The sequence below is a fragment of the Centroberyx affinis genome, unplaced genomic scaffold (genome assembly GCF_046629955.1).
Source record: "Centroberyx affinis isolate AG114_WGS23_722 - 3 ecotype Tasmania unplaced genomic scaffold, CSIRO-AGI_Caff_v1 ptg001989l_1, whole genome shotgun sequence".
Classification (NCBI taxonomy): Eukaryota; Metazoa; Chordata; class Actinopteri; order Beryciformes; family Berycidae; genus Centroberyx; species Centroberyx affinis.
In genome coordinates this window covers 1-72,089 of record NW_027280334.1, presented here as the reverse complement: position 1 = coordinate 72,089, position 72,089 = coordinate 1, and the positions used below count along the sequence as shown (strand labels likewise).

The following is a 72,089-nucleotide window of genomic DNA, read 5'->3' as shown; positions in this document are numbered from 1 at the left end:
TTTGAACAGGCAACAAGAAGACATTCATTGAATAGAACCAAATTTTTTAGGCAGTTCTGGATTTTTGTAACATATATAGCCTAGAAATGTTCCATTTGATTGCAGGTTGAGTCTCCAAAATTGGATTTAGAGACTATCATGCACAGGTGAATACGGTAGCTTCTCATCATAATTTGCCATTGCATATGTGGGCCTGCCAACTGAAATGTTGTCTTGTCCTATAAATGTGTTTGGAAAGCAACATTATGGGATATGCTTTTGACTGTGTGCCTTTGCACCTTTCCACCTTTCCTATCCAGGCTGTCTCTAGATCTGATGTAGCCGGATTATATTTACACTTGACATTAAAATGTGCCTCTGGTATAGACACTAAAATGTGATTTCTGGTTCCCTCGCCAAAATTCAGACTGTCACACGTGTCACTTCCTATTTACAGTACATCCTTTAAAAATTGACAGTAAGCACCTCGTCTGGCTTGTCCTCCATCCACCAGTATCCTGACAATCCATTACTATCTGAGCTGCCTGCCTGTTTGTTTTACATGGGTTTCTTGGTTGGATCCATGCGTTAATGTTTATTTCTGTTTTCATAGCTCCTATATGTGAACTGAAGATACACTTTGTTGTTAAATATGACCAAATGCGTCTCTGACCACCGTCTCTGTATCTTCTGTGCATTTACACCTGGATTTGATGTGTTTTTGCACCACCTAATTGCAATCCAGTCACTCGGGAGGCATGGTAATGCATACATTATATATACAGTATATGTATATCTCCTGTCACAGGATGGAGATGCTGCATGTTAACATGAGGAGGGATGTGTGTTTTGGCTCTGGGAATCATTGTTCAAAAGACAGCAATAATTGAGACTAGGGATAGGACAATATATCGAGATTCAATATACTACAATACAAAAATGTGACAATACATATTGTGAGGCAGAAAAATGAATTGCGAATCTGCTGTAGTAATCACAAATGAGATGCTTGACCATCATAATGTCACAAGCTCTCCACCCAAATTATATTATTGTCACTTTGTAATGACATTTTGAAGTTGTTGTTTACATTCTAGCAAGACAATGCCATCGCTAGAAAGATTTGTGGCCCAGAAATAAACACAATTCTGCACAGTCAGACTTTGTTGTCACTGAACTTTTATTAGGCTACATCATATCATGGTTGTGTCGAATCGTGAACCACATATCGCATATAGAATAGTATCGTGAGATAAGCATATCGTCCCATCCATAGTTGAGACCCTATTGACCCTGCATTCCCAATTCAACAATCCATGAAAGCGATCGCTCTACGGAATGCAAGGTATATGACACGTGCACATTGGATATTATACACCAGTGGTTCTCAACGTGGGTTCCGGGGACCACCAGGGGTCCTTGAGGGGGTTCCAGGGGGTCCCCAGCAAATTGATGAATTGTTAAACTTCAGCGTTATTTCATTTACAAGAAGTGAACACAATTAGAGAATGTAGAAGAATGACAGTTTTGATCATAGTTTCTCTGTTATCTCTCTACCTGCAATACAGATAGTCATAGAATTCTGGACAAAATCATATCTAACAATAGAAATATTCTCAGATTTGGGTCCGAGAGACGAAATCTCATCAAATGGGGGTCCGTGGCTCTCTGACGTGGACTAAATCAGGGGTCCTCGATATATTTGTTACAGCATAATCTCACGAATAGAAACAGACAGATGACACTGTGCCAAGTCATAAAACCCTCTTATGAAGACACAGCTCCTCCTACACCTGTGGAAAGAAAAACACACCGCCGGGGTAAACGCTCCTTAATCAATGTGGTACATCGTGTCAGACGTCGTCGAGAGAGAGACGTCTAAATCTGACGCGCGCGTGTACGGTTCATCAGGTGATCAGCACTCGGCCGTTAATGTAGCTGTCAGCCGGCTGGTCCAATCACGGGGCCTCCTAATTGGCCGCGGCTCCGTCTGACGCGGAGGGAAGAGCAAAAGGGGCGAAGGGGAGAAGATCTACGACCCCGACTGACAGGAGGTGCGTCTGAAGAGTTACGTCTAAATCCCGCGCCTACGAGGTCAAGAGGCGACCGTCTACACATCATTAATGTAGCTGTCAAAAAAAAAAAAAAAAGCTTATCCAATTACTGCTCCGAATTGGCTGCATCTCGGTTTGTCAAGGTCTTTTAGCGCTGACGCCTCTATGATTCACCGTGCAGTGTGTGTGTGTGTGTGTGTGTGTGTGTGGGCGTGTGTCTGACAGTTGGCTCGACACCTACTAATGAATAAAGTAATTATTCCGATTAACGACCGGAGGAATGAATTGTGGGAGAAATGACACCTCAGAAAATCAGGATTACACGTCCTTCAGTGGTAAAGCGGAGTGTAGAAAACAGGAGACAGTTTGGACGAACAGAATTAATTTTTTCGTTAAGCTGTGAGATGATGATGATGATGATGATGATGAGTAGTGTGGTTGTGGTTGAGCATACTGTAAACAGATGGTGTTCTTGGTGCCGATATACTGTAGTTTTAAAGGAGCAATCATCAATATGGACTCTTTAGTGACATCTAATGGCAGCCATAGGCACTACAACAACACATCAGCAAATGTGTGTCCTCCTCCGCAAGTCTCAGCCAAGCAGGCAAAACCACAGGTGAATTTCGAAGCCAGTAAGGAAGTGGCTGAAAGCTGCAGTTCCTCTAACGTCCACTAGATGCTGGCTCCAAAAAGGCTTCCAAACCCAGCCCAACTCCATGCAAGTCAATGGGACCACAGCCCAACTTCTCACTCAAAATATAAAGTCAATACATTTTTTCGACAAGAGGGTATGGTCTCACTTCTTCTAATATGTGTCCATGTGGCGATTCTTTGAAATAATTGCGTCATTAACGGGATATAACGGTTATAAAACGGGGTTGTTTTCCTAGTGATTGACAGGTCGCCTGTCCAGTGATCAACAGGTCGTCGACTACGGGCAGACGGAGCTGCAGCTCTGTGGACGACCCTTAGCCTTGCTCTGGCTGCTCCGGCTCCAAAAAATATCAACATGGCATTTTTTTTTTACAGTGTATGGTCTCAGCCAAAGCCCCCAGCTCCCCAACCCCTCTCACCCCTCCTGTCCCCGTGAGCTACGGTGGTCTGAAAGAAAGTGAACCACCTAGCCAATATCTTCACAGTTTAGAAATGTAAAGTCAAGAGGTAACTTATCTCATTGCAAACTGTTGTAAAGTTTAGAAAATACCAGAGAATAGAAATATTATACAGCAAGTCAAGTAAAAGATGGAATCAGTAGCTAGTAGCTAGTGATGCTATGCTATCGGCTAACCCAGGAGTCTAGTTTAAGCTGTAGCTAACGCTAACAACACTCAATACCCTTTAGCCGCTTACTAGCAACAGGTTGTTTGCTAGCATATTGCTTGACAGATATTAGGCTAATTTATGTGCAGCAAAGCTGTGGCGAGCTACCAGTTTTTCCCCTACTGTGGTGTTTCCTATATTGTTTTCTATAGTGTTTCTATGGTCATTCAGTAGCGGCGCCGCTGCTGAAAATGCTCAAGATTTTTTTTAAATCAAGTGTATTTCTGCCAAGACGCACCGTCATGATTGAGGTGACAAAGAGCTACATTTATATGGGAATTATAGGGGAAACACTGGAGTTAACGTATGTTATGTAGGCCTAGCTTGTGTGGCTAATGTTAGCTGCATCATAGGTTGCTTACCTGTCCAACAAATGTTAGGCCAATTTCCATTGGTCTTTAAGTTTTTCAGAGTCTATATATAAGTCTAGACTCTGAAAAGTCTAGTCTATAGTCCAGTCTGGTCTATAACAATAATTTATAGCAATTTTCTTAACATGGTTACAAAGTGCTTAGACCGTGACAAGGAAACAATGTAAAATAACTGATAAAATAAATAAAAAATAAAATAATATAAAATAAAATAATAAAAAATAATAATAATGAAATAGAATAAACATCAATCAATAGCTTGTTTAAAATGTTTTTTTGTAGTTTACATTTAAAAGAATATGGAAGTATGGAGTTTTAATGGCAAGTTATTCCACAATTTAGGTGCCCTAGTAGCAAATGCCTGGTCCCCTTTTGTTGTTAATCTAGATTTAGCGTTAGTTCTGTTAGTTCTGCTTGTTCTAAAGACCTGAGGGTGTGCCACTGTAGGCCTACATAAGGGGTTAAGAGTTCAGAGAAACCATTTACTGCCTTATAGGTCAGTGATTCTCAACCTTTTTCATTTCAAGGACCCCTAATTTAATACACATTAGGGCCACAGACCCCCATTAGATGAAATTTTGTCTCTCAAACCCAAATCTGAGAATATTTTTATCGTTAGATATGATTTTGTCCAGAATTCCATGACTATCTGTATTAGATAACAGAGAAACTATGATCAAAGCAGTCATTCTGCTACATTCTCTACCTGTGTTAACTTCTTGTAAATGAAATTCTAACAACAAGTCTAACAATTCATCAATTTGCTGCGGACCCCCTGGAACCCCCTCAAGGACCCCTGGGGGTCCCCGGACCCCACGTTGAGAACCACTGTTATAGGTAATCAATAAAATCTTAAAATGTATTGTTAAAGCAATTGGAAGCCAATGGAGAGACGCTAAATTATCCTAAGCTCTGAGGTCATTTAACTTTCACCATTTTTGATACTTTTCCATGTTGCACCAAAAGAGGATGACAGTCTGTGTAGATATTATATGTTACATGCAGTCATTGCGTTCTCATTCACCAGCAATAAGTATGTTGTTAACTTAATGTGCCATCAACAGATGAGTGGGACAGTCCATTTCACTATATTTCTAGCAATTCAAAGTGATTTTTTTCTTTTTTTAGTAAACATGGGCTGTGAACAGGGCTGAAGAGCAACTAAATAATCTGAACTGCAATCATTGCCATTTAACGTGTTACTCTACTAAGATTGAATGCTCCCAAACACTGAAATACAAGAATGTCATGTAGAATGTCATTCTGACTGTAACAGATTAAGTAGAGTTTTGACCTTCAAAAATGACTTTTATCTGGATAGGTCCACTTAAATAGCTAGGATTTACTAAGTATTCAATAGTTTTACTGGAGTTAAATTTCGTATTAGTATAACTTTATGGTATTATACAAATTACATTAAATTATGATACGTCGTCATCTCAGTGTCTGCTTGTGATAATCTAGGTTACACGTTTCTACACTCTTCCTCATACAAACATTAGGTTTCACATCATAGGGGGATTGCATATCTCTCAGAAAAAGTATTTATACGTTTAAGCACGAGTCAATCCTCAAGATTTATTATTTTGATAAAACGTACAATGTAATGTACCAAATTAAGCGATATGGGCCATAAGAGGGTTAAAAAATACAGTAGTATACATAAATTAAAGTATTACACCCCCACTTATTTCATAATGCTCTAGTCCAAGGCGCGCTCAGCGATTTGGCGCTAGAGTCGGCTCTCCGGTTGACTGTACAAACCAGCTGCAGGCAGACAGATACTTAACTCTTTTGCGCTTTTGACTGATTTTTTGAATATATAATCGTGCAACATTCATGGACAATCATGTCTGACGAAGAACCAAAGGTCCCCGATGAACTTTTCAAAGATGTCAAATTCTACGTGGTTGGGGACATTGATCAAAAGGTGAGGCTATGGACGTTAGCTTCTTGCTAGGTGGCTAGCATGCTAACTAGCTAGCTAGCATCATTCAAAGTAAATAAGTTGCTGCTGGAGAAGCTAACTAGCCGACTGGCTAACGTGCTAAATGGGAAACATTATTGGGCTCGCTCCCTAGCTAGCGATGTGAACTGGTGTCCTGGCAGTTATTTGCATTGGACGTTATGTTGTCAAGTTATTTGCGAGATATCTTTTATGATACAAGTGGACTTACGGTGAATATCTAGTATGAATGCTACTTAGCATTGCACTTTTTTGTATACAGCCAGCTAGCATTAGCTGTTAGTTTCGCAGTTAAGACAGATGGCTAACTGTTAGCGTATAGCCTGCACTGCAGTTTATCCGTCAGGGGCTCAGTAAGCTATCCAGCTAGCGTTTATTATCTTGCTTTCTGTCAGCACTAACACCTCCAACAACCCAGTCATTAGTATTTCGCTGTTCTGTAGTGCAGTGAAACGCCTAGGAGTACATGGAACACTGTCATTCTGCATCAACCTGTGACTATCTACACTTTGCTCAATTAGGCGCCCGCTACTGCGCATGTATTGCCGCTATTTCAGCCTCTGGTACTGGAGACCTGTGGCACAGAGCTGTACTTCCTGCCAAATAGTGACTCCCAGTCGCACCTCTATCTGGGCTTGTTTTTATTTCATGTTTTCAAAATCGACTATTAAGCAGAGGTGTTGCAAAAATCAGCATAGCCGCTTAAACCGCTAAAATGTAATTGAACATTGACTGAAATGCAACATCGTTGTCAAGTGATCCAAAAGTCGCCTTGATAATTGCTCAAATGAAATGAGTAGATTAGATAGCTGTTCATACAGAGCTATTGCACCAGAAATGTGAAATTTTGTTGAACACTGAGCTCAAGCCTCCCCCAACCCACACAAGCACATATTTGCTGTTCTATTCTATTCTAGTCATTTTCTTATTTTATACCAATCAGCATAACTCCAGTTTTGTATCCAGTGCAGTTGACCATCTTGTAACCCTTCTTACTGGCGTTTCTACGCCTCCCTCTGTGGAAAGACTTTATCCATTTTAATCCTGAGGTTGATGGTGTCAGATCTAAGATTACCCTGCATGTTTCTCTTGTTGATGTCTCTCGCGCTTATCTGGATTTGCTGAGGCACTACACTGATTTCTAGGGATGGCAAATTCAGATCAGGCTCGCGATACAGATTCAGGTTTTCCCAATCACAACTGTATTGAAACGATGCTTGAGTTGTGGTAAAATTGGTATCTCTTGAACTTTTATGGATTGGCTTTCATTTTACTTAAACTTGCCCAATAAAGAAATTGGTTTAAAATCATTGGTGATTAAAATCATTGGTGGCTTTTTTCAGCCTCATTGATTACCTTGTGGTGTTCCTCAAGGCGCATTTCTTGGGCCAGTTTTGTTTATTTGCTGCTTCTTGGTCATATTGTTCATTGGCATAGCATCTCTTTTCATTGCTGTGCCAATGACACTCAACTGTATCTTATTGTTACGGCAAACAATTTTGATTTCATGGCTGTATAACATGACTGTGTAGCTTATGTATTATGTGTAACATATGTAGCTTATGACTGGATGTCCCAAAACTTCAGCTCAGTTTGAACAAAATACTGGAAAATACTTGAAAGAATAATACTTATCTCTAGATAAATTCAGCTTTCTCCTGTTCCTTTAACTTCAAACATGTATCTACAGTTTTAAGAGTTATCGTTGCTCCAGTTAAACCTCTGAGCAACACATTAAAACCTACCTGAGTGTTTTTACCAGAATTTGATCGGTCTTTCCCATTAGTAGAGAAAATTTAGCATGTCAAGTAAATGTATGTCACATCATTTATACTACATTGTACTGCTACTGGTCTCTTGGCAGGGTTGCAAGCGAATCTTGGAATTCATTTTAAATATTTATTTATTACATACAAGACTGGCGCCTATTTTTTTTATTATGGATTTGCTAAGTCCTTGTCACCCTTCAATGCCCGTTAGGGTCTCTGTCCAAGGACTTTAGGCTGTTGTAGATAAAATCAAGTTGCGATTAAGCCTTTGCTGTAATGGCTCCTAGACTCTGGAACAGTCTTCCCATCAGTAATAGATCTGCTGAACCTTTTTGTGTCTTTAAATCTCGTCTTAAGGCCCAGTGTTATTGCCGTGCTGTTTCCAATATCTGATCACTTATTTATTTAATTTTATTACTGAGAACTATGTAGTCCCTCGTGTCATTACTGTGTTATGGTGCTTTTTCTCTGGATGTCTTTTATCTCCCAAATTTCAGAGAAAGCGCTATCAAAGCAACTCTTAGAGGTGGTGAAGAATGTTATAGAGAACTTTGACGCTGGCATTTGACTAAAAAGCACATTGTAATCAAAGTAACTGTCATCAATGTAGTTCATCTGGACTGTAGTTGAATTCCATGCTGATCCTCTGCTGGTATCCCAGGTGGTGCAGCTGCTGAAAGCGGGGAAAGGCAAGGAGGTTTCCTATAATGCCCTGGCCACTCACATCATCGCAGAGGACGGCGACAACCCCGAGGTGGGCGAGTCACGGGAGGTTTTTGACCTGCCTGTTGTCAAGGTAAGAGGTATACCACAGGACAGGGGTTGCTTTCTTCTCCATAAAGTGGTTTTCGGTGGGGGATGTCGGTAACTTCAGTTCTGGGAATCCGGTCCGCTCCTGGTCCTGTTCCCTCAAGTGGAGTGCTGCTGGTACTGAATGAATATAGGGGGAAACCCTACTCTCAATTGGCATCCAGGGTGTCAACAGGTCCTTAAAGTCTTAAATCATCTACATTTAAGACCCTAAAAAGTCTTGTTGAGCACTGATCAAAATCAGTATGTAATGACAGGTTTCTTTGTGCTGCTTATCCACTCTTAGATTAATAGTACAATATGCATCTTATGTGCTTTACTAAACAGAGCTAGACTTCATGTCCCTTAATTCATTTCCTTTTTTCTTTTTCTGCCCGTTTGTAGTTTCACTGTGTTCAATCAAAAATAGCAATTTTCATTCAAACCAATTTCAAAATTCAATTTGAAATTGGTCTTAAATTCAATTCCAGGTAGCATTAATAAGGTGTTAAAATGTATTAAATTCGGCTTTCTGAAAACCTCAGTTAGCCTGGGATTCCAAATGGCTCAAGGCCTAATTACTAATGACTAATGTTATGCACGTGAGGTGGGAAGTAATAATTGCGTTCATTTTATTAATGATGTACTTTGCTGCTGACCATATGTCTGATTTTGACCAACAGCATATTTTCAGCGTTGGTCAAACAGTAAACATAACTTAGCATAAATGAATTCATAGCAGCACAATGTACAAGAACAGTGAATATCAAACTTTAACACATTGTCCTCTTCATTTTTGCAGCCGTCTTGGGTGGTCCTGTCGGTCCGATGCGGAGACCTGTTACCGTATCCTTCCATCATGAAGCCCAAATTACCTCCAACTGAAATGGTTTAATATAAACTGATGTTATGTTAGAAACCCCTTACATTAAAGGGTGTTAATGACAGCAAACAGTGAATGCTTTTCTGCTTTTTTTTTGTCCTCTGCTAAGCACCTACAAATTGTCAGGAACTTGTAAATTTTCTGTTTTTTTTTAATTATACAACAGGTTTGCAGGGGATTCATTGGCCCTAGAGTTACTTAACCCATAAAGTTAATATTATGTAAATCTTTGATTCAGTTAAAAAATTATAAAGGTCACCCAAATTGGGTAAAGAGAGCAGAGTTATGTTTCGTTGTTGTGATGTTTTTCCATAACCAGTCACCCTGCAGAGTTACTGGATTCTCCCCAGAGTCAGGCCAGATATTCTTTGGTGTGACAGCTTGTCTTCCCAGGGTAAGTTTGTGTGTGTGTGTGATTGTGTATGTGTGTGTGAGAGAGAGAGAGAGAGAGAGAGCTAAACTGTCAACAAAGCTATAATTGTATCATTTTCCAGGGTTACCATTGGTCATTGAGTTTCTGAAATATCATGGAATTTAGAGAGGTGCATTCCCGACAGGGAAAGTAAGGGAATTAATGGAGGAAGTCAGGGAATATCCTGGAATTTTACAAGTGGGTCACTTCACAGGAACCAGATACCAGAATGTATTTTCCAACTTGTTTCACACATTCACAGCAGATGGTTAGATGGTTTTCAGCCCAACTGGAGTAGAAACCAGACTGAAAAACAACATTAACAAACCAGGAAGGAACAGTTTTAAGTCATGAAAGCGCTTTAGTTATTGAAAGTCATGGAATTTTAAATCAGGGCCACAGTACAAACGTTTTTTTTTTTTTTTTTACGTTTTGCTGATGTGTGTTCTGAGATCTTTGAATGCAGATGACCAATCCAGAAATCTAACCTCAGTATTGTGTGTGTGTGTGTGTGTGTGTGTGTGTGTGTGCGCGTGTGCAGCTTCCAGATGATCTCAACGCCTTGTGGGCTTACATAACCTTCTATGGAGGGGAATGTCAGCTTAACCTCAATAAGAAGGTCACCCACCTAGTGGTGAAGGAACCAAAGGGGGTAAGTAGATGCCTTAATTGTATCAAAGACCAAGGATTTTTACCTATATCTCTATGCATATTATTGAGAAGCATTTCTTTTATGAATTTATTTGTGTTTGTCATCATCGCTGATTTCATATTTATAGCTAGTGTACTTCACCTGCAATTAATCCACATTGTCTCTGTTGGTGTTAGTCTGCTGACTGGGTGAGGTCTTACTGTTGTCTGGGTTACTTTATGGCCTGAGTGCAGCAGTCAGCCCTCATGATGGTTATTGCAGGAAAAGTCTTCCTGTGTTTTATGGCTGTCAGTATTCCCCTGTAGGGATGCAGAGTGAAGGGCTTGTCTAACTTGAGGGCTTTCCAGGCTTTGTCTCGGGGGAACACACAAAACAAAGCAAGTTTTCCTAATTCAAAGCTAAACTTGTGTGACTCCAAAAAAAGACACTACAGCATGGCCACAATACTGTCGGGGCCCATTATAATCTTCCAGGCTCTGTACCCACACTTTCTGTTTACCACACTGATTGCTGCACTTGCCCTTTAGGCATTTGAGGTTCTACTTATGTTATCATGCTAACTGAGTTGGTACTAGGGTTGTGCCAGTGTACAATGCCGTGTGACATCGTCAATGGGATGTGTCAGTACCGATGTGAGTTTTTTTTTTTTTTTTTTTTTCAAAATAACATTTTGCTTTTGCAGTGTAGCCATTAGCCAAAACAACAAAATCACTGAATAAGAGGCGTTGAGAACAGTCTTAGCCGAGTCAGCGGAGGAAAAGAGACACACACACACACACACACACACACACACATAGCCTGACAGCTCACACACCGTTCCCAAGAAGCCCTCTCTCCTCACTTTGAACTCGTTTTCATTCAGTGAAAGTGGTGGCGAGGGCTAGTCTGTTTTTGAGCACGGTTATTATTAAAAATGTTTACCTGGAAACGATGTTGCTTTCTTTCTACTTCTACTTTTATTCCCTCAGCGAGGCCTGTCAGGCAGCGGCCTCCTACAAGGCCAAAGTCTGTCTGAATTATAAATATTTTAGCACTAACAAAACATCATTCAAGCGCGCGTGCTGATGTATAATCACTTTAGTTAGGAATACAACAATGACTATTTAGAAGAAATCATGTAAATTATCTACTAGTTGTTACCATATCTCAGTTATCTCAAGGCTTATAAATCCTTCTTGAGTCTGTCTCCTCGCCTTCAACCGTACAGTATCTGCCCTTCAAGACTGAAGTGGATTTAATAGGTGAAATCGATAAAGTGTCATAGCTCAGTGTATTTTAAAAGTTATTTAGCAACTTTTTGCATATTGAATGATGTTTTTCATTTCACTTTTTAGGCTGGTTGTCTTGAAAAAATTCCTAACCTTTTTAAATATACGCTGTGTCTTCCCCCCCCCCCCCCAGGCCAAGTTTGAGTGTGCCCTAAAACACCCTGGCATCAAGATCGTCACCCCAGACTGGATCACCGACTCAGTCAAAGGTAATTTTAAGTGGCATTTTATCTAATAAAAGATGAATATACATGTGCTTCTGTGAGGCATATTTATTCAGACTGGGCTAAATTCAGATTGCGTAGTAATGTGGGTCTCCTGCAGATTTAGTTCAGACTATTTGATTTGCTCACTTGAGGATTTTGGTCGTGCCTTCACTCGTGTACAGGTTCATTCAAATCCTTTATTCTTTGTCCTTCCCATCAGTATGGTGGAAAATTACATCACATTACATGGACTTTTCTCCCTTGTCTTTCTGCTAGGGCGTTGCCTATAAATACTGTGCACCTTTTTTATTTCATTCATTTATTTGTTTTGTTTTATGACAATTGGGCAGAAAGATTGAAACTTGACCACTGCACATGAGTTCAGTAAAATCATAAAATATACTTTACAAAGTCTGAAATGCTTTCAAAAAATACGTATTTTTATAGCAAAAACTTTTTTTAGTGAAAAGATGCGTTTCTTAAACTGCTTGGTACTCAACTCACTGACAAGACACTCCAGTTGCATTGCGTATTGCATGAAAACACTTGCTATAGCCACGTCCACTTCACGTACCAACTGAATGTTTATGGAATGTTGTCTTTTTCTCTTCCTATGAATTTGTGGTTGTGTGTCCTTCTGGTCACATTAAGCACACTGGATAGCATCAGTGGCGTTTGAAAAGCTACATGATGGAATCTGCCCCTAATTGTGTGTTATTGCACGTTGGTGTGTTGTCTGTATAGAAAATAATTGGTGTGTTTGCTCATTACCATTAAGAACTACACCAACATCGCCCAAGTCAAGGTCTGAATTGGGCCCGTCATCTTTGTTGATCACAGATTTTCCATCTCTGAAACACGACTTTTCGCCTCTCACCTTTTTAAAGATAAGACCAAGAAGGAAGAGACGCTCTACCACCCCCGCCTCACCTACATCGAGCCCGAGGAAGAGGACGAGAGCGAAGAGGAGCTCTACGACCAGCGCTCCCGTTCGGACGGCAGCTACAGCCCGCGGCGCTCCCGGCCGTCCAGCGGCGCCTCCTCCGGCGACGACTCCCCCTCCAGCCCCCACCGGCGCCCGGGACCCAAGCGGCTGAACTCCGTCTCCCCGCCCTCCTCGCGCAAGCCCGAGCGCCGCAGCGAGCGCATGTTCGACGACTCGGACGACGACTCCTCCACGGAGAAGGAGGGGCCGAACCTCAACTGGACGCCGGCCGAGGTCGTCGCGCCGCCCGCCGCCGCCGCCGCCGCCGCCGCGCCCGGCACGGCCAGGCGGCGGGGCGCGCCGGCCGGCGGCAAAGACCCGGTGTCGTCCTCGGGCAGCGGGCTGATCAACCTGTGCGCCACCGTGCCCCCGGTGCCCGGCGGCGGAGGGCCGGGAGTGCCAGCCGATGGTCGTTCCGGTGCGGCCGCCCTGGGTCCAACCACACAGCAAGGTCGGTGTGTCTGGAAGGCCTATGTGCTTGACTTCATGTTCATTTACATCTACCTGAGGGCTGCAGTATTGCAATTTTACGTTTCCATGATGAATAATCGTGTAATTTGGCGAGTTTTTGAGAATAATATTATATTATTCTCCTGAAAGTCCCGGTGTGGTATATCAAGTGCCTCCGTTACATGTGATCAGTCGCTATCTTTGAATGTACAACACGCACCGTGTGACCAGAACGAAAGTGAAGCTGGAGAAGCAGAAGAGAAACCTGACATAGAGCATCTTTTGGAGAAAAGTAGTTGCGTGCAAAGTGGGAAAGAACTGATCAGCCCAGCCTTAGAGAGGGAAGTCCTGAAAACGTTGTTTCAGTTCCTAAAAGTAGATTGTCATCTTTCATTTGGAGATACTTTGATTTTCAATGAGATGACCACAAACGAGTGCAGATTCTGGGGCAAAGTTTGTAGTACTAGATAATGGTAATGTGATAATGCTGATAATGTAATAGCTGCCAGAGAATGTGATAACTTGTGAAAATGAAATACAAATGTCCCCTAAATGGGTCAAAAATATAATAGAACCTGTTAATGTAATAAATTGCATCACATTGTTAACTCACATTGAACAGTATTTATAGAGATGAAGTAGATGTTGTCTTGGGCAACAACTATAGTGTAGTTGCAAGCAGTTAATGTCATTTACTATTAGTAGTTTCATCAGAACAAAACATCCTGTTTTGGTAAATTGCTGTGTTCAGTACTCCTACCTTGTTTTGAGGTATCTGAGCTGCCTGGATCTCTTTGCTTTGCAGGTGCTTCCTAGTTTAATCTGCATACAAATCTTTACTTCCGTTTACATACTTATATGGGGATTGAAGATGCTTTTGCATTTACAATTTGTTATTAATGTAGTCTCTGATCACCTCTGGGGTTGGTTTGGGTGGTCATAAATTAAGCACATCTTGGGTGCATTTATTCATGGATCTTTATGTGTTTTAGCTCTATCTGAATACAGTAAGAACATTCAGAACACATGTTAAATGCCAGGGTTGTCATTAGTCTCAGGTCATTTTCTAGGCTAAATGAAGCTAATCTTTCTTGTCCTCCTCTTTCTGCTTTTTAGGAGGTGTATCGGGACCAGAGGGCATCCCTGGGTGGAGCCCGGCTGCTAGAACCCTTCGGAACATCACCAACAATTCCGACATGCAGCCGGCCAACCGGCCTGCCAACGTTGCACACGTAAGAAATACTACTAGTAGCCTAAGGCTTACTGAAGTGGTTCACAACCCTGGAACTGCTGCAATGGAGTTTCCCTGTGGGAAACACTGCATTTTGTTGTCCAATACAAACGTATTGTTATTATTGTTGATGGGTGGACTTATGATGACACCAAGCTAAAGTTATATCATGGCGTTATTTTCTAGTTTCTTATTTTAATTTTCTGTTTTCTCCAACCTCCCAGATCATCCAGAATCTGACAACCAATCAGACAAAGCCATTGGACCAGCAGACCAATCAGAGCCAAGCTCCAACCCCCAACAGTAACAATCCTCTCCTCTTCAACCAGTCAAAACTGCCCAGCCAGCCCCTTACAGCCGAGCAGCAGCAACAGTTGTTACAACAGCAGCAGCAACAGTCACACCAGGCTACCCAGCAACAGCAGCACCAACAGATGCCACAGCAACAGCAGCATCCCATGATGCACCTCCAGCAGCAGCATCAGATGATGCAGCTACATCATCAACAACAACAACAACAACAACAACAACAACAACAACAACATCAACAGCAACAATCGCAGGTTGCACAACAAGGGTTCCCACAGTTGCCCCAACAGCAGCAACAGTTCCTGCAACAACAGCAGCAAATGCACCAACAACAGTTGTTTACACAACAGCAGCAGCAGCAGCAGCAACAACAACAGCAGCAGCAACATGGATTCTCCCAGCAGCAGCTACGCCCCCAGCAGCTCTTGCGGCCCGGCTTGCAGCAACTGCAGCAGCAACAGGCGCTGCAGCAACAGCTCCAGCAATTCCAGCAGCAACAGCGCCTGCAAATGCTACAGCAGCAGCAGCAGCAGCAGCAGCAAAATCAGCAGCAGCAGCAACAACAGTTACACCAGCAACACCTGCAGCAACAGCAGCAACATTTCCTTCAGCAGCAGCAGCAGCAGCAAATGCAGCAGCAACACATACAGCAGATGCAGCAGCAGCAACATCTGCAGAATCAGCAGCAGCAGGCTCTGCAGCATCAGAGCCAGCAGGCCATGCAGCAGCAGCAGCAGCAGCAGCAGCAGCAGCAGCAGACGTCCCTGCAGCCTCAGCTCCAGCAGCCTCCACAGATCTCTCAGCTGTTCGGCCACGAGCCGGGCCAAGAAAGTGAGTCCAGTTTAAAAGTTGTATCAGAATTCCAGGTAGCATCAAAAAGTCTTAAATGTGGCTTTCTGAAACCCGCTGATCCCCCTGTTGTAACTTACTTCTCTCTGTTTTTTTGTTTTGTTTTTTTTTTTTTTTTTTTTTTTTCAGTCCCACAGGACGGCTTCCTGCTGGGCTGTGTGTTCGCTATCGCCGACTACCCAGAACAGATGGCTGACAAGCAACTCCTCGCCACATGGAAGAGGGTAAGACAGTTACTCAGGGACGCGGTCAGGAACACAGAAAAGCAGGAAAATCAGAATCTCCTGTTCGAAATGACTAGGAGCTTGTGTTCTCATTGATTATTATAAGAATAATGATGGTATTGTACAGCCTGTGAGTCAAAGGGAACTATTAGACCTTCAAATCTGAATATCATATGGAGTGGATGCTAGCCAGCAGATAGAACATCAGTCTGTAATTTCACTGAGTTGCTGCGTTGAGGAAACAGACCCAAGGATATTTGGTGGGAGTAGAGACTAACAAATCGCCTACAATATAATTAGTTTCTTGTTCTTTCTATATCCTCTGGGGCACAGAAGTGATGCATTTTGCATAGTACTCGCCAGAACTGGTATATGAAAAATCAGATATTTCAGTAACGGTATAGGGATTCAGGATAGTTTTCAGTGTAAAAAAAAAAAAAAAAATCTAAACTTGTGCAAGCGTGAAAAACTTGTTTCCCCTGTGTGATGTAGGCTTACTTGTTTTGTCTAATTTTTTTTTTTTCCTCCCCCCCCCCCCCCCCCCCCCCCAGGTCATCCAAGCCTGTGGCGGTGCTGTTGACCCCTCCCTGACCACCCGCTGCACACACTTGCTCTGTGAGAGTCAGGTCAGCAGCATGTATGTCCAGGTAAGAAGAAGATGTGTGTGTTTTTCCTGCACATTTGCACATTTGTATACATACACTGCCCATCAAAAGTTTGGACCCATCTGATTGAATGTGTTTTTCATTCCCTTAAAGTCATTTTGATCTAAAGGCTTCTGCTTAAATGCTTGAAATGTGTTTCTTAGACAAATATAAATAGTGAAGTCGATCCTATGTATGAATTTCTTTCCAAAGCCTTTTGCCTTTTCATCAAGGCAAAGGTCTACAGAATGCCGTACTTGTGCATGGAGACGTGCAGACAGCTGTGTTCAATTGGAAATAGTCCATTTTTGCCAGCTTTCTGTTTTTCCTTATTTTGGTTGTTAAATTGGTCTTAAATCCAATTCCAGGGAGCATGAAAAAGCTCTTAAACTGTGTTAAATTTGGCTCCCTGAAGCCTGCAGATACCGTGCAGTAGTTGTGTGATATTTCCGTGTTGTTCACTGCGGTATATTTTCCCCCCGCCAGGCGCTCAGAGAGGGCAAGCGCTGCGTCACGGCCCACTGGCTCAACACCATACTGAAGAAGAAGAGGATGGTCCCTCCTCATCGGACGCTACACCTGCCCTTCGCCTTCCCGCCCGGAGCCAAACCCTGCTCCCAGCACGTAGGTCCAACACCCGCAAACGCTGCCGCTCGCTGTCGGCTTTCTTTTTTTTTTTTCATGTTGAAATTTGTCTGAGCTCTTGAGAAAAGGCCTGACGGTGTATAGCTGTTTCCATCCAACTGTCAAGCAAATTCTTCGCAAACTTGTGAAATGTGGCAACAAATAAAATGCAAATTGGGTATGAATATAGCAGCCTCCTGAATGTAAAAAAAAAAAATCCCTCAAGAATTGATTAGTATTGATTTGTAGTATTCTTGTGCAGTGAAACTTAACCATTCGTCTGACCAATCATGCCAAATGAGTTGTCATCTTTTTATTGCTTAATGTCTTTGTAGACCAAAAACAAATCTGCTTAAAGTGCGTTAAAAACTTTGCAATATTGAGGGAAAGGTTTCGTAACTCGCATAAAAATGATGGAAACTGAGCTAAAACATGAATTTGTTTACGTACACAGCTATATTTCTACTTTGAAGGCTTAAGAAAGTTCCATGAAGCTTTTTTTTCATTTTCAAGTCAAACTCTTTAAGAACACAGGTGAATATGCTCAAAGTTAAGAAGAAAAATTGATTGATTGTATCTTTCAGCACTATTCCACTCTGTCCTTTCCCTCTTTGTTTCAACACAGCAGTGTTCCGACTGAGGGCAAACGTGTAGAGAAAAACATTTTTAAAATTTTTTCCCTCTCTCTCTTCCCTCTCAGATCATATCGGTGACGGGCTTTGTGGACACCGACAGGGACGACCTGAAGCTGATGGCCTACCTGGCTGGCGCCAGATACACTGGATACCTCTGTCGCAGCAACACCGTCCTCATCTGCAAAGAGTAAGAGGCCCGGGATGGAGGGATGGATGGTGGTGAGGGGTGGATGCCATGTTTTTTTTTTTTTCCTGGTTTAAAAGAGGGCCAGAGGACATCATATGCTGATTTGAATATGTGAAATGTGTCAAAGCTTACAGGTGAAGTTCCTTTTTGAGTTTGAAAAGTGGGCTTTGCAGAATGAACTGTGCAGGGTCCAGGTGCCGTGGGGGTAACCCAGCGGTCTCGTTGCCTTCCCTCCAGACCCAGCGGTCTGAAGTACGAGAAGGCCAAGGAGTGGAAGATCCCCTGTGTGAACGCCCAGTGGCTGTGCGACATCCTGCTGGGAAACTTCGAAGCCCTGAGACAGATTCAGCACAGCCGATACTCCAACTACAACCACCCTGAACCACTGGTGCCTAACCCACTGCTAGTACACAACCTGCTGGGTATGTACACTGAGCGTGTGTGTGTGTGTGTGTCTGTGTGAATGGGTGCAGCAGCGACTGAATCGATATTCTCATTAGATTAGATGAAACTGAAAAACATCTATAGGACAATCAAAGGAGTATGAGAGGGTTTTAAGTTTGATATTAGTTAATAGTGCTGCGCGTAGCATTTTTAAACATCAATATATCACTGTCCAATTAATTGTGATGCCTTGGTGTGTGTGCATGTGTGTTAGTGTGACTGTCCTGACCTCGGTTATTCAGTTTTCTCTGTTTCTTTTCAGCTGCTTGGCGAACGCCTGTCAAAGTAGCTCCTGAAGCGTTGGCGGTGAGTTGGCCAAGACTCTGCCTCATGCTTTCCACCACACTTTGTCATTAATTGTCAATCAACCAACTTATCTGAGTACATGCACTGCCAGTCAAAAGTTTGGACCCACCTGATTGAATGTACTATGTTTTTCACGATCTTAAAGCCATTTTGATCTAAAGTCTCTTCTTGAAATGTGTTTCTTCGACAAATATAAACAGTGAAGTTGACCCTATGTATGAATTTCTTTCCAAAGCCAAGGCAAAGGGCGGCTACTTTAAAGAATCTAAAATATAAGATAGTTTTGATTTAACACTTTTCTGGCCGCTGCATAATTCCATTTGTGTTATTTCATAGTTTTGACGTCTTTACTGTTATTCTAAAATGAAGAAAAATGTGGTGTGTCCAAACTTTTGACGGGCAGTGTACATTTTGCATTCTCAAACGGTGTTGGTAAAAAAGTGATACTTATCGATCTAATGATGTCTATCCCTATTTATGCTATTTAGAGCCTCCAGCTGCTCCAGAAGCAGAAGCTTACTGACTCCAACAACCAGCCTCCCAACAAGAAGGCAAGGTCAGTAAGTCGGCTCTGGATACATGCTGCGGAAACATTTTGATGACTTGCTTTTTGAAACGGTTCAGAAGAAATCCATCAGAAATGGGTGAAATCATTCCAATTTGTGTAAAAGCGCCAAAATTGTTCTAACTCTGATTCTCTGGTGTGTGTGTGTGTGTCCAGGCTTGAGGAGATCCAGTCCCCCAATAAGAAGCTTCCACCAGAGTCCACTCCTCACGTCATCTTTACAGGCTTTGAGCCCACACAAGTGCAGCAGTACACAAAGGTAAAGTCCATGCCTTCTCACTCATTAAAGTAGTTGTTTTCAACCTTTTTCATATCAAGGACCCCTAATTTAGTCCACATTAGGGTCACAGACCCCCATTTGATGAGATTTTGTCTCTCTGACCCAAATCTGAGAATATTTTTTATTATCAGATATGATTTTGTATAGAATTCCATGACTATCTGTACTGTAGGTAGAGAGATAACAGTGAAACTATGATCAAAATAGTTATTCTAAAATGACAAAATAATGAAGTTTAACAATTCGTCAGTTTGCTGGGGACCCCCTGGAATGCCCTCAAGGACCCCCAGTGGTCCCCGGACCCCACGTTGAGAACCACTGCATTAAAGCACCAGTTCCTAAATTGCATGGTAGGCAGGATATGATGTCGTCGTGGTGGCAGGTGGAAGAAACTTCATACACCACAGCTTCCTCCTATAGAGTAGATGATCTAATTAGATTTTGCAGCACCTTGCTGCATAAATTTGCATATTAATGAGGAAAATCAGATTTTCTCGAAGCTAGTATAACTCTTTAATTGTTTAAGATACAGAATTCACAGTACGACCCATGTGTTATGTGAAGACAAGTACGTTGACTGAAATATTTGCTAATTATTGCATTAATTAGCTTAATGAAGGACCTTCTTAGCACAACTGTTTATGTTTAATATATCATGTATGTAATGGTGGTTATGGTGGGACATTAGGCATTTTAAGTGCCTCTTGTTTAGTTTTGTTTTGTTGTTTTTTCATTCATATCTGTATTGGTAGCGGCCTTCACATCACCTATCAGTTTGGAATGTATGTTCATTAACAAAGCTGTTTAATCGTTTCTAAAATGATATCAACAGTTTCCCAAACAGTACCATCATTTACCATCATTTACCTAACGAGCTACACTCACGCCGTCTTTCTCCATCCCTCCCTCCCTCCCTGCCTCCCTCCATCATGCCCCTCCCAGAGGCTCCACGCTTTGGGCGGCGAGGTGGCCGACAACAGCCAGAAGATCACCCACCTGGTGGCCGGCAAGGTGACCCGCACCGTCAAGTTCCTGACCGCCATGTCCGTGGTCAAGCACATCGTCACCCCGGACTGGCTGGACGAGAGCTGGAGGAGCCAGAAGTTTGTGGGTAAGAGTGTGTGTGTGTGTGTGTGTGTGTGTGAGATGAGGAAGAGTATCGCTAAGAGGTAGGGTTGAAACTCCAAAAGAAAAACTCGAAACGATGAATCCAAATGATGATTCCAATTTTCATTAGAACACTCGTCCACCAATATAATCTACAGCCCCAGTCTTCACCCTAATGTGTGTGTGTGTGTGTGTGTGTGTGTGTTCATTCCAGATGAGCAGACCCACATGCTGAGGGACGCGGAGGCCGAGGTGTTGTTCGGTTTCAGTCTGGAGGAGTCGCTAAAGAGAGCGCACAGTGCACCGCTCTTCAAGGTCAGTGCGTTTTCCACACAAGGAAACACTCTCTTCAAATAGTACGTCTAGGTAAACCTTCTGTTTTGGTAGTATCTCTGCATAGAATCTCTATTCAGGTAGTATCTCTAGGTAGAATTTCTATTTGTATCTCTAGGAAGGTGTTTTATTCTGGTTGTAGTGTGATTGAGATGTGATCACTTTCGCTGCCCGTCCATTCTTTTCTCTCTCTCTCTCTCCTTCTCTAATTCCCTGTTTTTCACTTTTCCCGTCTCCCCTCTCTCCCACCCGGTGCCCAATGCTGGCCGGGCGTACAGGGGAAGTATTTCTACCTCACCCCGGGGATCTGCCCCAGCCTCAGCACCATGAAGTCCATCCTGGAGAGCGCCGGAGGGAAGCTGCTGCCCAAACAGCCCTCCTACAGGAAGATCATGGAGCATAAACAGAACAAGGTCAAGAGAATTACTACACTTTCTTATATGAAAGTAAAAGCTTATATATATTTATTGTCTTCATATTGCCATATTAGATATCATTATCAGAGGTGGGGACTTGAGTCAGACTGAAGTCACACTTTTAACAGCTTGAGACTTGACTTGATGCATGAAGAGAAGACTTGAGACTTGACTTGACTTGGGTTCTGGTGACTTGGGACTTGACTCTGACTTGTACTCTGATGACTTGAAAGGGTTTCTAAAGTCTTGACTTGAGATCTTGTGTTTGTGTAAATGACTTAGATTGAAAGTGATGAGATTTGTTCCAGCAGACGACTGAATGGAAATTCTGTTTTCTGAATTTGTATGGAATGATTGAATTTATTGAAGTTGAAACTGATTATAGAAATCAAACTCATGATGCTCTTACCGAGTTTTTATCCTATTAAAACCATATTGCATTGAAAAGTCCTAGATATTTAGTTTTCTTTAAATATTAAATTGATACTGGACTCTTGACTTGACTTGCTGTTCTACATTTAGACTTGAGACTTGTGCCTCAAGACTTGAGACTGACTTGGGACTCGAGCCAAGTTGACTTTGTCACACCTGATTATCATTATTATTATTGTAAATGCTAACAATTTAGCATAAGTATGGTGGCACATTAAATACTGAACCAAGGGTTAAACTACTACCAATCTTATTTAAAGTAGTGCTTTTATTTACTAAACAATAACAACTAAATGAACGTTGTTTTTTTGTTGCAGAACCTCCCAGAGATTATCCTGATTTCCTGTGACAATGACCTGCACCTCTGTAGAGAATACTTCCTCAAGAACATTGGTAAGGCATGCCATCTCTCTCTCACACACACACACACACACACACACTTATTTCAGTTAGCAACATCCATTTTGATTATTCTAAACTTTCAGAAAGCAGTTTCCTAGACATTTCTGAAAGATTTTACAGATATTGAATTCATTTTACACTTGAACGACTATGAAAAACCTCATTCCCGCTGGGTTCCTCTGGGTTAATGGACACCAGTAGATCAACATTGCACATATAAAACACCTGTACATAAGAGCTTATGATATTCTATGAAGACGTGTGTGGATGATGTTTTCTAAGGCTCTGATCTCTCTCCTCCATCCAGATGTACACAACGCAGAGTTCATACTAACAGGAATTCTTACCCAGAAGTTGGATTATGAGTCATATCCTTTACACTTCATCAGCAAATCATCAGGAATGTGTTTTTTCTGACACTTTCAGGGTGTTTTTTTGTTTTTTTTCTTTTGAGGAAAATAAAACTCATTTGTTTATGATGCATATTCCCGCATTTCCTGCTACCTCCTCTTATTTTTGCTGTTTTCTGCAACCATGAATAATGAATATAGACAAGATACTCATATTCTGACTTGTGGGCAGCGCAGCAGAGAATATTTAAATTACCGCCGTCTTGCACCTGCTCACTGGGTTGCCAGGTTTCTGACATTTAGTATGTTTTTGCGGATTTTCAGTCACATTCCCTTTAAGAGAAGCACTTGCCTTTAAATTGGAGAAATGGGTAATTCCATAGGCTTATAGAGAAACACATGGCACAGACAAATTGGCCTTAAAGCTGCTCCATATTTCCAAATGACATGATAGTCTTTTATTAATTAGGATATGATATGATCTTGCGTCATTGCATTGCTCGTTCATTAGGCCTATATTAGGCGTTTATTTAATTAAATAAATTCAGTTATTCCTCAAAAATAGCCACCAAGTAGGCTACATTTCAATTAAAGACCTTATAGTTTCCCTAACCCTTTTTATAGTTGTCTAAGCAGGGCAATAAGCAGAACTTAGTTAAAAAAAATCTACTTTATATTGTAATAACATAATCTTTGTTTGCAGCTATGGTTGTCTTACTGCTGTCACGCATCAAAAGGCTTCATGCAGCTACAGTTACAGGGAAGGTAGATGAAGAACCAGATGAGTGATTAGTGTTTGATGGATCAAAACACACTAAGGCACAAGTTGTGAGAAGTTCACTTTTTTGCGATGCTTTTGTGATACTCTATGAACCAGTGATCCCTTAAAATAACCGTACATTTTCGTTCATTTACACAAATTCACCCCTTAATTCATGCAAAATCCCTTTAAAATGAGTTAAGGGAGTTATTAATGGAGGAAAACACCTTGAACACCCCTTCATTTTGACTGCTTACTTTCTAATTTAATGTAAAATTCAGGGAGAGGAACTTTTCCATTAATAACCTGTAAACCTGCGCAAAATGCATAAAAAATCCCTTAATTTCTAGTGTCTCTGAATCAACCCATGAATAAATCCCTTATAAACCCATGACACTAACCTTACTTTATTAAAGCTGTTATATTTAATGGATAATTAATGTTTATGTAATGAGAAATTAAGGACATTTCAGTGATAAAATGAAGGGGTTTGGTTTCATAGTGATGTGTGATATTCTGCCAAAGCCAGTTTCCTTGACTATCTCACATATAAATTTACCTGATGATGAACCAACAAAGAGGCGAAGAAGAAGAGGAAGAAGAAGAAGAAGGGGGGGGGGGGGGGTTGTCAGCTACTGAGATCCTGTCCACCATGAAGACTACAAAAGATTCACTTTCCACTGTACAGCGCCCACATTCATTTTTCTAAATGTTTTCTTTTGTACCCTGTGCATAGATACTCCAGTCATTTTTGTAGCTTTTTGTTACATGTTTGAGAATAAATAAATCAATGTTATTTTTGTGAAATGAATGTTTAAATTATGGAATGATTTTAACCTCCTTTTTTTTTTTTCTCCTGTTGTTTCACTTTAAAATAGAATGTGTAAAGGCTCTAGCTAATACAGGCTGCTTTTGGAATAAAAATTTGAAATTTGTTTGTGAAAACGGCTTTTGTTTGATATGTCGTCGTGTAAAAAAAAAAACCACTCAATGCGGTATGTTTTCCACTCCAGTCAACCAGAAGCACCACCAAAGATGTATTATTTTTTCTTCAAGTAATTATCTTCTGCCTATGAAATAATGGCTTCACAAAGCCCGGAGTCAGAAACATGCACTGCTGTTTTAACAAGCTCTAAAAAAAATGAATCGAGCGTGTACTAAAAGTTGTGGGAATCAATAATTCAGCTGTGTGCGCGTTCACGGGTCAAACACAATCTACCGCTCATATCCACGTTCAAAAAAAACAGTTAGCAAACAATTAGCTACAACGAAAATGCGTGTCAGAACAAAAGAAACAAGCCTCGCCTTTCCTCTCTTGTTCTCACTTTTCCAGCCGTTTCTTTTAGGTATTCCTCCAAGGTTTAAAGGATAATTCCTGATAGACTTGATTTAATTACTTGTTAATGAGGGTCTGGGGTAGTTACTGGTGAAGTTCTAATTGCTAGCTGTCAGACAGATAGCCCCGGGTCATCTCTTGGAAGCGGGTGGTGGGTGGGAAGCGGGGCGGCGCAGCGTAGCCCGCGGTGCTGCCCTCAAAACTACGCGAGACTGAATTAGACACAGCCCGAGCCAAGGTCGTGTGCTAGATAACGATGTGTGTGTGCGCGCGCGCGTGTGTGTGTGTCTGCTGCGAGGCGTTCAATGTGTGTTTACACGGACGGGAAATCTCACGTTCGCATGAATGTAGCGTGTGATGTTTTCATGGCCGTCAAAGCAGAGAGAGGGGGGGGGGGGGGCAAATGAATTCATGTCAGAGGTGTGACCAAGTCAACTTTGCTCGAGTCTCAAGCAAGTCTCAAGTCTAAATGTAGAACACCAAGTCAAGTCCATGTCATTAATGTCAAGTCTCAAGTCTAAATGTAGAACAGCAAGTCAAGTCAGAACAAATCAAGAGTCCAGTATCAATTTAATATCTTAAAGAAAACTAAATATCTAGGACTTTTCAATGCAATATGGTTTTAATAGGATAAAAACTCGGTAAGAGCATCATGAGTTTGATTTCTAGAATCAGTTTCAACTTCAATAAATTCAATCATTCCATACAAATTCAGAAAACAGAATTTCAATTCAGTCGTCTGCTGGAACAAATCTCATCACTTTCAATCTAAGTCATTTACACAAACACAAGATCTCAAGTCAAGACTTTAGAAACCTTTTCAAGTCATCAGAGTACAAGTCAGAGTCAAGTCCCAAGTCACCAGAACCCAAGTCAAGTCTCAAGTAATTGAAACTGTGACTCCAGTCCCCACCTCTGGTTCATGTGGTTTCTCCCAGCTATGGAAAGCTCAAGTCTATACTTGTCATGGGTTAAAAATCAAATTTTTTCATGCCTGGGTTATTTGAGTTTCCAAAGTTTGTATGCATTTTTTTTATGAACTCCTTTTAAACACCTATCAAGGAATCCATCCATTCATTCTTCTGTCGAACCCTGACTGGAAGGGAGTCGAGCAAGAAAACTGTTAGTTCCCCCAATCAGTTCTTCTGAGCCTGAGTGTGCTCATTATTAAAATGGATGTTTGGTTGGAGTGAAAACCTGCAGAAGAAATGGATGGAAATGGGTTTTGAAGGCTGATACCATTGCCAAATTGTGGATTGAAGCTGTTGATATTCAGTATCTTTAAATTTAGCTGCTTTCATGCCTCAAAAAATTCAAGTATTCAGAGTTTCCTCCAGAATTGTATTCTTGTCAGGGTGGAAAAGCCTCTGAAACAGCATTTAGACCATCATGGGACACTGAAACTCTCCATTGAAAGCCAGACTAATGCAGTTCTTTTAGGGTTAGCAGCTCTTTAAAGCAGGGTGAGGCAGGTTTTACTGCGGGTTTTACAGACTGCAACTGTCACACAGTTGTCCGTTGACTTGAGTGACATGGCTGTGATTAGTGCAGGATTAGTGTGATGAATCAGATTTGCATAATGTTCCACGACTTTCCATCTTCATTCCTGGTTTTGCTCATGTTGCGTTTCAGTCTGGTTTCCACTCCAGTTGGGCTGAAACCTATCTAATGCAATGAATTCCATGACCAGTATTCGTGCTTATCATATATGTAACTTATTAAATCATGCTATCTACAAACTAAATTTCAGAAGTTTATCCTTTAACGCTAAACCACAACCTGACTTTAAAGGTCTTGAATGCGATCAAGGCCTTTAAGTCAGCAGTTTAGTTTTAGAGGTCTTCTAGCCTTTTCCCATTAATTTCAGTGGAGAAATTGGTCTTATATTTCTTATATTAACTGGCATTGAAAAGTCTTGGAATTGCCTTGATGAAACTTGACATGTTTGTTTACTGCAGTGATTCTCAACCTTTTTCATATCAAGGACCCCTAATCTAGTCCACATTAGAGCCACGGACCCCCATTTGACCCAAATCTGAGAATATTTTTATTGCTAGAAAAGATTTTGTCCAGAATTCCATGACTATCTGTATTGTAGGTAGAGAGATAACAGAGAAACTATGATCAAAACAGTCATTCTTCTACATTCTCTAATTGTGTTAACTTGTAAATGAAATGCTGAAGTTTAACAATTCATCAGTTTGCTGGGGACCCCCTGGAACCCCCTCAAGGACCCCTGGTGGTCCCCCGGACCCCACGTTGAGAACCACTGGTTTACTGGTCTTTCTGCACACCACAGTCTGTCACTATTATATAGAGTCAGTCTTCTTCCCAATCATTGTAAGCATGAATAAAGCAGCCAACACATCATATAAACCAATGGAGCCTTGACTTTTCAGTGTGTGTCACTAGCTTCTCATATCTGGAATACCCTGTGTATTGATGTATGCAGGAATATTTCGTCAGGATATGATGATGCGTTATTGATCGCCCATTAACCAGCATGGAATTCTCCATAAAAGTCTTATTAATAGCCCAGATATGGTCGTCCACGTGCTGTTGATGAGGACATCATCAGATGAAACGACGTGAATAAGAAATCCACATAAGCAAGAACATCACCGAGCTCCGTTCTCTCTCTCTCTCTCTCTCACACACACACACACACACACATACTATTTGGGCAATCCTAATTAATTCCAATTAGAAATGCAAATTAGGAGCCACATCTTTGATTAACAAGCACTCGAGTTCCTTGTTGGTTTGTGGCTGTCCTCTGCCGACGCAGCCCAGTTGTGGGGAGCGGAGAGAGAGAGAGAGAAAGAGAGAGGAAAAAAAAAAAAGTATTGGGACACTGAAAATGTTGTAATTAATCTTGAAATGCTTGGAGTGAGATATTTCTAATTACTCCCCCGGTCTCCTCCCTCTGTGTTGCATCTCGCACACTTTTGGACCGCCAACTTTCCCCCTGCCAGATAGGATGCAGAGGAATTACAGACTAATTACACAGAGGCGGGCGCTGGGATTCGTCTGGCCCCGCAATTTACATATGAGCTAATTAGCATACGATGGAACTAATTACTAATAATTTAGCCAATTACAGCGCCGGGGTTATCTCATTAAGGTTTGGGAAGAGGGAGGCTCGGAGGAAGGTGGCGAGAGGAGGTGGAGGTGTGTTGTGAAGGGATATTTGCCAAAAAAAAAAAAGACGAGAATGGAATTATAAGATTATAATAGTATATGTAATAGTCATTTTTTTTAAACCCTGCTTCACATCCATTCAGTTCCACACATTCACACTGGGAGCTGACCAGTACAACCACAGTCAACATATATATATTTTTTTTTTGATATACCACACCATTAGAAATACATATTATCAGAAACACTTTTGCAAACAAAACAAAACAAAAAAAAACAAAAAAAAAAAAAAACTTTGGTAATTAATATTCCAGGATAGCACATTCTATATGCAAATGTGGAATATTAATTAGCAAAATGTCTGAGAAGCTTTTCTAGGCCATCATCAGCGCTGCAGCGTGTGTGTACTGCCCTCTGCTGGCGGCATGGTGAAGTGAACTCATCACACACACAGTATCTCAACACTCTGGAAGCCCTTTATTAGTTCTCCAACCTCACAACAAGCATCTGAACTTCTACGAGACCTGTGTGCAACACGGCCGACAGCTTTACAAAAAAAAAAAAAAAAAAAAAAAATGAACACAATTATGTACAGGACCGTAAACACGACAAGTTCTCTCTAACAGGAGAGGCATGCAGAGGTTCGAACGTCGGCAAGGGAACAAAAAAAAGTATACGATTAAAGGCTTTTTTTTTTTTTTCTCCAAACACATGGATGTAAAACTTGCCACTAGGTTATGATATGAAACATTCAAAAGGTTTTTTTTTTTTTTACACAGTACACAGTAAAAGGTCCACACAGTGCATGTCTTAAATCACATGGTAAAACCAAACACTTTGGTGTTTCAGCTCCTGTTGTAAAGTACTGCCTTGGAAAGAACTGCAAAATGGATTTTTGCCTTTCACACCGTCTAGATTGTCTGTTTGTAAAGTAGTGACTGATTGATTTGGCAGTGTAAAGCAACTTGACAATAAAAGTTCTTTGTTTTGGCAAAAGTCTCTTCAAACAACTCACTACAAATCTACATCTAAAAATGAGCACAATAACCAAAGCTTATGTCAAAATAAACTAGATATGTCTTATATATCTCCTATATTATACTGCCACATACTGTATATTGTATATCTTTGCCTTCATCTGACATACAAAATGTACACTGAGAGTTGATACATTTACATCATATATTAAACAATATATTTTGTCTATGTAAGATTTTCTTTGGATAAACTTTGCATACTGAGAATCACTCTATGTTTTTTTTCTTACAAGTATATTCAACACCGCCAAGTGGAACGGCGAAACATTATCTCACACATCAAAGAGTCAAAAAACTGCGGTCCAAAGCACTCAGCACCGATTGGCGATGAACAGCAAAATGAGCTGTTCTATTTGCATATTACTGATGCATAGAGCTGATGGACTGTGTGTTTGTGAATGTGGAAATCAAACCTGAAAGCATGTCAAACTCAAGTCTCTATTCACCAAATGGAAGGACTGTGTATCAGGATATATAAAGTCGGTGAAGAATTTAATCTTATTCAGCTTTAAAGGGAAAATCCACCCTGAAACTCTTTAACACTGTCAACAAACACAGCTATTGGTGATGAACTTTGCATTTCTGGGTCTGTTTTGTTGTTTGGTGTATGTATTCTTAGTCTTGTGGATAACTCGCCATATGTAGACCAGAATGCAATGCAGCCTCAAGATGTTGTGTTTTGACTAAGGGGAAAAAAATCTCCTAGAAATCCTCCTTTGGGCACAACTCAAGCCTTTTCTCCACTGGAAAAACTCTCACTCTCTAGTTCTTATTATTCTTCTTATTTCACTATCACTCTCTCCACCTACATGTAAAGCCAACAACTGATTGCGACACGCTTACTCCCCTTGGGTTGTCAAAGGGCATTCTGGGAAATGTAGGAAATCACTAACTAGGTACACCAAAAAAAAAAAATAATTACAACACTTAAAATATCTCCTGGAATGCACCGAACATCACAGACTGATGAGATCCAACAGTGTAAGAGGATCCCGAGGTGGATTTTTTTTTTTTTTTTTTTACTTTTTAATAAAAAACAATATTCTGCACAACACTATCTTCTCAGCAGATGGTTGAGAAAATGTATGAAATTCCATTTGGAGTGAATAGAGACCCCTGCAATTACAGATCATATCTATAAACGCTCACAGTATATCCAAAAAAAAAGTGAAAAGGTAAACATCACACAATATTACCTGCCCTCCCCCCACCTCTGTCCGCACTTTTATGACATGATGTACTTTCCCCCCCGTTTAAAAAAAAAAAAAAAAAAAGCTATCAAACACCCTGAAACATCACATCCAAACATCAAACCCATCATGCCGCGTCCTTGGAGGCCGGTGCGTGCTGGACCCGTCCCGTTTGGCGTTTCCTGCCGTGGGCCGGGGAGCCGGGGCGGGACGCCGAGGCCGAGGCCGACGCCGTCCGGACGCTCCTCGCCGTGGCCGGGAGGAGGGAGGAGGAGGACGGGGAGGGAGGGGAGGAGGAGGAGGAGGTGGGCGACAGGGAGGAGGAGGTGGAGGACGAGGGGGAGGAGGACGAGCAGGAGGACGAGGAGTAGCAGTTGTACTGGGGGGCCGGGGCCGGGGCGGGGGCGGGGGAGGGGGCGAGGGCGAGGCGATGCTGCCGGCGCCCGCCGCTAGCGTGGGATGGCGACGAGACGTGGCTAGACGAGGGGAGGAGACGACTCAGATTCAGAGACGGGATGAGAGACTTGTGGGGGGGAGGGGGAGGGGGAGGAGGAGGGGGGGACGGAGAGGAGGCGGTGGCGGACGGGAAGAAGGCCTGCTTGGAGCGTTGGGCGCAAGAAGAAGAAGAAGAAGAAGAAGAAGAAGAAGCAGCAGGAGAAGGAGGAGGAGGCTTGGGGACGTTGGAAGGGGGAGACAGGAGAGAGCGTCTTCCGGAGGGGGCGGAGGGCGAGGAAGCGCAGGAGGAGGAGGAGGAGGAGGAAGAAGAGGAGCAGGAGCAGGAGGAAGAGAGGCTGTTGTGGACATTTGAACAGTGAGGACCGGACAGAGAGGCGGACGAGTGCTTTCCGGAGCTATGGCACAAGGCTGGGATCTTAGAAGCAGGTAAAGCAAGGAAAGAATGGTTACTATCCCCAGCTGCTGCTCTAGGGCCTCTGCTGTTAGCCTGCAAACAGAGACCACGGGACAGGGCAGGTCAGCCGCCACAGGGGAAGAACACTCAACTTAAGGGTTCGCACAAGGCTTTGGGCCGATATTCGATATTATTCGGATATCGGCGATGTTTCCCGAATATCGCGATATTTCTGCGGTATCGTGTGTCGCTTGGATCGCAATTGCGCAAACATTTAAACTTGTAGACGTATAATCTACTAGTGCTCGGATAGTAGAAAACAAAAATAGTCATAGTTGTAGTGAAAAAATCTGTAATTTTATTTCAAGTGGGGATTATCATTACCTTCGCCAAGGAGGTTATGTTTTCGGTGCCGTTTGTTTGTCTGTTTGTTTGTCTGTCAGCAGGATTACAGAAAAACTACTGGACCGATTTTCATGAAACTTGGTGGAAGGGTGTAGCATGGGCCAAGGAAGAACCCATTAAATTTTGGAGCAGATCCGGATCCGACTCATGAACAAGCAATAATAGCACGAACCTTGGCGGAGGTCTCCGAGTGCCCTTCTAGTTATTATTATTAATAGCCTAGAAATCTGATGTGATTTGAAAGAAATAAAATATAATACAAAAAAACAAAAAGAAAAAAAACCCCAATAATATTGCATATCGCGATATTTTGGTGGGACAGCATCGCGATATAAAATTTCGGATATCGCCCAAGCCTGGTTTGTACATGTTATTCCTATGGCCTTGGCCAGTCAAGCGCAATGACTCTTTCCCAAAGCTAGAAATCATAGAACTCTAATCAAGACTGGAGTTGCCTTAACACCCAAACAGGGCGCATTTGTATTGTCACTTTTTAATGAAGAACTATAGCCGTATCGTCACAACAGCATCACGGGTAATGCCAGTTTCTATCTTTACTAGTTGAGTTGTACTTTTGCATTCAAGAATTAAGCAGCAACACCGCTCAGTTGTTTCTGGCTATGAGACACAGTAGTGAATGTTCATCTATACTAACTTAACTGGCCAAAGACATAGTAGTAACATACTTGGGGGATAAAATTCAGTGGTATTTCCCTTTATAGTCAGCATCAGCTAAGAAAAGTAAAAAAAACATTCAATTTGCAATGCAAGTTTTAGAAAATATCTTGCCAAATCATACTAGCTAATGTTTTCTTTCAGAATAATTGGAAATATTTACCACCACTACAACCTGAGGTCATTCATGGTTTCACAGTATTTGTCTGATGAAACTAATGCCACTGAACAGCGAACACTCATGCGACGCTCACAGGATGGCATACTCTTTCATGATATGATGGGGTGGATAATAACTGACGTTCTAACTGGGTAATAAAGAATCGAGTGTTTGAAAGACATCCAAATGATATTTCCACAACCTGCTGCCAGGTGAAGAGGGATGTTACACAGTGAACATGCTGATTTAGAGAAGTTTGTCAGGGTGAAGAGGAAGGCGTGCGGTGACAAAAAGCAGCCGAAAACAGTCAGAGAAGACTTAAAGGGTAAGTTTGGCGATTTTGGACCTATATATAAGTTGTCTCTCAGTACCTGTAGTACTTGGACCCGCAGAGTGTATTGGCTCCAGAGTCAGCTGTATGTTGAAACCCAAAGCTCCTGTTGCTAGGCCTCTTGTCCAACTGACAGCTGACTCGGGAGCCAGTACTCTCTGTGGGTCCAAGTACTACAGGTATGTAAGAGACAAATTGTATATAGGTCCAAAATCGGCTAACTTATCCTTTAAGGGAGACCCACATCCACTCATACAGGAGACAGAATTACACGAGAACAGCGACACATTCAAAAAAACACTACATTGCAATCACTACATATCACACTTTCTAAGAACTTTACTACTGTTGTTGAAGAGAAAAGTAATAGTATCTAGTGGCTTGTCTTTTGTCTTTTCTACCTAGTTACCTGTGGCATAAACAAGCTCAAACAGTTTGTCCAGAGCTACTGCACTACACTACTCTGAGTGTGAAATGGTTCACTACAGTAGATGAACTACAGAAATAGAATGGATAGAAAGCACACTCCCTGGTTTATTATAATCTAATCTCCCTTCACTGAGTCTCATGTACTGTATTCAGGGATGCAGTGGAGGGTAAACCCATTTAAATTCAGTTTGATCACCTTTTTATATGTGGAATAGTTTACCCACCTCTTTAGGCTGACATAAATCGTTATGATGTAAATTCATAGTATATATCGTAATAAGTACTATCAAACTGATATAGGTTAAATTACAAGTTAACGCTTTTCTGATACTTGATTTTTGTTCATATTAGTAGTTGTTTGCCTCATGATGTCATGATGATAGAGGTCAGAGTTTACCCTGGTTTTTATGCACCACTACATCACTGACTGTACTGATGTCCGACAACAAAGGTTAAAGGTTGTACAGCCTGCCATTCTAAGTGTACAAACCCACTGACCATGCGGTGATGCAGTGATAGTAATTCCCATTCTATCCACTCTACTTCAGAGCTGCTAACCCCAGGTCTCGTCAGAGTAAATCTACCTGTCTGAACTGCTTCTGGGTGTCCTGCAGGCTCTGCTGGCCCTTGGGTGCCTTCTCTGGCGACCCAGAAGAGGACGAGTGGCGCGACTTGGAAAACAACCGCTGACCGGAAGAGGGGGAACTGCCACTGGAGGTCTGGAAGGGAGAGTCATAAATAGAGATAGAGGGAAATATAACAGTTAGTTAGTTATAGACTGAGTGGGATTATGTGTGGGATATGTGGGATTATGCTGTCGTTGAAAAAAGCAAGGCAGAAATTTCTGTTGCGTGAGAGAGAGTGGTGAATTACACAGCATCATGCTCACAATACCTTCCAACACAGACATTAAAAACCACCCAAAAGCTTCAATATCAAGCAGTAAATTAACATGACCCAATATTAAAGCAACCATTGCATCCCAAGTTATTTGACCACAGTAGCACATGGAGGAAAAATGATTGTAAATCTTTGCTTTCAGTTCTAGGATGGTACAATATAAATCAAGGGGTATTTCAATCATGCATGGGGTATATGGGGATTCATTTTATGTCAATTCAGTAAGTAGATTCTTTTCATGAAATGTTTGTATAAAAAAATAAAATAAAATGCTTCTCTTACACTATATCTTGAGAACATATTGACTGAGTATTCAATTCTACTTTCAATTATCTTGTATGGTAATGTGAATCTACTTTGTGAATTGACTTAACTGACTAGTAGTAGTAGTATTAACTTAATCTCATTTCAAGGGGGCAAACAGTGGGGTATCTCAAAAAGATACTATGTCATCAATGTCATCAATATTAGCCTGTTTCTCTTCACCAGGCACTTGTCATATTACGTTGAAAAAGTTTGTACTTTGTCCTTTAGCTATTCTAAAAACATTGTGTTTACATTGTACGTCATTTCTCATCGAAACCAAAGGCTTGCAGCTAGTGGTACCCTGGTTTAAATGAGGAATGATAGCAATGCTGAACAAGCATTGCCCAGCAAGGAAGTGCCAATGCATTAAGGATTTTCATTTGATGAAGAAAAATATCCAAAAATCAAAGTTTGCCCTTTTCTTTCACTTGATGTCGCAGCTCCTATCTACGGCCATTCTGTGTCCCTCCTAGTAAACATTTGGTTTAATTAATTTGAGGACGCAAAATGGCGCAGTCGAAAATGGACCCATGGTTACCTATTAGAAGGAAGGACACAGCAGAACATATTTGTACTGTCAGATAGTCACAGTAGAGGCCCAGCCACCAGCACCATTTAAGCAAAATGCGATATGGAGGGAGAGGAACTTTAGACCCATCAGACCTGTTTCTTGGTAGAAGTTTTCACAGTCTCCTGGGGAGGCTGAGGTTTGGCCCTCTTACTCTGGGGTGGCTTCGGGCCCTTCGGGATGTGAGAGGCCGGCCTCTTAGAAGGGCTTCTCTCCCTTTCTCTTCTGACTTTGCCTCCAGGCTGAGGATCGTCTTTGGAGACCATGGTAGGACTAGGAGACAGAGGTGGTGAACAGGCAATGGAGGAAGGGGAAGAGGGGATAGTCATGCTGTCCACGCTGATTTCCAGCTGTTTGATGGACTCCTCTAGACTGTCAATGGAGTCAAACGCGCTCTTGCAGAGCTCCTCACTCCGGCTATGTGATTTGGAGTGGCCAGTTTGGATAGAAGAGGCTGTGTCGCTATTAGAAGCACTGCCTTGACCCAAGTCTATTTTTTGTTTGATATTGTTGATCTCAAACCTCTTGGTTTCCTTAGTCTCCTTCTTGGTCTCCTTCATTAACCCTTGGTCCGATGTTATCTCCTCTTCTTCCTCGTAGACAACAACCTCAAGAGTCTTCTTCCCAGTTTTGGTTGTCCCCGTTCGAATGGCCTGGCTGATGGCAGCCAGTTTGTTTTTGGGGAACTTGAATTTGAACTTCCTTTTGGTCTCCGACTTTCTAAGTGAGTCTGGTTTACACTGGTCTTTGTTGTCAGGAGATAATATATGATCTGATGCAGATCTATTTGTTGTTTGCTGGATACATGAGGAGTTCTGACCATTTGCTGTGATTTCTATCACATCAACTCCTGCATTTGCTTGAGCAATGCCAGTTTTTCTCCAAGGTAAATTCTGCTCCCGTTCCTCCTGCTTCCTCTCCTCATCATCCTCGATACTCTCTGGTGATAGAATGCTATCTAGATCCTCCTCGCTTTCAAAAATAGTAGACAGTCGCTTGTAGGCTGACTGAATGTCCATGGGCTCATTGAAGATAATGATGACAGGTTTATTGTCAAAGTCATCAAAGTTCTCACCACCTTGTTCCTCATGTGGACATTGAGTGGGGTTACCACTACTGTCCACAGCAACAGTCATCATCTCCGAGCTATTGGTTTTGGCTAGGTCCTCCTCTTTGGACTGAGTCTTGACTCTAGTCTTAGAAATTCGGAAGGAGATTTTTTTATCGATAGGGGGTGGTGGAGGGGGAGGACCCTCGTCATCAAATAGATCAGGACTCAGGCTACCTCCCTCTTCTGTGTATCCTGATTGGTCCCTGGATACATGCCTTGCTGCCTCCTGGTTCTTCTGCTGGCTGCTTTGGCTGTCAGTGAAGCTCGTTGATAGGGGGGTAGGTTTCGGGATGGGGCTAGCTACACACCCCTGATCTGAGCTCATGGGCTGATCCTCCTGTGACTTTGGTGACGATACTATAGAGCAATTCTCTGGCAGAATGTTTTCTTTTTGTAAAGTTACAACAACTTTCAAATCTGACTTCTTGACTTCTTCTGGTGCCGAGGTGGGGGCAGGCACCTTCTTGACCACCTTCTCCACATTTTTCTGGTCAGGACTTGTGATCCCAGTGTTTGGAACATTTTCTTTTTGTAGAGTAACAATTGTTGTGAACTTGACCTTCTTGTCTACTGGTGCTGGGTTTGGGGAAGACACCGGCTGGATAATGTCTTTGTTGTTCTGATCAGGACTCACAATATCAACAGTAGGAACATTTGCTTTCTGTAAAGTTACGACTGTGAGTGACTCCATCTTTTTCTCTGCTGGTGTTGGGTTTGGGGCAGGTGCCTGGTTTACTACCACCTCCTCATATTTCTGGCCAGGACTCACATTATCAACAGCGGGAACATTTTCTTGTTGTAAAGTTACAACTGGGGGTAACTCCACCTTCTTCTCTGCTGGTGCAGGATTTACGATGGGTACTTGTTTGACCACCTCCTCTTCTTCCTCCTTCTGTTCAGGACACAGAGCATTTTTCCCAGCTTCATTGCCTTCCTCCAGTCCAAATGCTATCACCTGTTTCTCAAGGCAGCCATCTGCAGTTCCTGGTTGAGAAGCTACCTGGTGGTCAGATGTTAGTAACTCGGGAGGATTTTGATTGGCCACCTGTGATGTTGGAGATGTCCTCTCCTCTCCTTTGCATTGGTCATTTCCTCCTGGCAAAGGATTCTCATTTGACAGGTCTGCAGTGACATAATACATGACCTAAAAACAGAAAACGAGAGGAACAGGACTACATCATTAGGAAATTAGAAAAAAAATCACTCTAGTCACTATTTCTTTACTCCTAACTTTAAAGGCATAATCTGCAATTGTCTTAATATATCAAATATTGATATATACAGAGATTCTGGGAGGGTAGGACTTCTCTGCAAATTTCATATCCCACCATACCTCAAAATACAGGTCTATTTTGATCTGCTGTTTACATACGCTAGAAATGTAAAGAAATCATTCACACCTGAAAAATACAATTACGACTCAATTCAAAGTTCTTTTTGTATCAATAGCTCATTCAATCATTTTTAATTGAAAAATTAATACTTAATCCAATACATTAAAATATGAAGAAAACAATTTAACAGTACAGCTGACTTAAGGAATAAAGGGAGTTGGTGGTACATAGCTTCCCCATTGTTAACACAAATCATGAACTGCCTTCCCCCATGGTTGTCAAACATTCCATGGATGCCAAGAGTCTGCGGGTTTTCATTCCAACCAAACACTTCAGCAGCTTCACTAATTAGCACAGCTTCAATCTGAAAGGAGGACCTAATCATTGAAATGAGCTGGTGTAGTGTTTGGTTGGAATGAAAACCTGCATATACATGGGCCTCGATGGCACATGGTTGAGAACCACTGGATTAGAGGAATGGAAAGGGAAGGGAACTTGACATTTTGCCTGTCTACAATCCACCCAGTAGATGACATTTTCATGTGGAAGAGGTCTGTTTGAACCAGGAGAGCGTGCCTTACCCTGGGAATCTGTGGTGGAGTGCTACTGCTGTTGTCATCTGTGTTGAACAATGGGTTGTCTCTCCAGAGCTGAATCTGATCGGTGGGACAGTGTATATTGATGAGTAGGAAAACAAGTCGTTGTGTATGGCCGTGCGTGTGCTTACGAGTGCGCTTGTGTATTTGTGCTTATGTGTGCACTTGTATGAATGTGGTTAATGGTTCATGTATGTGTGTTTGCATGCACGTGTTTTATATATAAAGTCAGGTAGAGTGTACTCCGTCCCAGTTAGTAGGAAAGACTTCAGCAGCCAAGGCAGGGTAGCACAGTAGTTGCTTTATTAATCCACAAAAGGCATGTATAGAGAATGTAAAGTCCACTTGGCCAAAGATGGAATAAGACATTGAGGGAAGAGATGGAAATGTTAGCCTGTTAACCCATGGCTGGTATGTCTTCCAAGAAAAAGAGAGAGAGATGGAGTTTATAGAGTAAGAGTAGAGGCCCAAATCCTTCAGTTTCATCCCTGATTCAGAGTCAAAGACACAACAATAGATTGAGAAATGAATAGGATGTATCCCCATCTAGGGACAAGTCCGGCTTACAGCTGATGAATCCATCTAGATGCACTCTAGATGCATTGCTTTTCATCTGCATTAGAATTTAAAAGCCAGCTGTAAAAGGGACCATTACATTATGATAAAAGCAGCACAGCTTCATTTGGAGAGGAAGGGATACTCTGCTACAGCGTTAATGAAGTATCGCAGTTGGAAAACACCTGTTAGATGCATCATGATACCCAAGAAATTATGAGAAAAGAGAGAGTAATTGACCTCACGAGTGTTAATCCTTTAGTGGAAACTCAGGTTGATGTGTGAATTAGAAGCAGAGGAAGATATTCAACACAAACCACAAATAATGACTGTCTTCATTATTAAAACAACCTAATGTTTAGTGCTGTTGGTGAGACTGCACAATCATTACCTTGGATGTGTTTAAGGGTTAGATTATAGATCCAGGTTAGTTAGAGTTAGATAAACACTGGAACAGAAAAATCAGATGTTTAACTCTTTATGGGCCAAATCTGATCTTTTTATGGCTTAGTGAAACAGGTAAAAGTCCTTTTACGTTGCTGGTGTTCTCTCGACTCATTAAGAAATGTTGAGTTCATTGCCCACTAAAAAGTCCTCAGATTTATTCTTTTAAAGGTGCACTTAAGTTCACACTTTGGTGGCCCCATATGGCAGGGGGTTTGGATTTTGAGGACTTCATTACCCAGAAACCCTGTAAGGTGATGTCAGAAAACTGAAAGTCTTCTTCTTACTTAGAGAAGCTTTAGTGAGCAGTAAATAATTTTTTTAATTTAAATTTTTAAAACAGATTCCTTGTTGTTTCTCCCTAATTAGAAAGCCATAGAAAGCTGACAATTAGATATGTGCAACAAAGAGTTAAAAATCTGAATTTCTGTGCCTGAATAAATTCAGCCATTAATGATTAGTGCTGTTAGTGGATTTTTTTTTTTTTGTTTTTTTTTTTACCTTAGGGTCAATCTCTCGGCTCTGGGGGTCAGAGGCTGAGAGGTCAACCACACATCTGGTGCTTACTTCCTTCACAGTGCATTTCTGAAACACCTGGGCAAGGGGGGCAAAGGGTAAAGGGTTATGGGTAAAGGGTAAAGGTCAAAGGTCACTGGAAGAGTGGTGGGTCAAGAGGTAGGGATGGAGTGGAGTGTAAACCTACCTAAACTCAGTTGACCCATCTTTTTCTTTGTGGAATGTACTTTTATCCACATTTTAAGGCTGACATGAATCGTTATGACATGAGATTCATACTGCACATCATAGTAAGTAGTAGCCAACTGATGTAAGTTATGTGAGTACAGGATATTTTAAAGTAACTAAACCCCAAACCCAAATCTGGGTAAAGCCTGACATCTAATGGCAAAAAGCATGCTACTTGATCTGCTTTTGTGGAGGTGTAAGAAATCCAAGTGGTAAATCAATCTACCTGCAGTTCTTTCATGAACTTGTCGTCCTCCTCTTTCTCATCATCATCATCATCATCATCGTTGTCGTCGTCCTCCGTGTCTGCTGAAGCGGGAGCAGGGGTGGCGGCGGGAGGCGGGACCGGGGCGGGGTGAGGCATCTGGGGTTTGGGCTTGACTTCCGGCGGCTGCCTGGGCGGTTTGGGCTGAGGAACCGCGGCCGCCTCCTTCTCATCCTCATCCTGAGGGAGATGGAGGAAACGATAAAGGAGTATACCACCCAGAATAAATACACACTCCTGTTTTTCTGGGTCAGTTTGACTATTTTCAGATTTGCACCAAGGTCTTAAGTTCACCAGGCTCTCTGCAGGCTTCAAAAAGCCAAATTTACAACTTTGTAAGACATTTTGAATGCTACTTGGAATTGAATTTAAGACCAATTTAAAAAAAAAACACAAAGCAACATCAATTTAAGTGGACACACACACACACACACACACACCTGTGCTCCAACAGGCTCTTTCCTGGTGGTGAAGATCACCTCTCCTGACCTTCCTGTGGTAAGGCCTGGACTGGCTGCATAGAATCTGGATGATAATGATAGTAAGATCATTATAAAGTAATACATTAACTATAACACTACGACAACCTAAACAAGCAGCATACGCAATTTTACAAAATATTTAACTGATCTCTGATGCATATATTTCATATACTCGATATACAGACATTCTAGTGTTGCAACTGTCAGTTGTGTTATGTTTTGATATAAGGCTGGGCAATCATTCAATATTATCGTTTATCGTCTTTCAGTGGAATCATATCGTGACGATATGAAGATATTTTAATATCGTGACACATTTCTGCTGTCTGAATTGATGATGACAAGCAAATTTTACTTAAAAACTCTGATAAAATGAGGTATGGTAGGAATATTATTTGAATATTTCTGTTTTGTTTGACATCACACCTAACATTACCATTTGGTTCAATGAGATGAACGTTAATTTGATTATTTAACATGATTTTACATACATGAACCATATCGTGATATATATTGATAGAGAAAAATCCTTATGATTATCATGATATTGATTTCAACCATATCGCCCAGCCCTATTTTGATATACCCTATTTGCTATATTCTTCTTTTTTCTTGTGATACCTAACATTTTTCCCAACAACCCTACATGGCACTATCAATTTAAAAGGATCAATTTCCTTATATAAAACCATCCATTCCACTGGTATTCTAACCAGGGTACCTGCAGGTTTCAAAAAAGCAAAATTTTAAACTTTTTAAAGATCAATTTAACAACCAAAATAAAGAATTCAAGCTGTCAAAACCAGCCTATTTCTGACAGATCATAGCTTATGAAAGCTCTGACACTATAAATGAGCAGTAAAAGAAAAAGGAAAACAGGGAATTCAATGTTTAAGGACATTATCTCCAATATGTTTGCCATATTGTATTAGAGTAACAGTGGACATGCATGTGTAGTAATGTAATACAACATAAGAAAATCAAACCAACACTCCTGCTGGTCCCATTCATCTCTTTTGGTGAAACTACACAATTCATGATATTTCTCTTATTTCACTCTGCCTCGGACTAGATATCACTGACTGTAAAGAACCTGCCAATACCGCCATCTAATGTTACGGCGGCATCGGAATGAACCTTTTTCAGCTGACCTTCGCGGGGGAGGAGGAGGAGGAGACTTGCCGGCCTTGTCGGGACTCGGCCTCCTCTCTTTCTCCACGCTGGACCGCCGGGGCTTCTCCACCAGCGGCCGGCCGCAGCGCTCCGGGCCGGGAGGGGTCGCGGGGGGAGGAGGAGGGGTCGAGGGGGGAGGAGGAGGAGGGGGGGTCGAGGGAGGGGGAGCCGGGGAGGGAGCCGGGGGAGGAGGGGTCGAGGGGGGAGGAGCCGGGGAGGGAGCCGGGGGAGGGAGATCGGGGGGAGGAGGCTCCACAGCGGCCGCGGGAGGCTGAGACGCTTCTGCTGGGGCTGGATGCACCAAAACGAATGTGTTTAAAATCGATAAAAAACATTATATTTAGGGCTGAACGATTTTGAAAGAACATCTAATTGTGATTATTTTGACTGATATTGCAATTGCGATATGATTTGCGATATTAGAGGGAATGATAATTTTTACATCATTATTCTAATTTTCATTGAAAAACGTATTAAAATGATCATGGTGTGATTTTTGCAGGGATCTGTACCAAACAAAGATGTTTTCTTAAGTCTGTAGAATATGATGTGTAGGCCAGGACATCTCTGCAGCACCACAATATTTACTTTAAAATGCTATTTTGACACATTTCACCTTTAACAAATATTGCGCCTCCTGCCATTTGAAAATTGCAGTAGGCCATATTGCAATTTCAATAAAATTTCGATTAATTGTTCAGCCCTAATTATATTATGTAAATATGTTTCAACAAAAAATGAGATACCCACCATTTCAAACATTGACACCCACTTTTATAAAATGATTGATAGCACAGCATAAATAAAACTAATTATAATACTTATATTTTAAGTATCACAGTGCCTTCAGAAACTTAGAATTTTACTTACCGACTCAAAACATTTGAGCTTTTCAATTTTAAATAATTTGGAAAATAAATCCAAACATCCATTTTTGATATCATGGGTTGTTGAGTATAGATAGGGGTTGAATACTTTCTGATGGCACTGTATTGTTTGTGTGTTGTTTGCTGTATTGAATCGAAGAAGCTTACCTGGGTCTGAGGGTTGTGACATGGGGGCGTCCACCTCATCAGGCAGCTTGGGAGCTTGGTCTTCCTGGGGGTCTGGCAGGGCCGCTTCCTGCTCCACCGGGGCTGCAGTGGATACAGAGCAAAGGTCCTGGTTAGGGATTCACAAAGGCCTGTACTGATATTGGATATTAGCCCCATGCAGGCTATAAAAAAAGATTATCACTAGTGAAGAATTTCCCCTGATACCTTAATCATTACCCTTACAAAAAAAGTCACATGTGAAAGCCCACATGTGAATTCAAAGCAAAATGTTGGTTTTCGTACATGAACAAGTGACATTTTCCCTCGATATTTTCACCTGCAAACTGTTTATTTGCATGTGAATTGAAGTTTTCACATGTGAAACAGATACTGACAGGTGAAAATGTGAAAAAAAAGTGCACATGCGGAAAATTAACACATCTAGAAACTGAAGTAAAAACCGTAAAAACTGTCACATAACATCAGAAAACAAAGTAAGACATTTTTTTCACGTGGGTTTTCACATGAAGGTTTAAGAAGTATCAAAAGTGCATGAATGTGCCTTCCTTATGTACTATAAAGCATTAAAGCATACAATTTTAGATGGAAACTCCCATTACTTTGTGGTCATCTTAAGAACAAACCGCTCTCAGCTTGTGGGATAATAAAGATCAACCTTGAAGCGTCAGGTCTAGCGGGGTCTCCTGCTCCGACCGGGGTGCAGGGGCGGGCTTCTCCCCCTCGCCGGTGTCTGACACTTCCAGGTCGGGGATGGAGCTCATCAGGCTGGCCTGGGCCTCCTGGAGCATCTGGTCAAAGTCTGCAGCAGCGGTGGTGGTGGTGGTGGCGTCGGCGGGAGGAGGCTGGCTGGGAGCGGTGCCGCTGGACTGGTCGGGCTGGCTGGTGTCGGGCCCCGGCTGGCTCGCACTGCTGGTTTCTAGACTCTGACTCCCCTCTGGGGTTTCTGTCTCTGTAGTCTGTGGAGGACGGAGGATGGAAAATGTTTACTTATTGCACCTTTAAAGAGTAACCCAAATCTGTGGTGAAGCCTGACATCTGATGGTGAAAAGCAGGGTACTGAACTGGCCATCTGCTATTGGCTGATCTTGATGTCACCACCTGTTGTACTCTATAGAAGGCAGTGGTGGAAAGTAACTCAAGTACTGTACTTAAGTAAAATTTTGAGATACTTGTACTTTACTTGAGTATTTCCATTTGATGCTACTTTATACTTCCACTCCACTACATTTCAGAGGGAAATATTGTACTTTCTACTCCACTACATTTATTTGACAGCTTTAGTTACTTTTCAGATGGAGATTTGACACAATGGATAATATAACAAGCTTTTAAAATACAACACATTGTTAAAGATGAAACCAGTGGTTTCCAACCTTTTTGGCTTTTGACGTCTTCCAAAAAGCAGTGTGTAGTCGGGTCACATTTCAGATGTCTATGAGTTGTTAACAGCTCCACCAAATAGTGATTTTTCCCTCTAAACCTCACATGGTTTCATTTCAGTAAATGTTCAAATGATCCAATATTTCAGCAAAAATCAAAGATTAGAGAAAAAGTAAAAAAGCTGAAAACAGATTTGTGTATCAGAACTTTGTTTTTTCTTCTTTCCTCTCCCATTAATCATCTCACGACCCCTCAGATTTATCCGGTGACCCTTTGGAGGGGCCGACCCCTAGGTTGGGAACCACTGGACTAAATTAGCTAACTGTATATAAGTAGTTCAGACTAGCTCCACCTCCAGCAGCTACAACAGTAACATGCTGCTTACACACTGATGCTTCAGTATTAATAATCTAATGATGTCATATATAATAAAATATCAGTCAGAGGGACCAAACCACTACTTTTACTTTAATACTTTAACTACATTTTGCTGCTAATACTTATGTACTTTCACTTAAGTAGGATTTTTCATGCAGGACTTTTACTTGTAATGGAGTATTTTTACATTGCTGTTTTGGTACTTTTACTTAAGTAAAGGATCAGAGTACTTCTTCCACCACTGATAGAAGGTGACATCACCAGGCTTCACCACACATTTGGGTGGGGTTTAGTTACTCTTTAAATTGGTTTTCACCACTGTGTCTCACTGTCTAACCCTGTCAGAGTGATGCTTCAAGAGTAGCTATTGAACTGAATGATCTAATAACACTGTAAACTAAGTATTCAGCACCACTAGTACTTAATGTATACTGTACAGTATCAGATCAATATCTCATAATGTCAGTAAGCATTCAGCACATACGCCCGTTTGTTTTATGGCGGTCCTGCCAGTGCAGCTCTCCTCTGCTGATGTGAGTGGCGGCTGGTCGGCTGCAGCTGTTGTACTGCAGAGTGTATCTGCCTGCAGGGGGACCGTCCTCTTCTGCAGGGCGGGGCTGCTCTCTCTGCTGCGAGGGCTCACCTGCACACCACGGTTACAACAACAAGTCAACCTTATTCACATACAATGGAACAGCGAGTGCACACAAATGTTTTCACCAATACACACAGGACCTAATCTCACTATCCCTTGTGCTATTTAGGGGTGGGACAATATCTCGAAATTCAATATATCACAATACAAAAATGTGGCAATATGTATCGTGGGGCAGGAAAATGAATGGTGATATTAGCTTCATTTTATCCTGCTGTAGTAATCACATATGAGACGGCTTGACCATCACAATTTCACAAGCAAACCAAATTTGACCTACTGTTTCTTAAAAAAAGAGTAGCTGGGTATTTACAGAGGCTTTTTTTATACTTTATATGTATATGTATATGTAGATATATATACAGGCATATGTCAAAGAAATCCATAAAGCGAAGATGCTTTCAAAACTAATGAAATGAAAAGTTTCTGAATATCAAAAATGTACAATAAACAACAGTCTACTGACACACTAATGCAGAAAACAAACATCTAAGACTTCTAAGAAATTTATATAAAAAATCTAGGGTGCCTAAGACTTTTGCACAGTACTGTGTATGTATATATATATATATATACGTATATATATATGTATATATATATATATAGTCATTTCAACTCGTTATTCATCAGAATGAAAGGAAACTTATTTCCTTTATCCACTGAGAAAGTGTTCTGACTGATACTCACCCTTTTTTTAAAATTCTTTATAAAATATTAGCTAATTTGCATATGATAAAAAATTACAAAAAAAAAAAAAAAAAAGTTACAAATAACCATTTCATAAAACAAAAAATGTTTTGTATTTGTGTCCATATTCAACATATTATTTTGTCCTCCTATTCACCTGTAGTGCCTCACCATAAATTAGCCTACAACACCTCCAGAAGGATCAGCAGTAAATCCTGGCATCTCATAACAAATTCATGCCAATTTCTCCACACAGATCATTTACTTTTCATCTCAATTATCTTCTTACATGTAGCTTTACATGAAGGACGCAGAACGGGCCTACCTTGGCTATGGTCGGCGAGTCTCGTCCGCGAGTGGGGGTCAGCGGGGGACTGGGGTGGTGAGGGGAGGACTGGATCGCCGCGGCCGCGCAGCTCTTGACTCGGTGGGCCGTGGCGGGAGAGACCTCGGCCTGGGTCCCGGTGGACGAGGGGCTGGGGAGAGGGGGTCTGACCGAGGAGCGGGGCTGGGGCTTGGGGGAGTTCTGGGGCGTCTGGGTCTTGGGCGGGCCCTGGTCCGCGTCCGGGACCTCCAGAGGCTCGGCTGGGGCCGATCTGGCCGGAGGGGTCGACTCCGACACGCACCTGGGGACGAGATGGAGATCAAAGATGGAAAACGCACATCATTTGCATAGAAGATGCTTTACTTTTTCTAAGACCTTTTTTTTGGGGCATTTCTGCTTTTTTGGACAGTTTGAACTGTAGAGCAGTGGTTCTCAACGTGGGTTCCGGGGACCACCAGGGGTCCTTGAGGGGGTTCCAGGGGGTCCCCAGCAAATTGATGAATTGTTAAACTTTTTTTTAAACCATTATTTTATTTACAAGGAGTTAACACCATTAGAGAATGTAGAAGAATGACTATTTTGATCACTTTCACTGTTTTCTCTCTGCCTACAATAGAGATAGTAATAGGATTCTGGACAAAATCAGATCTAACAATAAAAATATTCTGAGATTTGGATCATCAAATGGGGGTCTGTGGCTCTAATGTGGACTAGTCAAACTTAGTCAGTCAAACTTAAATTCAGTAAATTTCAACTAAACTACATTAAGCGAGGCTAAGTTCGACTCGTACCTGCGGAGAGCGCCGAGGGCCTCGGTCAGAGCTTTGACCCTCTTCAGCATGGAGTCCATCTTGTGGGGCTCCTCCTTCAGGAAGCGCACCGCCTCCACCTCCACCCTCAGCACCGAGCGCATCTTCACCTGCAGCTCCGGAAACTCACCTGGGAGAGAACGACCGTGTTAAAAGTCGCAACGAAAAGAAAAAAAGGAATTTTGAAAGGTGTTCAGCTAATTTTCCATATCATCGTTTATATCTATTTAACAGAGGTGGGGACTCGAGTCACGTGAACTTGTGCTTGAGACTTGACTTGGGTTCTGGTGACTTGGGACTTGACTTGGGTTCTGGTGACTTGGGACTTGACTCTGACTTGTACTTTGATGACTTGAAAAGGTTTCTAAAGTCTTGACTTGAGATCTTGTGTAAATGACTTAGATTGAAAGTGATGAGATTTGTTCCAGCAGACGACTGAATTGAAATTCTGTTTTCTGAATTTGTATGGAATGATTGAATTAATTGAAGTTGAAACTGATTCTAGAAATCAAACTCATGATGCTCTTACCGAGTTTTTATCCTATTAAAACCATATTGCATTGAAAAGTCCTAGATATTTAGTTTTCTTTAAGATATTAAATTGATACTGGACTCTTGATTTGTTCTGACTTGACTTGCTGTTCTACATTTAGACTCGAGACTTGACATTAATGACTTGGACTTGACTTGGAAATCTACATTTAGACTTGGGACTCGACTTGAGACTTGTGCCTCAAGACTTGAGACTGACTTGGGACTCGAGCAAAGTTGACTTGGTCACACCTCTATGCTATTTAAAAATAAACAGTCATAAATCCAGATTCTACTTTTGGAGCTATACACCCGAAGCCACTGACCTTTGAGGATGGCCAGCGCCTCTCCGACCCTCCGGAGGTTGACCGCTCCCTCCTCCACGTCTCTCAGAGTGATTGACAGCTGACCAGGACTGGAGGCGGAGTTTCTTCTCAAATGGTCCACATAGTTCTCCAATTCACTGAGGACACGAGAGAGACAGAGACGAGTAATGTAGTGTAATGGTTAACAGAGGTTGAAAAATGAACTATGTAGTAACCATTTATAAACATAAGATGGCAGCAGAGTTTTAGTGTATGGTGCATATATGCAAGTGGAAGTTATGTAAATAAATATCCGTCCTTTGTGCATTGGTTGGTCTCTTTTGGAGTTCTTCCTTTTCTATCAGTGTGCATGTTCTTGTTGGTTTCTTTCTGTCTCTACATTTTGAATCCATTCACCTTAGACAAACCTCCCAAACTATAAACTATAGGACTTTTCCTTACAGTGCAGACATCTGTCACTTGCTCTACTGATTTTCTGCAATACACAGGTATCAGGTTTAAGTTTCTGGAGAGCTGACTTGACTTTCATCCAAATTGCTTAACGTTTTTGGACGAATGCCTGATGCTGACTGCAGATTATCCCGGGTGTTAGGGTTAGGGTTAGACGTCAAAGACTGGCTCCGCGGCCTAAAAATGGATTGTTGGAGGATCAAAATGAGTCCTGAAATGACTCGGAAACAATTCCAATCTAAAGATATTACCTTATTGAACCCTATGAACACTTTCTTATGGTACTTCATACACTAAACACTAAAACACTAAAACACTAAAACCTCCGAACCACTGTTATGTTGTGTTGAGACAATCCTGGGCAAACCAGTTTGACTGTCTGTGAGTTCATAAGGCAGGCTAAGGTGTGTGTGTGTGTGTTTGTGTGTGTACAGAAGATCAACAGAAAGTGTTTGAGCAGACATAACCTGGGAGGTATTTCTTGGCTAGAGCCCTAGACTTCAAACATCACCACTGCATTGTTTGTCTGAGGTCAGTCTTGTTGCTAATGATAACTACACGCGTGTTATAAGTACGCACTTATACCGAATGGTAATGAACTGACTATGACTCACGCCCGCGGTATTCCTGTCACTCTATCAATCTTAAAAGACCCATGAGGGAGTTTGCTGAGTCACAAATGTCGCCCAGGCAAGAAGCAAGCAGCCACATGTCCTGGCATGGCATGGGGTCTAAATATGGGAAGACAAGCGTGGGAAAGGACGAGGGGAAAAAAGACACTTTCCCCAACATGTAAACAAATCGCAAAATCCTTCCCATATCAACCTGCCAGGCCTCACCACACCGACAGCGCTCTCGGTCCCTCTCGGCCTATTTTATTTCAACTTTATCGAGGTATTTACAAGTTTAAAGCAATATTCCACCTAGTTTTAACATGGGAGTTATTTGGCACTTGGACCACCATGAAAACCAGATCAGATGCAGCTGGACGAGTTTGTAGCATTAGGATTTTTTACTTCCCGTTCATTTGAATGAAGCCATGAAAATAACCTGAAAACTGACATTTAACACGTTGGTGAACAGATTGAACAACAGATCCTGCTGCTGTGATTTTCACTTGACTGTTGGTCCAACGTTTTAGAACAGAATTTCGCCAAATAGCATTTTTATTGATAGAAGAGAACATAGCGGAGGGATACCATTTAGGAGAGATAGTTCCTGTTTGAGAGACCAGATCTACTTTTACCAGATCTATCAGGCAGTTGGTTCCAGTGCTGTGCTGCATAATGACTAAAAGCTGCTTCTCCTTGTTTAGATTTTGTTCTGGGCACCACTAGCAGTCTACTCCCCAGTGATCTACGAGGTCTCGCGGGGTTATATTGCTCAAGCATATCAGTCAAATATTTAGGGCTAACTCCCATGTAGAGATTTATAAGTAAGTAATAAAACTTTAAAATCAATTCTGTGGCTTACTGTCAACCAGTATAGAGATTTAAGGACTGGGATGATGTGGGCTGTCCTTTTGGCTTTGGTCAGAACTCTTGCGGCTGAATTTTGAATAAGTTGCAGGTGCCTCATGGTCTTTTTAGGACGTCCTGTCAGAAGTCCATTGCAGTAATCAATTTTGCTGGAGATAAAAGCATGAATCAGTTTTTTCCAAATCTTGTTTGGTTTGTTTTAAAAGCAGGATCTGTTGTCGAATCTGTTCACCAACGTGTTAAATGTCAATTTTCAGGCTATTTTCTTGCCTCATTCATATGAATGGGAAGTAAAAATCTGAACACTACAAATTCATCCAGCTGCATCTGATCTGATTGATTAGTGATTAGTTTATATTCTGGTTTTCATGGCGGTCAAGAGCCAAATAACCCCCATGTTAAAAGTAAGTGGAATATTCCTTTAATTTAAAATAAACCTGCATAACATGGGGAAAAAGTTCTCACTTTTAATTACTGTATTTAAGACGTTTTAAATACAGATAAAAGATAAAAGGCCAAAAATGTGTGCCTCACCTAATTCTCTATACACAGCCATGTGAACCCTATTAGCATTCACTTACATGTACACTATTATTAGACACGTGCTGGCAGGCAGCCAGTGTTATGCGTAGCTTTGCTGGATAATGTAAAGCATCTAAGTAGGCACTGTAGGTCATAGACTGAGCTAATGCAAATCAACCCCACTTTAATGCTTCATTATGACTCAGTGATTCCCTTACTTTACTCGCTAATATAGTCATTAAGATGGTTAATTTCAACGCTTGCACAGCCATGCCAGACATGGTTACTGCTCAGTCCCTGCTCATACTAGAGCCTCAGTATAGTGCTGCTGATTTTTTAAAAGAATATTTTTTATAGTATCACTAGCTAGTACATTGTGGAGACTGTTGCAAAAGACAGAGGTGTAGACATGGAACAAAGGGCTCAAACTCACAAGGTATGCAGGGTATCTTCAAGTCCTTGAAAGTCTTAAATGTATCTAAATTTCTAAAGGCCTTAAAAAGAATTAACATGTCTTAGTTGCATCTTATCTTATCTTATGCATCTTATCTGCTTTACTAAACAGAACTAGACTAGAAATAGGCTGGATTTGCCAGCTTTGTATCCTTATTCAGGGTTTTAAATTGGTCTTACATTCATTCGGTCACATTAAAAAGGTCTTGAAATGTCTTAAATTTGGCTTTCTGAGTTCTAAGTTCCACAAATACTGTTATTCAATGGATGTTTTTGACAAAAAATACAAGCAAACAAGTAAAAAAAATCAGTCTGAACCCATCAGATCTTGTTGGATCATCTTAGGTTTGGGGATAAATTTCAGACTCTTCACCATTCTGCTCTTCAATAAGCAGCCAGATAAAGTGGGAGACGTACAGGTAACTACACATAAAAAGCAGAGAATACTTCAGTTATAGCCAGATGTAGATATAAACTCTGGGTTGCCCTGCTGATATAGAGTGACTGAAACTGATGAGCTGCAACTGATTTACTGACTTGACTCACTTTTCCCATAACGGCCTGATCAAAGATGCACTGAAATGCACCCAGGAGGGGATTGTTGGCTCGATGTGATGGTATATTGGTATTTCTGTGTCTGATTCGCGTGCTGAGAGAGTGAATTTCAGTGCGATAAATGGATTCATATCATTTTGAATCACACTCAGTATGAATTAAGAGCCAGAAACTCGATAAATGCCAGGCCTTTCTTTGCCTCCATCGTGCTAAGCGGTCGATCTGTAACGTCCTACCATGAGAATCAGCTGTGATCTCTCCAGAAACCCCAATCACACTCGATCAGATCAACGTCCATTTGCCTCACGCTAATTCTTCCGATTGTATTTCTTCACATTTTCTGTACGCCATAAGACACAGCCTTGTTATTTCAGCTTCAGTTGCAGCCAAGTCAGTGGGGGTGTAGTGTGTGAACGTTGAAAAAAAAAGGCTAAATTATTACTTTGGAAACCACTAAGGGAAAGTCCAATCTGTACTCCAAACGGAAACAAAAGGATAATCCCACCATCATAAACCGAAATACATGGTTGGGGATTTTTCTTCTGTCTCAAACTGTTTTGTTTGCGCTCTTGATACACGGAACAACAACATGCACCAGTGAAGCATGTAGTTTTAAGCGGTAGTTCCCACCAGTGACCATACAGAAACCAGAATTTAATTTGGAAAAATAGGGTGAATCTTAGTTAGGTGGGGTGAGACGCGATTCTCTGTTGCAGCCCCATTTAGATTTAGACTGATAACAGTGACAGCTGGATGTATTTATGCATAAAAAGCTTGCCTAGTGCAGCTTTAAAGTCACAATTAAAGTCAAAAATCGGAAAAAAAAATCATAAATGTTTATTTTCTTGTATTTGTATATCAAAACCCCATTACTAGGCTTGGGCGATACCCAAATGGAATATCACGATACTGTCCAGCCAAAATATCACGATATACAATATTATCGTGATATTTGTTTCCCAGGTTTTTTTTTTTTTTAGCTATTTGCTATACCCAAATGTAATATCACGATTCTGTCCAGCCAAAATATCACGATATACAATATTATCGCGATATTTTTTTTCCCAGGTTTTCTTTTTTTTTTTAGCTATTTGCTATACCCAAATGTAATATCACGATTCTGTCCAGCCAAAATATCACGATATACAATATTATCACAATATTTTTTTTTTTTTTCCTGCTATTTCCAGAAAAACAGGCTGATTGTGGAAAAGGGAACCTACAAATTTTTCACTTCAAGTATGATGATTTTAGTTTCTTTACTCGATAATATCGAATATCGGGAAATGGTGTATTTTTAGTGGTTACTTCATGCCGTACCAGTAGGTAATCCCAACTAATCCCCCTCCCATCATGTAAAACTACTATCCTATCAGCTTACACCATGGGACACTTCTCAATGATCCCTCCCCACGTTGTGTCCCGCCCAACACCCTTTTTCCACCAGTCAAATTACAGAATCAAGGTTCATTGTGACTGAATCAATCAAAAGCCTACTGAATTCAAACTGGAGGAGAAAAGCTGTTACCCGAGCTGTGTTAGAACTCTCTCCTCCATAGCTTGGTAGTGGATCCTCTCCTCCTCCATTTCAGCTCTCCGTCGGTATCCTGCCTCCTCCGACTGAGCCAGCCGATCGCACATTAACACCAGCAGCTCCTGACCGGCCATCCGCAGCATCGAACTCACGCTCTCCTGGTTGGCCAGCTGGAAGACAGCGGAATCAGAATTAAGGATATAGGAATAGCACTTTTTGGCAGGGAAAGTTGACTTTCTCTGGGTGGAAGTATTCCACTACTCTGACCAAGAATGTTGGACATTAATGCTATGGAGTTATCCCAATTCATATATTCCTCTTTTTTGAGTAACACTAGTAAAAAACATCAAAATCCACACTGCCATGTATGAATGCATTTAGAATTATGTATAAATACACTAAGGGCTAAAACTAAGCCACTTATGCTATGATGAAAATTATGTTTGTGTCTATAATATCTGTATTTTATGGAAGCCCATTTCTGCCAGTGTGATGAAAAAAAAAAAAGATCCTGTAAGTCATTATAATGAGAACCTTTCTCAAAATAATGACTTAGTATCTCAAAGATACTAACTCATTATTTAGAGAAAGTTTCTCATTGTTTTGAGATACTAAGTCATTATTTTGAGAAACTTTCTCATTATTTTGAGATACTAAGTCATTGTTTTGAGATACTAAGTCATTATTTTGAGATACTAAGTCATTATTTTGAGATACTAAGTCATTATTTTGAGAAAGGTTCTCATTATTTTGCGAAAGTTTCTCATTATTTTGAGATACTAAGTCATTATTTTGAGATACTAAGTCATTATTTTGAGATACTAAGTGTGTTAACTTCTTGTAAATGAAAAGTTTAACAATTCATCAATTTGCTGGGGACCCCCTGGAACCCCCTCAAGGACTCCTGGTGGTCCCCGGACCCCATGTTGAGAACCACTGGCTTAGAGAGTGAGGAGACGATGAAATACCTGTAACTGCCTGAGTTGGTTGAGTTGCATTCGCAGCTCGGACACGTTCCTCTTTGCCAAGGCCAAGCTCTGCTGCAGGCCTGTTTCGGAGGGAGGGGCTTGAAGTGCCAGAGGGGCGGGGCTAAAGCCGTCAATCAAAGCGGCGGGGTTCTGAACAGCAGGAACGGGCTCTGGCAACGCCCCTGAAGGTCAAAGAAAGATATACAGATATACAGAGAGCAATACAACTTATTGTTTTGAGGTTATACTCCATGTTTTGAACGTGAAATAACTGAAAGTGAAGTAATAAGGTTTTTTCTCACCAGATCCATTGTTGAGGAGGTTCCGCCCATCACTCTCACTGAAAACAGACAAGCACAAAATTAACAACGGTGATGATGGTCTCCCTATAATAAGGGGATATCTCTTCTAATTTGCATTTACAATGGGAGTCTATACTATACCATTTCTGACATTATTTGCTTTTAAATCTTTTTTTTATATACAGTATATATTCAGAAGAGAACAGCTACTAGGAATAGCTTAGGAATAGGTTGAGATAGCCAGGTTGATTGCAGGTATTACAGCTACACTAGGCAAGATTTTTATGTCAAAATATACATCCATCGGCAAAATACATCCATCGGCAAAATACAAAATACAAGTGGGGCTGCAACAGTGTCCCATGACGACTAACTGAGACACCGTAGAGTCAACCAATTTGCCTTGTGTAGCTTTAAGTTTTATTTATTTTTTATTTAGCCTTTATCTTATCAGGAAGTCCCACTGAGATTCAAAATCAAAGTTGTGATATAGAGAAAAATACAGACCTGACGATGTCTTTGAGCCCTGTAACATTTGGTCCTATAGCCAGAGCATGATGCACCAGCCCTGCTAGGCTGGCTATCTGCTGTTCCATTGCTTTCATTCTCTCACTGGAAAATACAACATAGAATGTATGACTGATCACATATATCAATATTAATGTCCAGTATGCTCTTCTTCGTCTATGCTACATTAGTGCTGTATCAGCCACTGCATCCTCCTCTTTCTCAAATGTAAAGTACAACAGTGATGGTTTATTGTAGCCATATCACAGATATCACACATGTGACATTCCTGTAATGTTTACATCATATCATCTGTTCCATAGTCATTACTCTCTAATTGCAAAACACATTCAACTCTTACATTTTACTCTATGCATGCAAATGGTTCAATCATCAGTCATGCATGCTGCACATAGAATTTTATCATTTCTGAATTTTGTACATTAAAAATATTCTCCTAAGCGATCTCATCATTGTGCTGATTGTCAGGCTACAAAACAGCTATTCATAGTATCTCATACTGTAGCATTCATACAACAGAATGCCCGGTATTTCTCTCAAACTAGGATTTAACAATAGGGAATCATTTATTTAAACGTGACTTCTGTAAGATTTTCTCAAAATTGATCAGTGTATGATGAATTGTAATAACAACCATGAGCGCTAGGCTACATTCTGTGGTTCTGGCTGTCAGTTGCTTTCAATCAGCTACGTCATTATTTCCCCGCTCGCTGCATTTGATGTATAGGCCTATATAGCAGGCAACCAGAAGGGGTCATTTAATCACATGGCTCGAACTGGGCCAAATGACAGCAGAGAGCAGATAACTATAAGGGCATCATTTGTAAATGTTAACACTCACTTCTTTGTTAGTATTAAAAAGCAACATTGCAAATTCAATATTCACATAACAGTTTCACAGCGATTATAGGACAATTTTGCCTGATGTCACAAGAGTAACAAATATACAGGGTGGATAACGGCGTGATTGCACAGTCTTGGTCATTTAAGCGTCCACTTCAAGACCAAGAAAACCATTTCCTCCATAAAATTTACAATAATAATTGAATGCGTGGCAGGTTATGCGTCTATTGTTGATGGGCAGCTGGGCTGTGGCTAGCTACCTAGGGGTTACCTAACTTTTCTACACAACCTAGCTAAGCAGCTACCAAGGGGTTAGCTAACTTTCTAACATCCTAATTAACCAGCTACCTACAGGTTAGTTAACTTTCTAACATCCTAATTAACCAGCTACCTACAGGTTAGTTAACTTTCTAACATCCTAATTAACCAGCTACCTACAGGTTAGTTAACTTTCTAAAAACCTAATTAACCAGCTACCTACAGGTTAGCTAACTTTCTAACATATAGGTTAGCTAACTTTCTAACATAGCCTAGTTAACCAACGATATGTTCAACACAGAGGCTAACTGCCTCAGAGCCTGCTTGTATGGCAAACTTCACAATTTGAATTAGAATGTGTTTTTGCTTTGTTCTTATGTCACATCATGTGTCAATATAGGCGGAAAGTGGAATGTGAGAGATGATCATTGCTACATTTAAATGCAGCAATTCAACCCCAAATGGCACAGTTTTGGGGCATTTGCGCTTTACATTTCTTGTGTTTACCACTGTGTGCAGTTCCCAAGTTATCCTCCTGGAAGTATCACTGACACTTTTGCTCACCAACCTTCTGATATGTCCTATAAAAACACAAAAATGTGGAGTATCTTAAGTGGGATGAAAAGTTGGGCTCTCAGCTCACCTTTGGGGGTCACCGGCCATCGCGTGACCCTGAGACAGCCTATCAGGGTGTCCGTGAGGGGAGTCCACGAAAACGGACGAGGAAGACGACGACGAACCGCTTCCTCTTGTTCGGCTCACGACCTCCACCACGGCCCCGTTACTTTCCCGCCGGAGGGACCGGCGAATCGGAGACATCCGCTCCGACGTCACCAGGCCCACCCCTCCGATGATCTGTCCGTCGATCATCCTGACTTCATTCACTCGGTGTGGGGAAGGGGGCGGGGTTTTGGTGCCCAGTGGGGGAAGCTGGCTGTCCCCGTACTTCCTGTTTTTCTGCCTGGAGGGATTAATGGATGGATTAAAAGACAGATACAGCCAACACAAAGACAGCTTACATGAAAATCAGAGCCATGAAAAATGGGCTGAGGACCAGATTGTGGTGGGTCCCCACATAATGAAAATACTAGTGTGTTTTAACAAACTTGGGTCATGGGGCAAGATCAATATCTATTTAACATGGGTCCCAGGTTGAAAAAGTTTAAGAAACCCTACCCTAAACTATTACTAACAGTACCTCCAGAGGGCATGGCCCATTAGTTAAATGGACTAGAGCACTGGTCTCCAACCGAGAGCCATGTGTGTACTTCACCGATTAGTCCATTCTCTCTGGTTGAAGGTAGAAATAGAAATCAACTGCTGTAATCTAATCCCCATCTTTAACTGTGCATCTTTCTGTGATGCTGCTCGTCTTTACTGCAGCATTGAATAACAACAACTAAAGCTGTAAGAAAATCAATGCTAGCAGCATCCTGGTGGATCTGTGGATGAAGTGTACCCTCGCAGTTGCAGTGGCAGCAGGTTGAATCCGGCTCACAACCTCTGTCAACCTCTCACTTCCTGATCTTTCCCGTCACCCTCCACTGCACATTATCTAATGAAGCAGAAATGTCAGAAATAATATTCCTTGCAAAAAAAAAAATACCTCGAAGGTATCTAAGGTCTCCGAGTCACTGCTGTTCTCTAAAACAAATCCCCAACTTCAGCTATGCTGTCATACCTCTCTCTGTTTACCGTCTCCCTTTTCAGCATTCAACTTCACAACGTCACAGGTATGGGAAACACCTTTACCCCAGGCGAAATACATTCTGGATTGGCGTTTTTAAAACAAGAGAATCTGCACCTGTGGAGAGACTGGGTTTGGTGCTCCAGGATTTCCCCGTAGGCTCCCAGGGGTTTAATAGAGGCCCGATACTGCTGGAGTCCCCCGGGAATCCCCCCACCCCCGGCATCGACCATGTCTGCGGCGAGCGAGGGAGGAGCGCTGCCCAGGGAGGAGGCGATGCTGAGGCGACCTCCTCCGTCCTGGAGGGAGGAGCAGTAGGAGTCTGAGTAGTGCGGTCCTCCTTCGCCCCGCACCACCAGGGCCACGCTCTTACTGCTGCCGAGGTCCTCATCTGACGGACAGACAAGACAGATGGAGTTCAGATGGAGAAGCAGACTCGAAACTGCGTTGTAAACACAGCTGGAGGTTTGCCGCATTGCCACTAAACAAGTTTTCATTCATTCGATTAAAATGATGATAATGCAGGGTATCTGCAGGTTTCAAGCAAAAAAGAAAAATATAACACTTCTTAAGACTTTTTACGCTACCCAAAAACAACCTGTTTCTTGAACATAGCTAATAGAAGTTGTGAAACTATAAATGGGCAGAATAGGCAAAGGAAACCACCACCAGGAAATGAATAGTCAAGGAGCATTAAGTTCAACTGTTTAGTAAAGCAGATAGGATGCATAATGTACTACTAACATTTGACAGAATTGCACTCAACCCAGATAGAACCTTATAATTCCAAGCTCATGAATTATTACATTTTCAAAGGTGGATATCTCATATATCCTTTTCATTCTTATAATTTGGTGGATGCGTTTATTCAAAGCATCTTACAGTACCTTGAGTGCATACATTTTTTTGTATTTTTAGAAAGAATCAAACCCCCAACCTCGGCAGTGCTAGTCCTTGCTCTACCAGAATTTAACCCCCCAACCGTCGCCTTATCTTACCAGGCTTGACATCTCTCCTCTCCAGTATGGCGCTGCTGCAGAGGCTCGCCGATCGGCCCGCCCCTGACAGCCGTTCCCGCGGTAACGTGGCGCTGCCCGGGTCGACTCCCCGTGTACCCCCCCCACCGTAGGCCCTTCTGGAAGGGGAGGAGGGCATGGAGCGAACCATGGGTGGGGACATTGACCCCTGGAGGTTGTGCAGGGTACTGCGGCTGGACGATGACAAGGTGTGGACTGGGCTGTGGCTGCCGTACAAAATCTCCTTGGATATCTGGGAATGGATGGAAAACACATTTTCATGAGTGCTGACAAGGCTGAATTCAGTGGGAGTGTTAGTAGAGACTGTAGAGCCAAAAGCATTTTGGCAATAATAAATAAACCACTTTCAATAAAGTAGCCATTTTTACGCTTGCCAGAAAGTTCAGCATCTCCATGTGCTAATGTGTCTAAGAGCTTGTAGTATTTTCATTAGGTCCTTAATGAACTGCCATGTCTGAAATGCCTATGGTAGTAACCTTTATAGACCAGCTGTTGCTCCTGCTGATGCTAGTTTTCACTGCAGTTGTATTAGCAGATCGATTTTTCCAATTCACATTTCTCCACAATTCAAATTGCTTGTGGAAGCGATTGGATAGCAGGTAGCAGAAGATTCACTTCAAGTTCCCTGGCCTCCTGATAAGGTAAGTCTGTTTTACAACAGTAGATTGTTTGACTTTGTCTGTTGGAATTCTTTGTTCTAGGGTGGACTTAATCTTTTGTTGAGGATGTAATCTTAGTTTAGTAGGCCTTGCTAAGATAGCTATTAGTATTAGTTGTTAAGTTGTAGTAAGCTAAGCTATTGGTGATTTTATTTTATTTTTCAATGTTATGTTAGGGTTGGGGTTAGCTTTTCAAAAATGTGGTGACTACTGTTTTATGTTTTGTTTGCTAGTGTTCAGCTTCGTCAGCTGTAGCTGGTCACCATTGTTGGCTATCTTGGCTTTTTAGCCAAGATGTTCACAACTAGCAAGAAAGGAATTAGCGCTAAACTAGCTTTCACTTTTACAGTCTTACTATGGAATGACTTCTAGATACCTCAACCCCATAAACATCTAAAGATTCTTAATAACTTATTGCCAGGTTTTGTTTGCAGTATTTTTACGTTTCACTGCATCTCTGAGGATTCTTGGCTGTAGCTGATTCTGAGCCAGTATGGAAGGAGCACATCGGCATTCATCATACTATAAAGCAAGGAATCTCTGTCTGTATGTGTGTCCTTCGCATATCTCGAGAACCGTTCGTCCGATCTACTTCACACTTGGCGGGTGTATTGCTGGGGACTCAAGGACATGCAGTGTCGGATTGGACACGCTCAATATTACACGTTCAATATTAATAAACTCTGAATAAACAAGCTAACAGCGCTCTGTGCAGCAGCGGGGCTCAAAGCGAGCGACTGGAAGCGCAGTGTCGAGTGTGAAGTTGTTTGGATGAGCGGTTCTCGAGAAAGCTGCAAGCAGCGATACAGGAGGCCAAGCAATCGGCCCGTTCCGAACAGGCATGTTTTGAACGGACACTGCACTAGTTAAGGTAAATGAGAATAACTAAACATGGGTCTGAGTTATCTATCCAGCTTTGAATTATCATGCTATTGCTATACAGTTAAAGACATGTCGAATTTGTCTCCACACCCTAAAATACCTCTAATATCTGGAAAGTGGAAAAAAGCGAAGTTTGTTTGTTGATGTACCAGGGCACTGTGATGGGGAATATACTTTTTAATGCACTTGTTTTTCCCCTCCAAAGGTTTTATAGTCCCAACAGACTTCTAATTTGAAAACACTGCTTTGTTTGACTGTTAGACAAAGCTATTTGGATCGGAACATGAAAAACTATGCCAGCTGGGGCAAAAGGGTCTGTTTTGATCAGATTTCTACCGGGTCCGCATGAGAGAGGAGAAAAAAAAAAAAAATCCCCAGACGATAACAAAGGTTGAATGCTCTCAGAGGCTAAACAAACCCCTGACTGGAAAGCCTGCCTTTAAAGAAAAGCCCTGCGTAGGCGTGCAGGTGTGTGTTTGTGTGTGAAAGCTCTGTGTGCGAGGGCCTTGCACTGTGGCAATAACTCCAAGCGTCAACATGCTCTCATAAAGGCAATGAATCCACGTTTGTGAAATCAGTATTCACTTCACAAGAGCAAGTTTGGTTTTTTTTACCACACTGACACAGACAAACAACCAAGACAATTTTGCATGATAAATCAAATTGATTCCTCTCCAATAGCCAAGAAGGCTGTTGATCTGTGAAACATGCAGATCTATTGAGCTCATCCACAGTTCAGTGGTTACAGGCTCAGACTGCCTGTGTTATCCAAGAGTATATATCACCACTCCAAACCTCATATCTCCTGTCTCAGGCTTCTTTCTCTCTCTCTCCTACTCAAAGCAACAGCACTGCACAAATGTGACTGAACTGCACAGGATGATAAGAGTCTACATGTATTTGGCACTCATTCTCCATAGGCCCCCCCCCCATAGATTCAAGCTTAACTGGAGAGACACACTGGAACTCTGTATGCTCTGCAGCGCTCCTGTTTCTGCAGAAAATTCTGCCGCAAATCCCACAAAATCTGCTAATAATTTCTCATGAACTCGCGAATGAATTGTGTTGAAAAGTGATATATGCTCTCCAAAACTATAAAATATGAGCCACATACAGTACTAATCTTTTTTTCTAATTTCTCCTTAAGTTTCTCCTAGGTAAGGTTTTCCTGGTCCTCCAGCATAGAAATGTTTGGTTGAAATAGAAAATTTCAACCAAATTTAAGTTTCACAGAGCCTGCTTCCAGAGCTTTGATATAGTGTTTACTATCATCATAAAATCTTTACTTTTAATGGTAGATAATCATGGATATTGTATATTGTATATTGTGATTTTAAGCTTCCACAATTAATAATTGTGTAATTTGGTCATATTGAAGTGTTTGGTATATTTTCAATTCTCCCTGAAAGCGAGTGGTGTATCAGAAGCTTCTATTATGCCTGACCAATCATAAGCTTTGAATGTGCAAGTGACCGAAACCAAAGTTAAGATGGAGAAGCAGACAGAGGAATCTTCCATAGAGCATCTTGGAAAAATGAATGAGCAAAGTGGAAAAGACCGTACCAAAGTTAGAGAGGGAAATCCTGAAAATCTGTTCCTAAAAGTGGATCATCGCCTGGTAGATTCTATGCAAAGACTCCCTTAGGGTTGTAGCTGCGCCCCAAAGCAATAAAGTAGTAATTATTTATAATCTGAATTTTGTAAATAAGGACCACACTAAGAGTAAGACAGTAACAGTGAATACAAGACGTTGTATCTGCTGCTACTGAAAAAGCACTGAAAAAAGTGAAAAATAATCAGGGTTTTTGCCCTAATCGTGCAACCCTACTGTCTACAACTCTCCAGAAGAAAGGAATTTTCTGCTGCACATTCAACAAAATTGCAAGTTTACCTTGCCTGATTGTGTGCCTTGGTATATTTGGTATTTTCTCAGCTCCAGCCAAGTGTCCTCAGATGCTTTCTTGCCAATACGTCATCGACCTTCTCTGATGTTCTCATAGGCTTCCGCTCAAAATGCTGGCAAAGTTGCGATCACTTGTTTTCCCCCCCCTCATTTCTCTGACTTCTAATCATATTCAATAATGCTGTAGCCGTGCAGATGGGAGGTGTAGGGCAACTTGTGTGAGCGGGTGGGTGACACCGTTCAAGTTCGTCTCTTTGTTCCAACAGGGCGTTGATTTCTAAACTTGCATAAAGCTGACATGTCATAACACATAAACCGCCTGGCGTTTGAATATTCAACACGAAATACACCCCCCCCCCCCCCCTGCAGTATTACGCCCAGACCAGTTACACGAGGAGAGCGAACCGTCAATCAAAAGATTGCTCCAGCACAAATTGAGTTGACACAGATTCCCCAGAACAACAAAATCTCCTTACGAGCATGACTCAGTTATGACGAGCTTTCACTTCGGCTTTAAAGCGATATTTCTCTTTCAGCACGCACACGCCTCCGTGGAAGTTCAGGGAGCACTACTCAAAACTTCTAACATAAGTTCATATATTAAATATGACCTATTTTGTAAATGAAAAAGGGAGGACCTGAGGAGTTTGACCTTCCTTTTTTGCCTTGCTTTTATATTTTTCACTTGCTTTCGTTGTTGATCGTATCTGTTCTTTTATTCTTTGTAAAGAGCTTTGTAACTGTGTTTTAAAAAGTGCTATAGAAGTAAAGATGACCATTGGTAGCAGTAATAGTGATGGTAGTAGTTCCCTGTTTGTATTTGTATTAGAAGTATGATTTCTCAAGTAGGTTTTCAAATTAAAAGTAAGAAGTGGCCAGTTTTGACGAGAATAGAATAGAATAGAATAGAACAGAATCGAATCTATAAAGCTAAAAAGGGCTAAGTTAACACCTTATATAAGAACTCATTCCTATGTATTCTGCATGCATGTCAACTTAATTAAATTCATGGGTGCCCCATTGTCTCATATCTCATTAGTCACCCACACCCTACTGCACAGAGCAAATAAAAGGCTCAGAGGTGTGTTATGGGAATATTCATATATATATTCATTTTAGGCAGATTTGATCTTACATGTGAACTTCACAGAACTGCAGAGCAACCATGACAAAGCATAATTATTTCCCCTAAACTGTCGAGGGTGCACAGTCACTGGATTTCGAAGGGAATCCGGATTTGTACAGGAATCCTTCATCTCATCGGTCTTGGAATACAGCCATTTTTTTTTTTTTTTTTTTTGCAAACACACAGCTATCTGTCTATGGAAAACAACATGGGGGCAATGAACGGACGGCAGCGGTCAGGTTAAACCACGATGTGCATTCCACTAGACTAATTAGACATAGGACTATCTGCGAGTCATGCCATACTGTCCGTGAGCGTGAGAAAGAGAGAGAGATAAACCAAAGGCAGCGGACAGTGAAAGCGAGACGGCGTATGCGAGCCAAATTTCTGTCGAACTCTTATCTCTCAAACAGAAGAGCTTCTTGGGGTTTCATGCCCAAAATCTGTCACAATCGGACTCCCTCACTGACAACCTCCCTAAATAATCCCGGTAATCGGCAACACGACGACAGCGTGAAATTCGGCATTATATAAACATCTCAAAGCCCGTGTATGCCGTGTACAAGCATGTTATCGGAAAACACGCCCGAGGAGACGAAGCATGGACTTTGTCACGCTGGATCTCACACCCGTCAGCAACTCAAAGACCAAGGGTGGCTGAGCATTTTATCATCTGACAGGCCGTCTGGTTCTCAGGTCTCTTACAAAGAACCCGTCTCTCCGAACATTTAAAACATATAGTGGTGAAGAGAAGACGACTTTATGGGCCAATTTACAGCTGGCTATTGTATTTCGTGATGTCACGTCACGTTAACACACCGCTGATCAGATTTTGACAAAATTTGGAGGGATAATGCCAATCTCACCCTAGAATTTTGGCATTTTCAAAACTAGATGGCACTCAGTAGAATGCATACCTCTGCCAGCACTATGCAATTGTCAAGATACGACAGTTCCACCAAAAATTAATAATTTCTTCCATGCCCGATTAGCAACTTGCTTCACATTAGGCAATCTCGGAACCCATCGTCCATCGATCTGACAACGATTAGACTCTGGGGGCGACGGCCGATACTTTGGGGTTTCCGGTGTATCCAGCAGACATCCGGGCCAAGACTTCCTCTTCCGTGCACCGGTCATTGTTTACAGTCCGATTAGCAACTTGAGACGCGAGAATGGAGTCGGAGTTCAGAGACGACGTCTCATATGCAGATATCTGTTTATAGAGATTAGCCCGAAATGTCGTCTGGACCTAAAACACCTACAAAAATTATCGATGTTTGTGTATTGTGTGGAGAAGCGTTCGACTCTCGCGTCTCAAGTTGCTAATCAGACTTTAAACAATGACCGGCGCACGGAAGAGGAAGTCTTGGCCCGGATGTCCGCTGGCTACACCGGAAACCCCGAAATATTGGCCGTCGCCCCCAGAGTCTAATCGTCATCAGACCGATAGACGATGGGTTCAGAGATTGCACATTAGGAGATGTACGCATTTTCATGACTGGACCTAAAATGGGACATGAGATCTGCCTGTCCAAATTCTCACCACTTTTAAGCATTTTAGCTGATTATTGCAACACCACATGGCCAATCAGCTCTATATCGGTTCATTGGCCGTTAGAGGTGCCCCTCTACCACTGGAGCAAGTTTTGGACAAATCGGCAGGGCGTTCATGTCTAAACTGTACATTTTGATTGGGCCAATAATGGAGGGTTTGACTCTTCTTCTGTCTACTGATAGGCCACACAGTATCTCAGACACTGCTGATCGGAGTTTGAGAAAATATGGGAATGATGCGTCTCACCACTGCGTTGCAAATTATCAAAATTACACTGATTGGCTTGAGGGGGGGCGCAATAATTACAGGGCAAATTACAGATTACAGGTGTATTTGTTGCTGATTGGCCCAGAGGGGACTGCATCATTCCTGACATGTTTACTGTTGACTTGTTGGAATCTGTCTTTAGTCATATCCCTCCGAGATACACAGACCGCCGCCTACACTTGTGTATTTGTTCAGAAAGGTCATCACAGGGTCGTCTGCAGTGCAGAGCCCCGTGGAGCAGTTTGGGATTTAGTGCCTTGCTCAAGGGCTTTTTCTGCTGTGATGGTGTGGACATGTAATACTAGTCTCTGTTAGAGATGCCAGCTCACAGCCGGAATCCTCACAATTTGTTGAGAGAGAACACATTCTTTCTTTAGGTGTTTAAAAGCACAATATTTTTTCCTATTGGGATTTTGATTCTTATACTTGTCTTTCTTATTTAAACGCAGGGACAAGAGCTTCTACAGGTTCGGGGAAAGGACTGATGCAGAACACATAGGATGGGAATAGGAAGAAAAAAAAACAACAGGAAGAACTGCAGAGCATAAGTAATATTATGTAGTCCTAAAGAGGAGAGCACTTGTCTTATTGATTACATCTGGTGAGAGAGACATGCAGCTGCATATTTTAAAACCGTTTCACTGCCTTCCGGTTTTCAAATCTCTGCACGAGTACATTTCCACAGCCGATTAACGGCGCAGCATTTACCCACGGAATTTGTTTCGCTTGTCTTTTCCTTTTAAATGCATGAAGGGACAAGAACAAGACCGGACTGGGGGCACAGACGTAGGAATCGGAAAGATGAGGGAAGGTAAAGGAAGAGGAAGGGAAAGAAAAAATGGGCCCAATTTTCAAATTCCATACTTTTCCAAACCTCAATTTTTAAGATATTGCTGTTGAAAATATTTTAAAGCTTTGACTCTAAGGTAATTATATTACTGATACCTACTGGTGTACACCGATTCTCTAAGGGGAAAACTATTCACAATTTCCTGGATCTTTTCAAAACCGATTTTTTTTGCTTCCCCATACCTCCGTAGACCTCGGAAATGGTGAAAATATTTGTTTCTACACTTATCTATATGTTCCAGACCTGTGTAGAAACCCTGAAGACAAAGAAAGGCAGGGGATTAATTCCCTCGAGGGACAGCGATTTATCCCAAAGAAGAGAGGGGGAAGAGGAGAAGACCGGTCTTAATGCGTTTAAAACTGCCGATCAAACCTGGGAGACGCTCCAGGAAGCGGGATTACACAGTTAGCCGTGGAACTGTGGAAGAAAGGTGGCTGGGTTTTGATGTTTTGGACTTGGAGTCTGCAATGCTAAACTTGCATATTCAGTCACTGAACGTCAACCAGCTCCATATTTGATGATCACTAATTGGTAACACTTTACAATAAGGGTCACTAAGTTAAGGTTTAGTTAATGCTTAATAAGGGTTAGTTAATGCTTAATAAGGGTTAGTCAATGCTTAATAAGGGTTAGTTAATGCTTAATAAGGGGTTAGTCAATGCTTAATAAGGGTTAGTCAATGCTTAATAAGGGTTAGTTAATGCTTAATAAGGGGTTAGTCAATGCTTAATAAGGGTTAGTCAATGCTTAATAAGGGTTAGTTAATGCTTAATAAGGGTTAGTCAATGCTTAATAAGGGTTAGTCAATGCTTAATAAGGGTTAGTCAATGCTTAATAAGGGTTAGTTAATGCTTAATAATTATGCTTAATTGACAATGAACTAATGTGTAATTTACTAATAGTGTTCATGTTAACTAAGGTATTCATTTATACATTATTTAATAGATTATAAAGATGACTATTAAATAATGTATAAATGAATACCTTAGTTAACATGAACACCATTAGTAAATGATTACCAGACACATTAGTTAACTGTTAATTAAGGGTTAGTTAATGCTTATTAAGCATTAACTAACCCTTAACTTGACCCTTATTGTAAAGTGTTACCCACTGATTTATGGACAAAAAAAAGTCTGAATTTGTACCTGAGTTTTAAAGTATGTGGCTAAAGTAAAGAGGTGACGCTGCAGAAGAGGGATGAGATGAGAAGACTCCACAGGGGGGATTGGCCAGGATCACTGAAGATCACCCTGTGTGTGTGTGTGTGTGTATGTGCATATGTGTGTGTGTGCCTGCATGTTTGCAAGTCTACACATGTGAGGGTGATGTGTATGAAAGTGCACGGCCGTGGTATGTCTACATTTGAATTTGTGCGGGTCTGCAAAGCCTGCACGTAGCTACATGTGTGTGTGTGTGTGTGTGTGTGTGTGTATCTCACCCCTATCCTATGATCTCTATCAGCAGAGCGGGAGCTTAGGAGGCTCGGTCCTCCTCAACACCAGAGATCCTTACGCTACTAGCCTGTTATCCTCTACACACTATATCAGAGATTTACAAAAGACCGAGCGAGAAAGAGCCGGACTTCCGATAAGAACCGGCTTTAGGTTTCCTTACGGCACAGCTGAAGAGGCAAAACAAAGTCAACAGAGGATGGAGAGAGAGAGCGTGGGAGGGAGTGATAAAGAGGGAGAGCAACACCTGGGGACCTCCAGGGATTTGTAAACAGAAATCGTCGGCGATGTTAATCCCATGCCTGTAAATAAAGTAAAGTAAAGATTCTGGCACAAATTTCCATTTTTGGTTCCAAATTTCCAAATTTTGGTCTCCTGATAATATTAATCCCATTTCAATCGAAGTCTGTAATTTGTTTTTGCTGCAATTTTTCTTCTTCTAGACATCTCTCTTCTTCCTGTCATTAAAAATGTTAAAACTAAGTGGAATAGTTTTGCTTTGCTAAATCAGGAAATGACAAATTTGAGATCTTTGACAAACTGTATCCGGGGCACTGGTGATTTCAGCAAATTTCATTGCCCTGTGTGAATGTTTTTCATATAACACAGTTGGGGGGGGTGATTCATTAATTAGGATGCCACGTAATACTAATCCTGCGTAAATAGGGCTTAGTAATAGAAGGAGCAGAAAGAGGAGAGCGAGAGAGCATGGAAACAAGCCTCCGTGGCCTTTTTGTGAACTTGTTGTCATTGTTAAAGGAATAGTTCACCCAAAAATTGAAAATTCTGACATCATCTACTCACCCTCATGCATGGAGAAGGCTGCTACCAAGTTGTGCTGGCAGCCTCCCTGTGTGTTATATGGACTAACAAATTTCACCTGTGTTTCATTTGGCATGAGGGTGAGTAGATGATGACAGAATTTTCATGTTTTGGGTGAACTATTCCTTTAAGGCCTGTGAGCTGTGGAACAAGCACCTCTGAAAGTGTTACGGTCTCCTAGCGACAGGCCAAGATCTTGATGTTTGCCCTTGTAAAGCTCCTCATCTGACGCCTAATCTGATTTTATCATGTTCAACTTCCAGTTTCATGTTTTTAAAGTTGCAGCCTGGCCGCTAGAATTAATTTCAGCGTAGATGAAACATCTCTGGTAACAGTTGTAATACATGACGAGGCCACAGTAGACATGTCATCATGCCATCTCCTCCTGGGCCAAAATGCAACAGAACATCATGAGGGTTTCATCTTTTCTCACAATATGATTCAATATGTACGGAAGCGTAATGCATTCACTTGAGAAAAAAAATGTTGCCCTGTTTTTCTGAATGAATGAGATAATTATCTCACAATTCTGAGAAAAATTTTCATGGGAAAAAAAATTCTGCTCTGTTTCTCTGAATTAACGAGATAATTATCTCAGAATTCCGAGAAAAGTTTGCATGGAAAAAAAAAAAATTCTGCTCTGTTTTTCTGAATTAACGAGATATCTCAAAATCCCAAGAGAAGCTCTCATTCCTACTTGAGAGCTCGATTTCATGGAAGCAAACATGTCCCGCCTGTTTAGTTTAATCCAGTTTTATTTTGCTTTTGGTTTGAAACATTGGGAGATACTCGTGTCTTTAAGTAATATAGATGGTATTGTTATTAGTTTGTCGAATTTGCGCAGGCACCTCAGGACTTTGCGGTTGTTCAGACTATTCCATGAAAACTTTTCTCAGAATTCTGAGATAATTATCTTGTTAATTCAGAAAAACAGGGCACTTTTCTCAAGTGAATGCATTACGCTTCCGTAGATATGTGATGTGGGGTTCTTTCTTTATGTTTATTTCTGAGCCACAAATCTTTCTAGCGATGGCATTGGCTTGCTAGAATGTAAACAACAATGTAAAAACTAGAAGGGCACTCGGAGAGCGCAGACCTCCGCCAAGGTTCGTGCTATTATTGCTTGTTCATGAGTCGGATCCGGATCCGCTCCAAAATTTTATGGGTTCTTCCTTGGCCCATGCTACACCCTTCCACCAAGTTTCATGAAAATCTGGCCAGCAGTTTTTCCGTAATCCTGCTAACAGACAAACAAACAGACAAACAAACAAACAAACAAACAAACAAATGGCACCGAAAACATAACCTCCTTGGTGGAGGTAATGAGAGCGTATGAGGCGACTCACCCTTCCCTCTGTGTTGGCCGGCCGGGAGTGGCGGTTGAAAACATGCGCCGGGTCTTTATGGTAAACCTTCAGACAAGAGTGGGAGGTGATGTTTCTAGAAGAAGAAGAAAAACACACACACACAACACTAATAGTTTAATATTTACTGCTAGTTTAATATCTAAAATAAGTGAATTCATTAGAGGTTACAATATGTTTTTGAAGGCTGATATCATTATTTTTGGATTGAAGCTGCCATTATTTTGCCATTATTTTGTGCTGCTGATATTCAGTATCTATTTTCATGCCAAAAAAGTTCAGAAAAATTCCAAGTATTGAGTGTTTCCCCCAAAATTATATTTTTGTCAAGGTGGTCAAGCCTCTGAAACAGCTTTTAGACCAACATCTCATACTCTTTTATTCCTCTCATTGTTATATATTGTCATATATATGGATTTTTTTTAATTTTCACAATTCTCCATCATTTTCACAATGCACAAATCTTTGACTGTGCTGAAATTGTCAGTTGTGTGTGTTGACAGCACTCTCATTAATACTTTTGTTTTATTAATTAAACTTTTATTGAAGGATTCAGATTCAGTTTTGAGTAGTGCGTTGTTTCCTGATTATAAAATTGTTCAAATCAGTCAAGTAATAATAAGATGAATCTGATACATATAAGGCCAAGCAGCCACTGATAATGTTAATAATAACTTAATAGTTGTTGTCCCACTACTGTATATGGGTTGAAAAGACAATAAAACTTGTTAGTGTAATAAATTCCCAGATAATATAATAACATCATGTTATTACACTGGGGGTTTGACTATTTTTAACTGATGATGTAATAATAATATTAACATTTTTAGGATTTTTTTTACATTATTAGTCAAAAATGTCCTTACTCTAAAGGTCTAAAACTGTCTCTCACAAGGACACACACACACACACACACACACACACACACACACACACACTCACACAAACACCAATCAACTAACGCAAAACACACCATCCTCTCCCAGACAATTCCGAACATGCCTCCCCCTAACCAACCACAAACATACACTACATACCACACACACACACACATACACACACACACACACACACACTGTCAGACAGGGGCCTCCTCCCTTGTTGGGCTGAACAATAGCAGATTTAACGGCTGCATAAAGGCAGTGAATGAGCAGGAGGCAGAAGACAGACACTCAAGACACACTTCACTGACACTCAACTGGCCGTGTGCGTGTGTGTGTGTGTGAGTGTGTGTGTGTGTGTGTGTGTGAGTGACAGCCCACGGTACAGAGTGTGACACCGCCTCCGGGCCGCTGTCGAGGCCGGGCCACATTAAGAATTTGGACCGAAGCATATAGTTTGTGCTTTTTTAGATTGGGACGTGGCCTTGTTGCCCCAACCTTTTAACCCTGCCACAGCCTGTTCCACTATCTGCCCACACTCATTGTCTCATTTCTTTTTTTTCCATTTTTGTGCTTTTACATTTTGCTCGTTATTTAATGGTTTAAATTGCTGTTTTTAGATTTACGATGTGCAAAGTCATTCTAGAGAAAATATGGAGAAAACTCTTTCTACGTCTACTATATAAAGATAACTTCAAATGAATTCTAAGTAGAAGCGGTTTATGAATGTTTGTGACTTGCAACCTGATAGATAACTAGTCATAAACAAGACACATGTGTTTTTGCTCTAATTGGCAGATTGTTTTTTAAACATGATTTTTTTATGATGATTAGAGCAGTGATTCTCAACCTTTTTCATATCAAGGACCCCTAATTTAGTCCACATTAGGGCCACGGACCCCCATTTGATGAGATTTTGTCTCTTGGACCAAATCTGAGAATATTTTTATTGTTAGATATGATTTTGTCCAGAATTCCATGACTATCTGTATTGTAGGTAGAGAGATAACAGAGAAACTATGATCAAAACAGTCATTCTTCTACATTCTCTAATTGTGTTAACTTCTTGTAAATGAAATAATGCTGAAGTTTAACAATTCATCAATTTGCTGGGGACCCCCTGGAACCCCCCCAAGGACCCCTGGTGGTCCCCGGACCCCACGTTGAGAACCACTGGATTAGAGCATTCCATAATTTCAGGCTATCTACAGCCAAATTTAAGACTTTTTACCACTTTTTTAATGCTACCTGGAATCAAATTTAAGACGAATTTAAAAACCGAAATAAAGAAACAAACATCAGTTTCTGATTGAACATAGCTAATGAAAATTCTGAAACATTAGGGCAGTTCTGGGCAGAATAGCAAAAAGAAAAAGGACACCGGGAAATTAAATGTTTAGAGACATGATGTCCAACATGTTCGGCATATTGTATTAATCCTGTCCTGTATTAATGCATTAATGAAGAGTGAGAATTAATGCATGTGGGCGCTGGTCCTGTTCACATCTTTCGGTGAAACGACACAATTCAAGGTATTTCTCTTATTTCATCTGGTTTACTTTCCAACTTTGCCTTTTCACACCTGATGTCCTCCAGGTCGTAGTAGACGTTGCGGCTGGTGTCTTTGATGTAGATGGCCACGCTGGGCGACTGCAGCATCTTCATGGAGAGCTGGTGGGGGAAGGCGGTGACGAACAGGGCCCTCAGAGCCTCCTGGCCCGTGATCTCAGCGGGCATCCGGACCTGCTTGGTCTCGTCACCATACTGCAGGTACAGCACTCCTGGTGGAGGACAGGGAGGCATCAGCCACCTTAGACTTTATGTGATGACAACACAGACACCAAAATCGGTGTCTTTGTGCCCCCAGCATCCTTGGCCCCAGTGCTCCATGCTAACACTTTACCATACGCTATGTTGAGTGATAGTATTCTCCATGCTAACACTTTACCATACGCTATGTTGAGTGATAGTATTCTCCATGCTAACACTTTAGCATACGCTATGTTGAATGATAGTATTCTGCATGCTAACACTTTAGCATACACTATGTTGAGTGACAGTATCCTCCATGCTAACACTTTAGCATACACTATGTTGAGTGATATTCTCCATGCTAACACTTTAGCATACACTATGTTGAGTGACAGTAGGCTGCATGCTAACACTGTAGCATGCACTATGTTGAATGACAGTAGGCTGCATGCTAACACTTTAGCATACACTATGTTGAATGACAGTAGGCTGCATGCTAACACTTTAGCATACACTATGTTGAGTGATATAAGGCTCCATGCTAACACTTTAGCATACACTATGTTGAGTGAT

General features: G+C 41.5%; 2 protein-coding genes across 2 annotated transcripts; one reads left to right on the top strand and one right to left on the bottom strand.

Moving 5' to 3' along the window:
* Positions 1 to 5,475: 5,475 nt before the first annotated feature.
* On the top strand, positions 5,476 to 24,108 carry paxip1 (PAX interacting (with transcription-activation domain) protein 1). Its single transcript, XM_071530859.1, has 23 exons — positions 5,476 to 5,657; positions 8,124 to 8,258; positions 9,054 to 9,097; positions 9,465 to 9,528; positions 10,088 to 10,198; positions 11,600 to 11,675; positions 12,560 to 13,108; positions 14,224 to 14,339; positions 14,563 to 15,478; positions 15,626 to 15,720; positions 16,272 to 16,367; positions 16,851 to 16,988; positions 17,689 to 17,810; positions 18,048 to 18,232; positions 18,517 to 18,560; positions 19,049 to 19,116; positions 19,282 to 19,384; positions 20,348 to 20,516; positions 20,727 to 20,827; positions 21,124 to 21,258; positions 22,011 to 22,086; positions 22,403 to 22,467; positions 23,757 to 24,108. Exons 1-23 carry the CDS (start codon positions 5,577 to 5,579, stop codon positions 23,766 to 23,768), a joined length of 3,501 nt encoding a protein of 1,166 aa, XP_071386960.1. The 5' UTR covers positions 5,476 to 5,576; the 3' UTR covers positions 23,769 to 24,108.
* A 3,917-nt stretch (positions 24,109 to 28,025) lies between these two features.
* LOC139653856 (sickle tail protein-like) lies at positions 28,026 to 71,545 on the bottom strand (the record flags this gene model as incomplete). Its single annotated transcript, XM_071530858.1, has 24 exons — positions 28,026 to 30,385; positions 33,344 to 33,478; positions 34,629 to 35,263; positions 35,339 to 36,788; positions 37,560 to 37,634; positions 39,075 to 39,167; positions 39,544 to 39,762; positions 40,023 to 40,107; positions 41,216 to 41,528; positions 42,272 to 42,373; positions 42,948 to 43,248; positions 44,535 to 44,693; positions 45,718 to 46,018; positions 46,509 to 46,656; positions 47,384 to 47,520; positions 52,370 to 52,545; positions 53,344 to 53,525; positions 53,646 to 53,683; positions 54,153 to 54,257; positions 55,918 to 56,235; positions 57,079 to 57,352; positions 57,960 to 58,230; positions 68,866 to 68,959; positions 71,347 to 71,545. Coding segments are annotated over 24 exons (5,837 nt in total), but the record flags the coding sequence as incomplete, so codon positions are not given.
* Positions 71,546 to 72,089: the final 544 nt, after the last annotated feature.

Bases quoted from the DNA above. Each gene is read 5' to 3' on its own strand.
- paxip1 (XM_071530859.1), top strand. From the start codon at position 5,577: ATGTCTGACGAAGAACCAAAGGTCCCCGATGAACTTTTCAAAGATGTC. The intron at 8,259-9,053 runs GTAAGAGGTATA...TCATTTTTGCAG, and splicing joins TTGACCTGCCTGTTGTCAAG to CCGTCTTGGGTGGTCCTGTC. The intron at 18,233-18,516 runs GTATGTACACTG...GTTTCTTTTCAG, and splicing joins GCTAGTACACAACCTGCTGG to CTGCTTGGCGAACGCCTGTC.